The 72089-nt window shown below is 35.9% G+C and overlaps 1 protein-coding gene, 1 non-coding gene and 1 pseudogene across 2 annotated transcripts; all 3 read left to right on the forward strand.

Annotated features, from left to right (window-relative positions):
- The first annotated feature begins 7362 nt into the window (after window positions 1-7362).
- On the forward strand, window positions 7363-7434 carry TRNAE-UUC (transfer RNA glutamic acid (anticodon UUC)). The gene has a single exon. It is a non-coding gene; the product is annotated as a tRNA-Glu (tRNA).
- Window positions 7435-10453: 3019 nt separating this feature from the next.
- On the forward strand, window positions 10454-12736 carry LOC143553119 (dnaJ protein P58IPK homolog B-like). The gene is made up of 6 exons (XM_077043173.1): window positions 10454-11213; window positions 11407-11661; window positions 11746-11958; window positions 12044-12124; window positions 12210-12428; window positions 12506-12736. Exons 2-6 carry the CDS (start codon window positions 11422-11424, stop codon window positions 12611-12613), a joined length of 861 nt encoding a protein of 286 aa, XP_076899288.1. The 5' UTR covers window positions 10454-11213; window positions 11407-11421; the 3' UTR covers window positions 12614-12736.
- Window positions 12737-23877: 11141 nt separating this feature from the next.
- On the forward strand, window positions 23878-42025 carry LOC143553120 (putative methyltransferase PMT27; annotated as a pseudogene).
- Window positions 42026-72089: the final 30064 nt, after the last annotated feature.

The following is a 72089-nucleotide window of genomic DNA, read 5'->3' on the forward strand; positions in this document are numbered from 1 at the left end:
TAATAGAATTAAAGATGGACCAAAAAGGAAAGATGGGCCTTAGGCCCATGGGCGTAAGGGAGTATAAATACCCCTTAAACCCTAATCCTTTCCATTTTTATCCAAATTTACACCATAGCCTACACCTTGATAAACACACACAAACACCATCCTATAACCCGAGCCAAGATTCGAACTTCGTGAAGAACCAAAACCACATCAAGGCTTAACCGTGTTCGTAAACCGACTCGTTTAAGGTACGTCTATATTTAAAAATCGTTCATATAGGTTCGGTTTGGTTTGGGAAATCATAGATCTGTTATAGTATGTTATAAATGAGTCCAAAGCAACAAATCTTATGGAAATCGATTAACATTTGATGGGTTAATTGTTAGCCTAATAGAACCCATATATATATATGCCTAAATCTCACCCTATAAACATGACTATTTGAACGAGTGAATGGTTAGGGTTTGTAGGCGCTGCATAGACGATTCCAATGATACCTAAATCATAATGTTTCGTTAAGAAATGAACGTTTAATCGCAGATCTGATATAATTTGACTGTTATTGTTCTTATCAATTTTGACTTTGACCCTAGAGTCAAAGATCTGGATAAGAACTGTAGATAGTTCGTTATGGTGGATCAATTCGTTACGCGTGCATAACGAATGGGACTCATTCGTGTGAATTGATAGCGAATCAGCCCTTAATTCGTTAATCACCCATTCGTTAAATAAGATAACGAACCTGGTGATTCATTATAGACTCATTCGTTAAATAAGATAGCGAATCAGGTGATTCGTTATAGGCTCATTCGCTATGCTGAGATAACGAATCAAGTCATGAGATGACGAATCAGATGGTAATAAGGGACGAATCTGGATAACGAACTAAGGAAGGTTATGTAACGAATTAGATAGCGAATTAGGCTTAATTCGTTACAGCTTAAACCCAGCCAGGGGCTCTGCCCCTTGGACCCCGCTAGGGGCGGCCAGGGGCGTTGCCCCCAGACCCTCATTCGTTGTGGGCTATTGTTATATTAGAAACGTATGGGTAGTGATAGTTAATCGTTACGTGTAATTGTTATACAGTTAGCCGTACACACCTCTCGGAAGGTGTAACCATCAACAGTGAACGTAACCGAGTTCAAGTGAGTTTCTAGCCCCATTCCTTGTTATGTTTTCGGGGCTGTGTGCATACTCGATGTGATCGTTAATACACTCACCCTAAATTGGTAAGTGTATGCCATGTATGATTTATATGTTATCTATATATGTCTTGAATGAGAATGAAAGCTTGTCAGTACGTGAACGATCTTCGAATATTGCACGTACTGTCATGTTATAAATATAGATTTGAATATTGTATGTAATGTAAAGATGAAAGCTTGTCAGTACGTGAACGATCTTCAGATATTGCACGTACTGTCATTTTATAAATATAGATTTGAATATTGTATGTAATGTAAAGATGATTGCTTGTCGGTACGTGAACGATCTTCGGATATTGCACGTACTGTCATGTTATAAATATAGATTTGAATATTGTATGTAATGTAAGGATGATTGCTTGTCGGTACGTGAACGATCTTCGGATATTGCACGTACTGTCATGTTATAAATATAGATTTGAATATTGTATGTAATGTAAGGATGATTGCTTGTCGGTACGTGAACGATCTTCGGATATTGCACGTACTGTCATGTTATAAATATAGATTTGAATATTGTATGTAATGTAAGGATGATTGCTTGTCGGTACGTGAACGATCTTCGGATATTGCATGTATTGCCAAGTATAGTGATTGTCTCCTTATATGGATATTAAATAATAAATTATGTACATAGTTCCTTCTACGGATAAAATATATTGAGTGTTCCTTTAATGGAAAGCATAGTGTTCCTTTAATGGAAAGCATAATGTTCCTTTAATGGAAAGTACAGTGTTCCTTTAATGGAAAGCATAGTGTTCCTTTAATGGAAAGCATAGTGTTCCTTTAATGGAAAGCATGGTGTTCCTTCTATGGAAATATATAGGATGTTCCTTTTATGGAAATATATAGGATGTTCCTTCTATGGAAGTATATAGAGCGTCCTTCTATGGAGAATTTATACAGAGCGTCCTTCTATGGATTATATATATAGCACGGGCAATACCCATGGTTCTTTTAATAGATATTATGTGACGTTCCTCTTATGGATATTTATACAGGTTAAGATATGTATGTATGTAAGATATGTGTATGTATTGTATGTCGCCTGATTAACTAGAACTCACTCAGCGTAGCTGACTTTTAGTATGCACGCAGGTGAGCTGATTATAGAGTTAGTATGAGGATGGCACATAGCATGGATTGAACGGCTGGCATCTGAATATAGAAGTAAAGATGTTTTAATTATAATGTTTTGTGTTATGGTATCAAAGAAAATATTTAATGTTTTGTAACGAATGGTTGATGTTTTATATTCCGCGAAAAGTTTTAATAAACTCTGATTTGTAGAACTGTGTTTATGAGTAAATCCAACTTTAAAGTAGGGCTATCGGGTACGGGGCCTTACATTCATATTCGGCTTTGTTGTTGGTGGTCTAAAATTCAAGTCGTAGAGCATATGTAAATTCTAACCCTTCGAGGTTGATTAAAATGAGCCCAGCTCCTGACCCTTCAATGCTGGAAGCTCCATTGGTAAAAAGCCTCCAAGCTTCAGGGTCAGAGTTCAGTGGCAGTTGTATGTATTTCATGAATGACTTGCTTCGGGATTTCTACAATGAAATCTGCCAATACTTGGGCTTTGACAGCTTTTCTTGAGACATAGCTGATGTTATGTTCACCTAGCTCCACAGCCCATTTGGCCAATCGGTCTGAATTTTCTGGTTTTTCAAGCACACTCTTGATGGGTTGGTCAGTGATCACTTGTATAGGGTGTGGTTGAAAGTACCTTCGAAGCCTTCTGGCAGTTTGAATTAAGGCCAGGGCAAGTTTTTCCATAGGAGGATATTTGATCTCTGCCAGTTTTAACGTTTTACTAAAGAAATAAATGGATACCTGAACTTTGTTTCGTTCGATGGTTAGGACCGCGCTTAATGCTTCTTCAGCCACTGAGAGATAGACAAAGATCAATTCTCCTGTTTCGGGAGCTGCAATAGCTGGAAGTGAAGCCAAGTGTTGCTTCATTTGGTTGAAGGCTTCTTCCGCTTCTTCCGTCCACCTGAATTCTTTTTTATTGGTGCAAACCATTAGTTTTTTGAAGAAGGGTAGGGATTTCGCAGCGAGCTTGGAGGTAAAAAGCTTCAAGGCTGCAAGCCTTCCGTTCAGACTTTCCACTTCTTTTTTCCTTTGTGGAAATTTAGTTTTAAGAACAGCCCTGACTTTATTGGGATTGGCTTTTATGTTTTGTTTCCCCACAATGTGTCCCAAAAACTTGCCTTCTTCGAACCCGAATGAACATTTTCCAGGATTGAGTTTCATGTTGATCTTCCTCAGGTTTTGGAAGGTTTCTTGTATGCCATAGAGCATTTGATGATCGGTTTTGCTTTTGATTACCACATTGTCGACATAAGCTTCTAAGTTTCTGCTAATTTGGCTGGCAAATGCTTTGTCAATCAAACGTTGATAGGTTGCTCCGGTATTTCGTAGGCCAAAAGGCATCTTTTGATAACAAAAAATACCTTTGTCCGTGTGGAATGCAGTTTTTTTCTTCATCCTCTACTTTCATGAGAATTTGATGATAACCCTTGTAAGCGTCGAGAAAACACTTAAAGGGATGGCCGGTTAAAGAGTCAACCTTGAGGTCCATCTCGAGTAAAGGATAGCAATCTTTCGGGCATGCCTTGTGCAAGTCTTTGAAGTTGATGCACATCCTCCAAGACTTGTCAGGCTTCCGAACCATGACTGGATTAGCAACCCAAGACTGATATTTGACCTCACGTAGGATCCCAGCTAGGACAAGCTTTTCAACTTCTTGGCATGCTGCCAAGCTTCGTTCAGGAGCCAGGTTCCGTTTCTTTTAGACAACAGGCTTGACATCGGGTGGTATTTTTATCTCATGCTCTGCAATGCTTCTAGGGATGCCCGTCATGTCTTCCGGGCACCAAGAAAAGACATCGTTATAGTGTATCAACAGCTTCTCAAGGTGCGAGAGAGTTTCTTTGGAAAGGCTTGTGTTTACCCGTACATTTTGTTCAGGATACTTTGGGTTTATGATAAAGCCTTGTTCGCCATTTTCGTTTCTTGAACTTTCCCCTTCAACCGTGTAAACCTCTTGGGTGGGTTGAAGGGTTGCAATTCCCCTATTGGTGGGAAACTTTACGGCACCTTGACCAACCGAGACAGCCATGTTGAACGCACATTGTCCTGGCCTTCCTCTGATTACATCATAGTAGGAAGGTATGTTGATAACCACAAAAGTGAGTGGTTTGGTTTTCTTCATCTTGCCTTCACTAAAATAGACATCAAGGTTTAGTTGGCCCAAAGGCTTCAATGGTATATCGGCGATACCTTTTATAGATGACTCGAAAGGTTGAAGCCTTGAACGCTCTTCCTCACTAAGTCGGTTGAAGAACCTTTCATACATGATCTCTGTGGCCGCCCCTGTGTCAATGTAGGCTTTGCTTGTTTTGAGTGTTCCTACGTTCGCTTCTACCACCAAAGGGTTTGAGAGTAAGTCACCTTGAGGTGGTGGGAAACAGACGCATTGAAGCTCTCAAGCCTCCAAGCCTTGTCGTGTGTGGGGAAAACCTTTGTCTATATTCACCATATTCACTTCTTTGCTTTTTCTTTCGGCCATATTCTCCTTGACCCCTTTTACCAAATGGGCCAATTCTCCGGACTTAACAGATTCCTCAATTCTTCTCTTGAGTTGAAAGCAATCGTTGGTGTGGTGACATTTTTCTTCGTGGAAGTCACAAAACTGAGTGGATTTTTCATTTTCTTGCTTTTGGGCAAGGGTCGAGGAGGTCGGAAGCTGTGTTTCACTTCTTCGGTGGCAAGGATTTCCTGAGGGGTTTTGGTTAGAGCTGTGAAGTTCACAGTCTTTTCCCTGCTAGGAAGGTTCCGACCTTTAGGCCTTCGTTGATCTGAGCTACTTGGGTGTCTATCATAGGGTGAAATTTCATCTCTTTCGGTTGGGGCTATTGCCTCGCCAACCAGGAGCTCTTTTTCTTTGTTCATTGAAATCAGCGGCCTCTTCTCCTCGGATATGAGCCTCAGCTCATTCAAGAGCTTCTTCAAGGGTTTTAGGTAGGCACTTGTTAAAGTCCCTTGTGAGGTATTTAGAGGTGATGGCGTTCATGAAGCCTGCCACCCACATTTTTTCGTCGGCCCTCACATATGTCAACCCTTCCTTCTTATATCTTTCTATGAAGTCTCGAAGGCTTTCGTCATCTTTTCGTTTTATCTAAAAAAGTATCGTGGAATCCTTGACAAACCTCCTTTGTTGTGAAGAGTTGGCCAAGAATCCTTTGCTCAGATCATCGAAGCTTAGAACACTTTGGGAAGGAAGGTCGTTGAACCATATCCTGGCTGATCCGACAAGCGTTTGCATGAACATTAAACAACATTCAGCGTGGGACCTCTTTTCAATTCTGGCAGCACCAGTAAAGATCTGGAGGTTGTCTTCGAGATCCTCGGTCCCATCATATGTTTTTATATGGGATTGCATCTTGATTTTAGTTTGAGAGTCATATCGGCGATTTGTTGAGAGAAACAAGATAGGTTACCGGGATTATAGGGCTTTGCAAGGTCTACTTCTACCCTTGTAGCAAGATTATGACTTGTTGCTCCTTGGAGAGTACTCAACGCTTGGTTGATGAGCTGGGTCCAAGGGAAGTGTGCCATCATTTGAGCCATCGTCTGAGGCATGAGGTTAAAGCCTTAAAGGCTTTCAGTAGTTGTTGCTATTTGATTTGTTCCCATGGGAGCGCTCATTGCTGCACTCCGAGCCAAGGGTAAGACCAACATGGCTTGCTCCCATGCAGTGGTTGTAGAAGGAGGAACACTTGAAGCTGGTGACTGCCATATTTGTTCGAGAGTGGTCTCGTGCCCAAGGGGTTGTGAAGTGAACAAAGGGAAATCCGTTGGGCTTGGCCTCCCGTAGGCATAAGGAGTTGGGTAAAAAGTTTGGTAGGTTACACCTGGTCCAGTTTCCAAATGAGAAGCAGCTGGTTGTGAGCTAGTAAGAGGGGGAGGTGGAGGTCCGAGTGACAGTGAGGGTTCCAGATCGTCATAATCCAGCCTTATTCTTATCCCCTTTTCTCTTTCTTGGCTCACGTGTTGGTTAAGAATAGACTTTAATTGTAAGAAATGTCTTGCTACCCCTTCCGGTGTCAAGTCGACACGCTCCGGGATGTTTATATCAACTGTACTTGAACTGTTAGATAATCATAGTAGATGATAACATCACTGTTCCCATCCCTATTGCAAAACCGTACATGAGATTTTCATCTCATACGGCTCCTCAAAGGTCACAAATAAATCTAAGGACCCGTCCATTATTCTTTTTCTTGATATGTTTGTAGGATAGATAGATATAAAATTAAATCCATTGTAGGGTCCCCATTAGACACTGGAATTCTGTCTGCTATATATATTGCTTCTGAAATCATCTTATCTTTTAATAATTTAAATTCTTCTTTGTTGAGTAATAACTTAATCCTTGAATAAAATGTTTCTTGTAACAATATAAATAGATATAGATATTTCAACCTAACGTTTTCAATTACGAAATCCAATTATCCAATTAGACGTTGGATTAGTTCGCGAATCATGATAAGAATTATATCTCTATATAGAGAGGGAAAAAAAAATTCTAGTGCAATTTCATTCAGTCTTTCTATTTCTTTGCTTTTTTTTTCGTTCCTATTCTCCTTTCTCAAAAACAGGGGACCTTAAACAAAGTTAAAGGATTACTTCGTTCTTGATAGTTATTTACTTAATCGGTGAATAGAAGTATAATCTGGATCGGAATCTGGGAAGTACTCCTTGATCATTTCTACCAATTTAAAGCCCCTAATTCTTTTTATATACAGAAATACACTTACATAATCTCTATTATGAATCCTTTGTGTACCTTAGTGTTCCTAGCTATCCACTCATTTTTATCAATCTATAATTTAAGTGGTCCAATACTATTTTGGTAAAGCACCTTGAATCCACTGGATAGTAAAGGATCTTGGATCCAGCGCAGAACCCTTTGTGAATGAGAGATATAAAGACGAGAAAGACCAATGAAATCAAGTTTCAAGGTTGTAATTTAATGGAAAAGTTCGATTTGATTACCATTAACCTCCAGAATAGTTAACGAGTTTTTTGGTTTTATTCATCTCCTATTCATCTCCAAAAGGTGGCTCTCGACCTGAGTTATATTAAGGTAAGGTGGCCAAAGGCCCCTATGGTCCAGTGGTTACGACCTCTCTCTTTCACGGAGAAAACGAGGGTTCAAGTCCCTCTAGGGGTATACCAATACTCAAGACTATAAGGAGTGGGATTTTCTATCAAGTGATCCATCTTTGTAAAGTCCTTCTAATAGTCTACTCAGTGGGACTTTATATTTTATATCAAGTGATATGTATTTGTCAAATCTGCCTGGGAGACGAAAGGAAGTTGATTATGGAACGTGATGAATGGTTATACAATGGTGGTCCTTATGAACTAATCGTTCTACACTTCTTACTTGGTGTAGCTTGTTACATGGGTCGTGAGTGGGAGCTTAGTTTCCGTCTGGGTATGCGACCTTGGATTGTTGTTGCATATTCAGCTCCTGTTGCAGCTGCGACTGCTGTTTTCTTGATCTACCCAATTGGTCAAGGAAGCTTTTCTGATGGTATGCCTCTAGGAATTTCTGGTACTTTCAACTTCATGATTGTATTCCAGGCTGAGCACAATATTCTTATGCACCCATTTCACATGCTAGGCGTTGCTGGTGTATTCGGCGGCTCCCTATTTAGTGCTATGCATGGTTCTTTGGTAACCTCTAGTTTGATCTAGGGAAACCACAGAAAATGAATCTGCTAATGAAGGTTACATATTCGGTCAAGAAGAAGAAACTTATAATATCGTAGCCGCTCATGGTTATTTTGGCTGATTGATCTTCCAATATGCTAGTTTCAACAACTCTCGTTCTTTACATTTCTTCCTAGCTGCTTGGCCTGTAGTAGGTATCTGGTTCACTGCTACATGAGGAGAATGAACTCTAGATCGTGAAGGTGTTGGAGTTCGGAAAGGTGAAAAATCGGGGAGCAAAAGTCCCGTCGAAGTACCTCACGGAGTGGAAAATGGTGTGGTTGCAGTCGGAATTTGTGGGCTGGCTTTTGGTGTCGGTGTTCTTGACACTTGATTGACTTCTTCGGGAGATTCACTTTCTGACATGACGATTTTGATGAAAATGGAGCTACACTACTGGTCTTTAAGATAAAGTAAACGGCGTAGCCCCACGGTGGGCGCCAATTTGTTGCTACAACAATTATAAGACCAATGATAGTGAATAGACTGGTTAGGCTAACAGGCTTCAAGGGTTCCGATTTTCCTAACGCAGGTCGTTGGGTCCCTCTACGTTTGCAAAACGTAGAGTGAGGTTCACTAGTTTAGTTGTTATTCGTTATAGTTCACCAAGGATCCAAAACCGTGATGTTTGGAACTAGTTTTGGATATTTCTTGATGAAGCTGTGTAGTTTATGGAGTAAGAAAGAAGCAAGCAAAGTGCAAGTTTCTCAAAGAAGAAGAGAAGATCAGAGAGTATATATTAACTCTCAGATCTGGTGTGTTCTTGTTATGGCTGAGTTGTGTTCCTTTTATAGGGGAAGGAATCCAAGCCTTTTGTCTGATGGATAATCTAATGACACTACTAGAAAATTGAGCAATTGCTACCAAAATTTGCTACCGAAAAAAACGGTGGCAATTTTAGCTACCGATTTAGGAAATTTGCTACCGAAAAGCATAGTTACTTGACACAGTAGCTAAGCGGTTGGAATAATTGCTACCGGAGGCTAGACGGTCGGAGTTTTTGCAACCGTTCATTTAAGCGGTCGGAATATTTGCTATTGTAGGCTAGGCGGTCGGAATTTTTGCTTCCGGAGGCCAGACGGTCGGAGTTTTTGCAACCTTTGATTTAAGCGGTCGGAATATTTGCTATTGTAGGCTAGGTGGTTGGAATTATTGCTACCGAAGGCTAGACGGTCGGAGTTTTTGCAACCTTTCATTTAAGCGGTCGACATATTTGCTATTGTAGGCTAGGCGGTCGGAATTTTTGCTACCGGAAGCTAGACGGTCGGAGTGTTTGCAACCGTTCATTCTAAACGGTCGGAATATTTGAAACCATTATGGCCCGGGAGAAAACGGATAAAAAAAATTGGTGTTGTTATCCATTGTTTTATTCATTTTAAGACTGATAATAAAACGGATATTAAAATTTCTTAATCTAGAGCCACACTTTGAACAAATAGATTCAAAGCCGAATCCCTCGCCATCAATCCCTAATGATATTCACAATCAAACCTTATTTCACAAATTTAGTATCCATCGCTCTAGATTCGGAAACAGACTGCTTCAGTTCCGGCGACTTTCTCGTCATCTTCTTCGACTAACTGTAGCAAATCTCGTCACTTTAGCTGCACCATTTTCTTCTCCGATTGAGCTCTGCAAATATCCGGCGGCAAAGCGTTCTACAATGCGGTAACAGATTGCGTAAATTTCCGACGAATTTGAGCTATGAATCCATTACACAGTGGATGATAAACGAAATCGAGGTATGTTTATAGTTGTTAATTTTTAAATCTAATTAGCAATCGAGATTTGTTCATGTTGATTTCATTTGTTTTAAGAACTCTAAATTAGGGCTCTTATACTCTGTGTACGGATTTCTTATCGGGACAGCTTAAAACAAATATCCAACTAAATTATGGCTCATGTATGCTGTTTATAGCTGCTAATTTAACTACCAATCGAAATTTATTCATGTTGATTTGTTATGAAACCTCTAAATTAGGGCTCATATTATATTTATCATCCACTGTGTTATCAGGTGATTTGAACAATGAGCATGTTATACATGCACACCATGTGTTTGATAAAAAACTTGTGTGAGTTTTTGCCTCCCCTTTGATTCGCTTTTCATTTGCAACTTTTATGGATTTTATCTATTGATTAGAGTGATCATTAAGAATATTTAAACATGTAAATCACTTGTGTATTCATTAACATATGAATGCTTTTGTAACGTTTAGTAAATGCATGTAAATTATAAAATTAGAAATAGCATAATATTTGTTGTTTGGATCTGCAGATAGTTCTTGTCTTCTTGATTTGGATGAAAATCTGGTTTGCTTAATAATGTTGCCAATAGGTTTGAAGGTTCTCGGAAACGGAAATTTGGTGAGGTGATGACGTCAAAGTTGATCTCGAAAACAATCGTCCTCGCAGCAGATGCACTTCTTAGAGTTTCGAATGAATATGCTAATGGAAACTAATATGCTAATCCTAAATTTCTAACAAAATCAAAATGCAACTAACAAGGTGGAGGTGAGTTTCTGTTACCTTTTTGTGTGTAAAATCAAACATGAATTGAATAATTGATTTCGCTGCATATATTATCATTAGTTTCCACTTTCTCATATAATTGTGTTCAATTTTTCATTGTAGATGTGTTGTTTCAAAATATCTTCATGAATGTCTAAATTCAGGTGGAACATCATGTATAATTTATATAAAAGCCCATCCCTTAAAAACAGGTATCAAGTATTTCAATAATTTCTGTTAAATTAATATTTGCGATTTATATAATTCATATTATATATTTATGTTGGTCAACAATCTTTGGGCTTTTGTATACTCTCAATACCCAATAACGTATGTTGTTACAGAAGAAAAGATTTCTTCATCTAAAAATGAGCAGAAATCACACTAGAAGGTGATGAGTCTGTTGAACAAACCGATGGGTCGGTTTGTGTGTTTTTTTATACTGAAAGTAGCAAGTCAGTTTGGTTATGAGCAATTCTATAACCAACAAAACCGACATGAACCGAGTTTTTGTATCTTTAATTGTTATTTTGCTGAGACATAGGACATACTATGACATCATTGACTAATAAGAGATTGTAAGTTGATAACATATGACAGACAAAATAATGAGTTAAAACACGATTAATGTGCTTAATATACTTTTAGTGCAGGAGCTTGAAGAATTATTTACTTGTTCAATACCTGAAGACATAGGGCAGACGATGAACCGTTGAAGCGTATGTAAGTCCTTTTATCAATTGGAGCTTATAAAGGGCAATTTAACATGTTAACTATCTTTAATTATTCTTATTGTAGAGACTTGAGCTTCAACACTTTGACTGGTCGAATACCCAATTCAATCCAGACACTAGGATATCCAATATTTTGTATGTTTCTAACTATTTATATGTTGTATGTTATGTTTAAATTTCAGGCTAAGATACTAAAAATGAGGTTATTAATAGCTGCTAAGAATTATGCAGAGGCGATTTCAGAAGCGAGATTCATACTTAAAGAAGATGAGGATAATTTAGATGCATTACTGCTTCGTGGTCGTGCTTATTATTATTTGGCTGATCATGATGTTGCTACTAGGCATTACCAGAAAGGGCTCCGCCTCGATCCAGAACACGGTGAATTGAAGAAAGCATATTTTGCATTGAAGAATTTACTCAAAAAGACAAAACTTGTAAATCCAACTACTGATTGAATTTTGTATGTCTCCTAGTCTTTGACTTTTTGTCTAGAAGTCAAACTTTGACTTTTGTTGCAGGCGGAAGATAATGCAAAGAAGGGGAAACTGCGTGTTGATGTGGAAGATTACAAGTCTGCCATTGCTTTAGACCCCGATCACGTGGCACATAATATGTATCTTCATCTAGGGTTATGTAAGCTTTTGGTTAAGCTTGGTAGAGGAAAAGATGCTATAAATGCATGCATAGAAGTTCTCACCGTCGATGAAGAACATACCGAAGCTTTGGTTCAGGTTTGTTAATGTCACACACATAATCATAATATTAAAAAGTTATGTTTGAATGTTTTTATAACTTATTTGAATCCATTATTCTCAGAGGGGTGATACCAAATTATTGACCGAAGATTGGGAAGGAGCCGTTGCAGATATCAAATCAGCTGCAGAAAAATCTCCTCGGGTTTGTTTAAAGTTTAAACTCGGTTATATTATTGATGCCAGTTGTATATGTTTGTTTGTAATTATAGAAATGATATTTTTTAAAGGATATGAGCATTTGGGAGTCACTTATGAAGGCGGAGAAAGCTTTGAAAATAAGTCAACGGAAAGATTGGTATAAGATTTTAGGTGTGTCGAAGACTTCAACGATATCTGAGATAAAACAAGCTTATAAAAAGCTAGCTTTGCAATGGCACTTGGATAAAAATGTAGATAATAGAGAAGAAGCAGAAAATAAATTCAGAGAAATAGCTGCTGCATATGAGGTTCTTTCTTTACCCTTTTGAGTCAAACTGGTGACCTTTATTAGGTTGACCGTTGACCCGATTACTGTTGATTGCAGATCCTTGGAGACGATGACAAGCGTGCACGATATGATCATGGTGAAGACATTGAAGTATGTAATTGGCTAACATTCAAAAGTATGGTAGTTATGGTTTTTGATTTTTGATTAGCTAGAGTAACATTTTTTTGTTTGTTTATAGAACTCGAATAACTTTTGGTTTATATTGAATTTCTTTGATACAAATTTATAGTTTGATTTGTTTCTGTGTGTTTGTGTCTATATTTATATATATTTTGAACAATTATTTTTGGTTGTCTTTGTTGGAATTGATCTGCCCAAGACACATATTAGAGTTGATGTGGCTAGTACGTATTGATCCAAGTCGGGTCATATCCAATAACAAGCTAGACAAACACCGAGAATATTTGTTTATGTATGATATGATCATAAGTAAATGAATATTGACACTTGAGTTATTTGGAAAAGGGTTTCTAAATAAAAATGTACTTGTGTAATAAACAAATCATATGGATGATTTATGTTTTATGAGAGAACATTACATGTTGTTAATTAAGTTGGTTAAATAACAATATGTGAATAATGGTTACTAAGCATGTCACCCAACATGTAATAAGTTTTGTTATATCTTATAAATATATATATGGATATATATTTATGTTATAAAACAAAATTAATAATACTAATAATGTAAAGGAATCTCTTACACTTGATATTATTTTATTATTAAGGTTGAGGTAGTGGAGACATGCAATGGATATCATTGGTGGAGAGAAAGATGCTTTTGAATAAAACCAAGTCTTTCTCTTTCCTTCTTTCATAACACATAATTAATTATACACAAGTAACAAAGGTTTCTCTCTTCTCTTTTCCTCTTGGATTTTCGGCCAAGGAAGAAAGGCAAGGAAGAAAGGGTTATCAAGTGTTCAAATCCTAGCTAGAAGTGGTGTCTTGTTGGAGCTTGGGGTATACTAGCTTGAGGAACTTCCATATTCAAGTTCTTGCCTTTCAATCATCATCCTTTTCACACTTCTTTGGTTACTTGAAAGGTAGTTTAACATGCATGAACTTATAGTGACATGCATGTGTTTGATAGTGTGTAATTCGTATTTGGATCCGGGTTTGGGTTTTGCATGTATTGAATTGGTTCTATACACTAAAACTAACAAGATTTAAAACTTATATCCGCTGCGTTTTTGGTAAAATAAGGATTTTATCACTTTGATAATCTTGTTAAAACCCAACAATGGCATCAAGAGCCGCTTATACGAATGCATGCTTCATTAGACCCAAAATTTTTCGGTTTTATGGTGGGTTTCACCATTTGGCCGAAAATTTTAGGGGTTTTGGTTACCCCATGGTTTTTCAAGGTTATACTTTACATGCATGTGGTAATCTTGAAAAACCAAGTCATTTGGATGATTGTTTAGTTTGTTTGGACAAAACCCGAAACTTTCGGTTTGCTTAAGCTTGGCCGAAAGTTTTGAGGCAAAAAGGGGAACCATTTTGGTCTTATATTATTGCATATTTGGATGTGTAATAGATGTTCATAACCTAGCCATGGCCTTTTGTTTGGTTGAATGATTGTGTTGGTTGTTTGTTCATTCGATTTGGTTGTAATATTTATTTGGGTTTGTAATCTATTTATTCATTCATATGGCTTGTAATAATAAGTAGATTAGATGTATTTCTTTTACTAGAAAAATGTATTAGGATATATTTTGTAAAAGAAGATGCATGGATGGAAGCCCAAATAAAATGATGAAGACCACAACACCGGGAGTAAACACTTGGAGCATATGGATGCGGAATCAAGTGGGAGTTCACCGACACAAGTGCATGTTCTTTTGGGTCCCTTAGGAGAGACTTTTTGACACACTTGTCTTCGGTCAACAAGTGTGGTCAACATTAGGAGGCTATGGTTATGAACTTGTGGTTGTGTATAATTTATGCTTGCTTGGTTGATTTACTTATTATTTGCAATATGGTTTGCTTAACAACTTAAAATCAACCAGCATAAAATTGGTTCCTTAGAAATCGTTAGGTAATAAAAATTGGTTTTATTAATAGCTAATGATTTCATAATAAAATGGGTTTTATTAAAAGGAATTTTGAAAATGGGTTTTTCAACTAAGTACCATACATTTGAATGCATGCAAATGAAAGGTACAATAAATAGTTTTCCAATCTAGAATTTAGAAAACTAAAATCCCTTTTAAAAACAAGTTAAACACCATCCTTTTATACGACACTTAGTCACTTGTAGACTTGATAGTGGGTTAGGATCACCTAAGCACTTTTAAGAAAACTTGTGATCTTAAGGTGATTTTACAAGTACCTTTGGCATTAGGATCACCTAACCACTTGTATGAGTAAACTCACACGTGTGTATAAGTAGGACGACTTGATTTGAAACCATGACTATAGGATCACCTTAACATGGCGTTCAAAGGTGTTGATGGGATTTAACATACCAACTAAACATATAATGTTTAACCGATCCCATAAAACTAGAAGTTGCAAAGGGTTGCAATTGTCAAACGTTGACTACCTTGTTAATTCGAATAGTAGGATAAAGGTCACCTAACTACTATTTGAATGAAACGTTGGGTTCTAGATTTTAATCAATAATTGTCTTGGAGACATTAAAGGGTATTAAAGATTAAAATTTTATTAATATCGAAAATACTAATTTGAACTTTGTTAAAATTCTTTTAGATGGCCGCAAACAACGCACCGAACGCAATTATCCCACACGTGCATAATCTATCACTAAGATCCATTCTGGATAAGGATCGTCTAAACTTTAACAACTTCATGGATTGGTATCGAAACTTGAGAATTGTTCTCAAGCAAGAAAAGAAGTCTTATATTTTAGACGATCCTATTCCCGATGAACCCGATGTCAACAACTTGGATGCCTATGCGGATTGGCTGAAATACAACGAGGATTCGGTGCAAGTTTCTTGCCTCATGTTGGGAACAATGATTCCCGAGATCCAAAAGGATTTCGAGAATCATGGGGCGTATGACATGATTACCCAGCTTAAGGAAATGTTTCTTACTCAAGCTCGGGTTGAGCGATTCGAAACGGTTCGAGCGCTTCATGCGTGTCATATGGAAGAAACCCAATCTGTTTCATCTTATGTACTTAAGATGAAGAGCCACATTGATCGGCTTGAACGGCTTAAGTGTCCCGTCTCAAAAGAGTTAGCCATGGATTTGATCCTAAATGGCTTAACTAAAAGGTTTGAGACATTCGTCATGAAGCCTGAAGAGAGTCTCCGCAATGCTTCACGCAAAAGCATTGGTGAGCTTCACGCAATGCTTAAGACAGCCGAAGCCGGCATGGGTAAAAAGGTTTTACCCGTTCTTGCGATCAATGAGGGTGGCTCAAAGAAAAGGCATCACCCGGAACCAAAGGCAAGGGTTGCCGTTGGCAAGGGGCAAGTCAAGAAGGGGTTCAAGGGAAAGGCAAAGGCGGAACCAAAACCAAAGAAGCTAAAGGTTAGCGCTGAGGATCCGTGCTTTGGTTGTGGTGAGATAGGTCATTGGATGAGAAACTGTCCGACCTATCTCAAGGAATTGAAAGCTAAGAGGGATGCGGGGCAAACCTCAGGTACAACTTTCATGATTCACATTGATCTTAATATTATTTCTTCTAACACATGGGTATTGGATACCGGATGTGGAACTCATATATGCAATTCATTGCAGGGGTTCAAAAGAAGAAATGAAGTGAAGAAAGGAGATATAAGTCTTTTCATGGGCAATGGAGCAAAGGTTGACGTCCAAGCCCGAGGAGATTATGTTTTAAAACTTCCAAATGGTTTGGAAATTATTTTGAAAAACATTTTATATTCCCCTAGTTTGACTAGGAATATTATCTCTGTTTATGTATTAAGACAATCTGGTTATGACTTTAAGTTTGTTGATAATGGTATTTATGTTTTCATGGATAATATCTTTTATTTTAAAGCGATGCCGTTTAATGGCATTTATGAATTAATTCATGATGACTCATACATTGATAACTCGTTGTACCAAGCTAACACCAAAAGACTTAAAATGGATTTGAGTAATACTTTTCTTTGGCATTGTCGTCTTGGTCACATAAACAAGAATCGTATTCATACACTTCGAAAGAATGGTCTTTTGAAATCAAATGTTGATTCATTTGATGAATGTGAATCTTGTTTATTGGGAAAGATGACCAAAGAGCCCTTTAATGGAACAAATGAGAGGGCGAAAAACTTATTAGGTATCATACATTCGGATGTATGTGGACCTTTTAGGACAATGACAAGAAATGGTGAAAGATACTTCATTACCTTTACCGATGATTATAGTCACTATGGGTATGTGTTCTTGTTAAGACACAAAAATGAGGCCTTTGAAATGTTCAAAGTCTTCCAAAATGAAGTACAAAATCAACTCAACAAAACAATCAACGTACTACGTTCTGATAGAGGAGGTGAATACCTCAATGATGCGTTTCTAGAACATCTTAGGAGTTGTGGGATTGTCTCACAACTTACTCAACCTGGAACACCACAACATAATAGTGTGTCCGAGAGGAGGAATCGAACTTTATTGGACATGGTTCGATCCATGATGGGGTTTCGCTGTGATCTCCGCTGCGATCATTTTGGGGTTTCGCTTTGATCTCCGCTGCCCGTATTTTAAATATGGCACCAACCAAGAAAGTAGATAGGACACCTTTTGAAATATGGCATGGAAAGGCTCCAAAATTTTCATATTTAAAGGTATGGGGTTGTGAGGCTTATGTTAAGATCTACACCCCTGACAAACTTGAATGTCGATCCACTAAGTGTATATTTGTAGGATATCCCACGGATTCGATGGGATATTATTTCTACAATCCAAGCGAGCATAAAGTGTTTATAGCTCGAAAGGCTAAGTTCTTGGAAAGAAGGTTCCTTATGGAAGGAACTGATAGAACTGTAGAACTCGAAGAGGATCGAGAACTACAAGCCGATACACGTTTGGTTGACACTAGCTATCAACAAGAGGTTGTTGAGGATGATCAAATGATTGATCAAAACACACAAAACATTCGCAAATCTGGTAGAGTTAGCACCCCACCTGAGAGATATGGATTTTTCATGGATGGATGCTACGTGGTAGATTCGGATGAACCCACCACATACCGAGATGCAATGTCGCAATCTGATTGTGACAAATGGCTAGAAGCCATGAATGTTGAGATGCAATCCATGCATGACAATCAAGTATGGGACTTGGTTGCTCCACCTCTAAATTCCAAACTCGTTGGAAGTAAGTGGGTTTTCAAGAAGAAAACTGATATGCATGGAATACTTATAAAGCTAGACTTGTAGCAAAGGGTTTCACTCAAACTCAAGGGGTTAATTATGATGAAACTTTCTCGCCCGTGGCGATGCTAAAGTCTATTAGGATATTGTTTGCCATAGTCGCATATTATGACTATGAGATATGGCAAATGGATGTCAAAACTGCTTTTTTAAATGGGCATCTTAATGAAGATGTTTATATGGTTCAGCCTGAAGGTTTTGTCGATCCACAACATCCTAACAAAGTATGCAAGTTGAAGAAATCAATCTATGGATTGAAACAAGCATCTAGAAGTTGGAATCACCGTTTTGATGATGAAGTTAAGAAATTTGGATTCATCAAAAACGCTGATGAAGCTTGTGTGTATAAGAAAGCTAGTGGGAGCATCATAACCTTTCTGGTATTATATGTCGATGACATATTACTGTTTGGAAATGACATTCCAACCTTGGAAGGTGTAAAAACCTGGCTTGGAAGCTGTTTTTCCATTAAGGATCTTGGTGAAGCCGCCTATATTCTGGGAATAAGGATCTATAGGGATAGATCAAGGCGGTTGATAGGTTTGAATCAAAGTGCATACATAGACAAGATCTTGAAAAGGTTCAAGATGGAAAACTCTAAGAAAGGTTTGGTACCTATTCAAAGAGGAACGATGTTGAGTGCTTCTCAATGTCCAAGCTCAAAGGATGGGCAAGACAAAATGAGTGGTATCCCATATGCATCTGCTATAGGATCCATCATGTATGCCATGATTTGCACTAGACCGGATGTGTCATGCGCCTTGAGCATGACAAGTCGATACCAACAAAATCCGGGAACTAGCCATTGGATGGCTGTTAAGAGCATATTGAAATACCTTAGAAGGACTAAGGATATGTTTCTAATATATGGCTCTGGTGAGGAGGAACTCGTTGTAAAGGGTTACACTGATGCGAGTTTCCAAACTGATTGAGATGATTCTCGATCACAATCGGGATATGTTTTCGTTCTCAATGGTGGTGCTGTCTCATGGAAGAGTGCAAAACAAGATGTGGTAGCCTTATCCACCACTGAATCAGAATACATCGCCGCCTCATTGGCAGCTCAAGAAGCTGCATGGATTAGAAAGTTCATTACCGATCTAGGGGTAGTCCGTACTATTCAGGACCCTCTAGAAATCTTTTGTGACAACGAGGGTGCGATTGCTCAAATCAAGGAACCCCGCGCACATCAAAAGACTGGCACATTGAGCGGAGATTCAACTACATAAGGGATGAAGTTGAAAAGGGAAAGATATGTATTCGCAAAGTTCACACTGATCAAAACATTGCGGACCCACTCACGAAACTCCTTGAAAAGCCGAAGCATGAGGGTCATACTTGCGCCTTAGGACTTCGATATTCTAGTGATTGGATTTGATCAAAATTTGTATTTGGATATTGGAACAATTTTATTTTAACTCAATCATATGGTTTTGGTTATGGTCATGTTCTTGAGTTATGTTCCATTTTAGTATGTTTAAATCCGTGAATAATTTGAATTATTCTAAACGTCCGTAGTCGTTCATATTTGTGGGAACAAATGTGAAAGTAAAACTATTATGAACTTGGATTGGTAGATATTCATGAGGTATGAATATAGCAAAGGGTTGCTGCCAAGGTTCATAGATATTTATGGGATAAATATTGGACTGACCCGCTCTTAATTTTACTGCATGGAATCCTTGGGATTTGTGATCATAAGTGAATTTGAGAAAAGGCGAACTTCATAGTATCCTCCGACCTGAGATACATATTGGGTCTTGATATTCATCGACTATTACGCTTTGACTTAGTTCTTCGCTGCTCTGAAATATGTCAGTACATAAGGCTAATGGTGGGATATACTGAGTACGATGATGATGATGATGATAAGGCTAAGCTCAAGTATAGTACAAGATGATAGTGAGAGACGTATGTAGTCAATATGGGATTTGTCCCTCTTATTCGTTGAGAGTTAAATGTCTAAGGCCTGACAAGTTAAATCAACAGAGAATGATCACTCTGTGTCTCTGGATTTAACATGACATTTGTGGCAAAAGGATAAATGATAGTTTCACCTAAATCATTTTCAAGTATGGGACTTGAAAGGGATGATGTTATTGAATGGCACTTCGTCATGCGTATTAGGGGTAGTAAACCGTAGTTAGGCGGTATTTGCTACTTGCATCAATCTTCTATGTATCTTGTGCAAGTGGGAGATTGTTGGAATTGATCTGCCCAAGACACATATTAGAGTTGATGTGGCTAGTACGTATTGATCCAAGTCGGGTCATATCCAATAACAAACTAACAAGATTTAAAACTTATATCCACTGCGTTTTTGGTAAAATAAGGATTTTATCACTTTGATAATCTTGTTAAAACCCAACAGCCTCGAGTCTGCAGTTGCAAGACTTGCTACCGAGCAATGGTAGCAAGACTTGCGACAGCTGCAGTGCAACAGAGGTAGCAAGACTTGATCGCAACGGTGGTTGCAAAATTTGCGACCGCAACAGTGGTTTCAAGATTTGCGACCGCAGCTGTGGTTGAAAGATTTGCGACCGCAGCAGTGGTTTCAGGATTTGCGATCGCAGCAGTGGTTTCAAGATTTGCGACCGCAGCAGTGGTTTCAAGATTTGCGACGGCTACAGTGGTTTCAAGATTTGCGACTGCTGTAGCAAAACGGTCGCAATAGGGCAATTACGACGTTTGTTTTTCCGACAGCATTTTTGGTTGCAAAACGGTCGCAATAGGGAAGTTGCAACCATTTTGCGACCGGATAGGTCGTCGCAATTGCCCAGTTTTCTTGTAGTGTGAACCTCCAGTTTGGTAGAGGGTTGACCATTTATGGGCGGGAAGCTTTTGACCTTCGGTTAATGATTATAATTATTTACTTTTTCTGAGCGTGTCCCCTCTTTTACGGCAGAGGGATGATGTGAACAGTGATTTGACGTGGTACTGTTGCACGTGCTTACTGTTCACGTACTTGTTTTCCTAAATTGGGCTGGAAACGAACCTTTTAACCTTCTAACCATTTTAGCGTTAGTATGTGAAAGTCATTTAACAGACTTTGGGCTACCCCCGTCATCAATGTATAACGCAAAATACAATGTATATATAATTTAATGGTCATAATAAAGAAAGAAAAACTTTATATTGGTGGGTGTAAACCTGCATCTTCACATGAGTCGGTTGCTTTTTTTTATCCGTTCATAAAACCTTTATGTTAATGATTTACATGTCATCTTCTTCATGTTACCATAATGTTTTACCAGTTCCCTTCCCAGAATATAATATAGAATACAAGGAATGAATTTCGATGCTTTTACAGGTACAAAATCTTGGTTAACGAATTAAAACTCTATGTAATATACCTTGAACTGAGTGTTGGGTTTCGTAGGCCTTTCGGTGTAGGCCCGGTTTATTATTTGATGTCCAAAGGGCAAGCCCGGCCCGGTTTGAATTTCTTGTTGAATAAGACGCAAACCCTAGATTAGTCTCTATATATATGATTGTTATGTACTTGTAATTATTGGTCAATCAATAAAGATATACCTAGTTGCCACCCGTGGACGTAGGTCAGTTTAGACCGAACCACGTTAAATCCTCGTGTCGTTTATTACTTTCGTGTCGTGTTCAGTTTCGTGTGTGCGTTTAATGTCTTTTATTGTTATCCTCTTTGCCCGACAGTTGGTCGCAAACAGTGACTGCGGTTTATAGTTCGTCTACAAAGATTACTTTTGATGGGATTCGGGATTTGATTCTTGGAGAAGATTCAAGAAGTAGAAATTCAAGTGGATCATCAAGCGATATATTAGTCACAGAAGGCAGAGGTAGGGGAAAACAACGAGGCGGTGGGAGTAGGAAGAGGAGTCAGTCTAGGACTTGTAATGATATTGAATGCTGGGGTTGTAAAGAGAAGGGTCACTTCAGGAATCAGTGTCCGAATGGTAAGAAAGAGGTGAACGCTACAAAAGTCAACACTACAGAAGAATGCCCAGAGGATGAGTTTTACGTTCTTAGTGTTGAGGATAATGTTGATGCTTGGGTGATGGATTCTGGTGCATCGTTTCATGCCACTCACTGTAGTGAAACGATAAAGAATCTAAAGTTTGGGGATTTTGGAAAGGTTCGACTTGCGAACGATAATATTCTAGAGGTTACGGGTATGGGAGATGTTGATTTGATAACTTCAGCCGGTACTTCTTGGACTTTGAAAGATGTTAGGGTTATTCCAAGTTTGAAGAAAAGTTTGATTTCTGTTGGGCAGTTGGATGACCAGGGTTACGATGTTAAGTTCGGGAATGGGCAGTGGAAAGTAGTCAAAGGGAATCTCGTTGTTGCTCGTGGCAAAAAAATGGGTTCGTTATATATGGTCGATATGTCATCGAAAGGAGTGGATCCAGTTTTAGTGAAAGACAAAGTCTGGTTCACAGAATCTCGTGGGCAGAAGAAGGTTCGTTTTGCAAGTAACAAACCCAGAGCCAAAGTGAAGATTCAGGATGAACGAGCTAGGAAGGTTAAATCAGTCAGAGAACATCGTGACAGTGGGAGCGCAGGTCGTGTTTCAGTTACAGTTCCAGATCGATAGTGGATTAAGAAAACCAGTATTCCAGCTGTAAAAGTCTCTCCAGTGAATTACTTGCTGAATACGGAGAGTGTTTGTTCTCAGGATATCTCAGGATCTGGTAGTTTGTTTCAGTGGGAGCCGGTAGGGACAGAGAACGGGTTAGGGGCAGTTTTAGCCGTGACTGACGTGTTGGACCTCCGGGGAGCTTCAACGGGCCTTCAGGTTAATTGATGAGAAGGCGGTGGCAACTAGAAGTTAAATGTTTAGATTACAGAAGTACAATCAGGAGTGCAGATGAGAGTACTCAAGGCCTCCGAGTGGGAGTTTGTTGGGTTTCGTAGGCCTTTCGGTGTAGGCCCGGTTTATTATTTGAAGTCCAAAGGGCAAGCCCAGCCCGGTTTGGATTTCTTGTTGAATAAGACGCAAACCCTAGATTAGTCTCTATATATATGATTGTTATGTACTTGAAATTATTGGTCACTCAATAAAGATATACCTAGTTGCCACCCGTGGACGTAGGTCAGTTTAGACCGAACCACGTTAAATCCTCGTGTCGTTTATTGCTTCCGTGTCGTGTTCAGTTTCGTGTGTGCGTTTAGTCCTAACACTGAGATGCACGCAAACTGCCGGTTGGTTCCAGAATTCTAAACAAACCGATATCATTTCCGCAGTGGGAAGGTGATCAGGTGGTGGCGATCGCCTTAGTTTCCAGCTGGTAGGGTGGCGGCGTCCGTGGATGTATGCGGCATAGAGGAATATATCGATATTGATAGAGAGGTCGACTTGTAAACAATTTGACCTCGCTTAATTTGCTAGAAAGGAAAGTTGAGAGCATACAACAAGGTTTCCATTTTGAGTTTCAAGATATATATGGAAAAATTGGCCCCTCTACTTTACTTCTTAATTCATTCATCCATTTACAATTAGAACCTTATAGTTTAGTTGTAATTGTAGTTTATTTAAACCTTGTATTTAAAAAAAATTCAACAACTTATTTAGACTTATTGTTATTATAAACATATAGGTAAGTAACATTTATTGCATATCACCCTTGGTTAGTCAACACTGATATTCGATCGGTGTTGTTAGTAATCAACTCATTAATATTTGACATATTAATTCAATTCGATATTTAATATTTTAGGGTTATTGAAAATTGGATTATTACTCTTTATTTTTGTATAGTAAAGCACATTGAACTATAAACTCGTTAGTTAAAACTAACCAAATTATGAATCACCATTCACAACACAACTGTATCATATTAAAGTACAAATGTGCATGATAATTCAGTGTCTTGCTTGATAGGCTAAGGTTTAGACAAATAAGCTAAAATAGAGGAAGGGTATATGTATAGATGACAAGAAGTCTCCGTGCATCTTGGATCTTGAGACATTTTTAGAATGTTTCCTTTGTATTGCCAGAATACCAACCTCAATTTCCTTTTCTTGTTCACATGTTTGCAATCCTCGTTCAACAACTATGCCTATCGGAAGACCGCGTGGTAGCAGGAGACCTTCCGGTGGCTCATCATGTTCATCAACAGCAACAATGCTGGTGTTCATATTTGTGTCGGTTTTGGGTGTTTGGATGTTGGCCTCTAGCTCCATTATTAATTCACCACAACAAAGCTCCAATATTGTTCAGAAGGAAATTTCATACCTTGACGTCAATCATCATCACACAAATATACCACAAAAGATCCCTTCTCATACCGCTACGGTTTTTGAAGACAATCCAGGTGATCTACCAAATGACGCCTTGAAAACCGATAATGATTTAGACCCAAGAAGCACGATACCATTTAAGCCACATGGAGAGAAAATGATAACAGCGAAGAAAGATACCGAAAAAGGTGAAGATCAGCAAAAAGGAAAAAATGATCATCATAAAAGTATCATCTTTAATAGCACAAGTGATGAACATAAGATGCTAAATGAATCAAAGAACAAATGGTCAACTCAGGGTGATCAATCTAATGTTGACATGTTTGCGTACAAATGGGAATTATGCAATGCAACGGCTGGGATGGACAATATTCCGTGTTTGGATAACGTGAACGCGCTTAATAAAATACACGGTAGGCACCATTTTGAGCACCGAGAAAGACATTGCCCGAAAGAAGGTCCAACATGTCTTGTTCCTCTTCCAGATGGTTACAAGACGCCTATTACATGGCCTGGAAGCAGAAGTAAGGTACAAGTGTTATAATTCACTAGTATGTTTTACAAGGAATGAAAGTATGAATATGTATTACGTGCATAAATAGTCACAATTGCTTAATAAATTTAAAGGCGCAAAACACAGATATGGTTCATAATGTACCACACAAGGACTTGGCAAAAGTGAAAGGGCATCAGAATTGGGTGAGAGCAACCGGGGAGTTCCTCACTTTCCCTGGAGGTGGAACTCAGTTTATTCATGGTGCTCTTCATTATATTGATTTTGTGCAACAGGTAATAAACTAACTACTTTACTTACGATCAACAAAACTGCCATCTTGACCGGTTAGTATACTGAACATGGTTTCTTCTTACAAAAATATCATTTGAATTTTTATTTTAAAGAAGAAATTGTTTAAACTAATCAAAAGCTTCCATACGACACATGTTGCAGTGACGCAACTGTTAGTTCAGCCCCCAAATACTCTCAACACACACAACACTATGTATGTATGAATGTGAAGTTGCAAGAAAGAATAAATGGTTACTGTATTAGTGTGTTCTATTAAACAAAGGGGTACATAACAAAGGAAATAATACATAAATTTATAATAAACAAATTAAGAAATAAACACATGCTAACTAAGCCAACTCTTTAGCTGAATCTTAGAACTACTCCAACGTTCCAAGCTCACGTTTGTGTGCAACAAACTCGGTCAATGATGTAGATGTCGTGCTATAATAAAAAAAAGTATTTTAAAAGCTTAAATACCTATAACTAGTATGGGTAACTAAGGTCGCCTCCTCAGGGAATCAAATGAAAGTGCAAATAAAACTCATAAATTATTAATTAGTAAATTCAGCGGACAGTCGATGATTTTAATGAAACACAATTACTTTAAATATTTGTAAACAATTATGAGAAAATGTGATTAACTTCAGGTTTAGGTAATGCAATAACAAACTAATCACATATTCAATTAAATTGATTGCGTAGTAATAACTAGACCTATTAATTTGGTTGTGATGAAAAACGAAACTCTATAGGAATTGTTGTCACAACTGAACGTGATCTACCCAATTACCGGTTTTATATTATGAAAATCAAGTATTAAGCAGTGACTAACGATTATTGGTTCAATGACACAAGAACCTAGTCCTAAACGTTGATGAACACAATCAGATAGTTGATGCATGATTTGATAACCAAAAACACAAATTATTTAAACAATCAATTGGTAAAGTAAAACAAGAGAAAATAACAAAGTTAATCAAGTTCTTAATCATTAAAGCATATAGGATCTGATCAAAGTAAGTTTACCCAAACCCCTAGCCTAAAGTGATCAGAAAGGTTTTTGCCTGACATTAGCATCACGAATGATTTGCTTATCTGATGAAAGGATGAAAGCATTCAATTGTAGATTAACCGGGAGCTTCGGGATGACGCAAAATTGTCCTAGGTTTCTTATCTGGCTGCTAGAATGAACGATGTCTCGAATAGGGTCTAGAAAACAAATTTTATGAAGTTAGGTTTATTTTTTCATTGTAAGTTGGTTCGCATAGCGTGGACTTATTCTGGCTTGGTCATTCGCGAGTTGGGCTTAGTTTTGGGCTGCTTCGCGTAGCACGAAGCAACAAGTCCTCAACCCCTTCGCGTAGCGTGAAGGGCTCCGGTAACAGGGATATTCTTACCTCTTTCTCGATTTTTGCATTGGGAAACGTGCCGACTAGTTCTGCTCTTCTAAGTCATCATTCCAAGCTCATATATACGTAAACACGCTTGAAGTACCAATGTTCACAGTATATTTAAACTAAAAATGAAACAATTAATATAACAATATACACGTCAGTCAAATATTTTGTAAGATCATATATGATCTTTTAAGTTATGCTTGGGTATATATGATATTTCTAATGTTTGTAAGGGTATATATGAACTTAATCCACGCAAAACTAAAAAATTGCATATATACCCTAGCAAATATTGAAAATATCATATATACCCACACAAAACTAAAAATATCATATATATCTGTACAAAAACATATCATATATACCCAATTCATTAAAAAAAAAATTAAAATCGCTATATTACTCTGGTTCGATTAGATGCGATAAAATATTTACAATGTAGACCATTCAATGCTACAAACCTTCGAAGGATTTGCTAATTTGAAGGCTTGACGAAAGATGATTTAGGTGTCATCAAAGATGATAAACGTCGATCAAATTTAAAATAATAACATAGTGTATAAACATATTATGTAATGAAAATGGGTAGAATGGATTTTTCGTTAAAAATGGATGTATATGATAGTTAATATTAAAAAAAACAACGGGAAAAAAATCATTTCTTAAATTGTTATTAACTAATAGGGTATATATATGATACTTTAACAATGTTATAAGGACATATATGATATATTAACTATCTTGTAAGGACATATATGATATCTCGGTATACCTTAACTCCCAAGGGCGTTAAAGCTGAGTTGACAAGGTGAACGAGCGGCATATAACTCCCTTCATAATTTTTGGGGTGTTAAATGCAAAGTGAGTGTAGATCATATACACCCAAGAAAAATTTTAAATATCATATATGTCCTTACAAGATAGTTAAAATATCATATATGTCCTTATAACATTGTTAAAGTATCATATATATACCTTAACTCCCAAGGGCGTTAAAGCTGAGTTGACAAAGTGAACAAGCGGCATATAACTCCCTTAATACTTTTTGGGGTGTTAAATGCAAAGTGAGTGTAGGTCCCGTGACGGGATCAAACAACAAAACAAACTAAATACTAGTTGTTCTTGGATCAACCTCACAACTAGTTGGCGGAAACAACTAGTTGGACCGAGATCTTGGATCTTGTGTGTGTAGGGAGGCCGAAAATAGAGAGAATGAAAGGGAGTTTGATAGAGTTTGTAGTTACTTAGATGAAATGAAAATGAAAAGGTTACTTGGTGTATTCCATACACACACGTTATATATGTGAGTATGTTATACACCATTCAATTAATAAATGCCCAATCGGCTTCAAGTACAAGAGTCCTCGGGCCCAAATCTTACAATCGTAAACGAACATAAACGTAAACTAATGTAATACGAATACGAAAGACTTAAATAACAAAACCGGAACTAACAATCTCCCTCTAGTCTTTTCGTATTTGTCTTATTTCCTTCTCACCATTCGCACTCGGACTCATAGTTGAATACCTCGTCAGGATCTTCTTGGAATGGTTGATTTTCAACAAGTAGTCTGACAAACTTGTTGAAGTTTCCAACGATGGCGTCCGTGTTGTCACGATGGACATCTTCAACTGTGCAAAGGGGCGACTTCACAAGTTTCCTTAGGTCGCTTAGTCCAAGTCTAGCCAGCTCATTCTCATCAAAGTATTTGAGCTCATGACTGCTAGTGCAATGCATGATGACCTCACCGTGTACATTGTCGAATTCCCAAGCAATGAAATCATGAAGAAAGTCGTCCTTAAGGGCATTCCATGGTAAATCGGGGAGCCATGGTTGTCAGGCATCCGGTAAAGTCTTTCTTTTGATGGCTCGTTGCTGAAAGGATTCATCTTCTTTACCATGAATGACTTACCCAGATTGACTGCACACGTTGGGTAGTCATTTCTCCATTCCTTCTTCAAATGGACTGTCTTAAACCATGATTCAAGGCTATCCTTTCCATCATCACGAGCTATTGACTTTCGAAAGCAGTTCAAGTCGAGGATTGTTAGCGAGTGCAAGTCTGGGTAGGAGAGATATGTGAGATCTCCATTTGCACATCGAATAACCCATATTTGGCTATCTTTGTGAAATTTTGCGTACAAAATGGGATCGGAATCATGGTAAGGCTTCGACCTTGAATGTATGCTTCCCATTCTGCTCACATAATAGTACTTGATTCCTCTTCTTGATCTACTTCGAGAAGGAGTGGTAACGGAGCGACAACATGCTTATCAACGGTTGGCTCAACATTCTCCCCAGTTGGTGGTGTGTCAGGGCTGGGAGAATAGTTGATGCCATCATCACTTTCATCATTATTTTCATCCACGGCTTTCTCGAACAGAAGGAATGGTTCCTGAAAAAGAACAAACATTTAGTAAAGAGGCCAGCTCAGCATCCACCGCAGCCTCTGATTCCCTCTTTTTCTTAGTCTCCTTTGACGGCTCAGCATCAGCCGTCTTATCACCGTTACCAATTCCACTACCACTACCATCACAACGAGTACCATCATAGCTATCATACTCATCCTCATCTCTTCATCTCTCTTGACTCATCATCGTCTCCATCCAAGCACTTTTCAAGATATATTTATCGGGTCAATACTTAACAAACAATGCAATGAGGACCTTGTTGTAAACAAAAACCCATTTTGATTAAATATTTGAAAAATAAAATAAAATTTTAAAATAGAATTTTTAAAATAAAATTTAATTAAAGTTTTAAATAAGTTTAAAGTAAAATACCTATAACTAGTATGGGTAACTAAGGTCGCCTTCTCACGGAATCAAAAGAAAGTACAAATCAAACTCATAAATTATTAATTAGTAAATTCAGCGGACAGTCGATGATTTTAATGAAACACGATTACTTTAAATATTTGTAAACAATTATGAGAAAATGTGATTCACTTCGGGTTCAGGTAATGCGATAACAAACTAATCACAGATTCAATTAAATTGATTGCGTAGTAATAACTAGACCTATTAATTTGGTTGTGATGAAAAATGAAACCCTATAGGAATTTTTGTCACAACTGAACGTGATCTTCCCAATTACCGGTTTATATTCAGCGACTAACGATTATTGGTTCAATGACACAAGAACCTAGTCCTAAACGTAGATGACCATAATCGGAAAGTTGATTCGTGATTTGATAACCAAAACCACAAATTGTTTAAACAATCAATTGGTAAAGTAAAACAAGAGAAAATAACAAAGTTAATCAAGTTCTTAATCATTAAAGCATAGAGGATCCGATCAAAGTAAGTTTACCCAAACCCCTAGCCTAAAGTGATCAGAAAGGTTTTTTCCTGACATTAGCATCACGAATGATTTGCTTATCTGATGAAAGGATGGAAGCATTCAATGATTAGACGAACCGGGAGCTTCGGGATGACGCAAAATCATCCTAGGTTTCTTATCTGGCTGCTAGAATGAACGATATTTCGAATAGGGTCTAGAAAACTAATTTTATGATAGGTTTATTTTTTTCATTGTAAACTGGTTCGCATAACGCGAATATATTATGGCTTGGTCATTCGCGAGTTGGGCTCAGTTTTGGGCTGCTTCGCGTAGCACGAAGCAACAAGTCCTCAACCCTTCGCGTAGCGTGAAGGGCTCCGGTAATAGGGATATTCTTACCTCTTTCTCTATTTTTGCATTGGGTAACGTGCCGACAAGTTCTGCTCTTCTAAGTCATCATTCCAAGCTCATATATATGTAAAACACTTGAAGTACCAATGTTCGTAGTATATTTAAACTATAAATGAAACAATTAATATAACAATATACAGAAGTTATACCCGACCATCAGTCAATTATTTTGTAAGAGCATATATGATCTTTTAAGGTATGCTTGGGTATATAAGATATTTCTAATGTTTGTAAGGGTATATATGAACGTAATCCACGCAAAACTAAAAATTTGCATATATACCCTAGCAAATATTGAAAATATCGTATATACCCACACAAACTAAAAATATCATATAAATCTCTACAAAGTAACTAGTATATCATATATACCCAATTTATTAAAAAAATATATAAAAATCGCTATATTACTCTGGTTCGATTTGATGCGATAAAATATTTACAATGTAGACCATTCGATGCTAAAAACCTTCGAAGGGTTTGCTAATTTAAAGGCGTGACGAGAGACGATTTGGTTGTCATCAAAGATGATAAACGTCGATCAAATTTTAAATAATAACATAGTGTATAAACACATTATGTAATGAAAATGGGTATGATGGATTTTTCGTTAAAAAATGGATGTATATGATAGTTAAAATTTATAAAAAAAAACAATGGGAAAATAATCATTTCTTAAATTGTTATTAATTAATAGGGTATATATATGATACTTTAACAATGTTATAAGGGCGTATATGATATTTTAACTATTTTGTAAGGGCATATATGATATTTTAATTTTTTCTTGGGTGTATATGATATCTCGGTATACCTTAACTCCCAAGGGCGTTAAAGCTGAGTTGACAAGGTGAACGAGCGGCATATAACTCCTTTCATAATTTTTGGGGCGTTAAATGCAAGGTAAGTGTAGGTCCCGTGACGGGATCAGACAACAAAACAAACTAAATACTAGTTGTTCTTGGATCAATCGCACAACTAGTTGGCGGAAACAACTAGTTGGACCGATATCACGGATCTAGTGTGTGTGTAGGGGAGGCCGAAAATAGAGAGAATGAAAGGGAGTTTGAGAGAGTTTGTAGTTACTTAGATGAAATGAAAATGCAAAGGTTACTTGGTGTATTCCATACACACACATTATATATGTGAGTATGTTATGCACCATTCTATTAATAAATGCCCGATGGGCTTCAAGTACAAGAGTCCTTGGGCCCAAAACTTACAATCGTAAAAGAACATAAACGTAAACTAATGTAATTCGAATATTAAAGACTTAAATAAACAAAACCGAGCCTTACAATTTCCCTCTAGTCTTTTGGTATTTGTCTTATTTCCTTCTTACCATTCGCACTCGGACTCATAGTTGAATACCTCGTCCGAAACTTTTTTGAATGGCTGCTTTTCAACAAGTAGTCTCACAAACTTGTTGAATTTTCCAACGATGGCGTCCGTGTTGTCACGACGGACATCTTCAACGGTGCAAAGCGGCGACTCCATAAGTTTCCTCAGGTCGCTGAGTCCAAGTCTAGCCAGCTCATTCTCATCTAAGTATCTGAGCTCATGACTGCTAGTGCAATGCATGATGACCTCACCGCGTACGTTTTCGAATTCCGGAGCAATGAAATCATGAAGAAAGTCGTCCTTAAGGGGAATTCCATGGTAAATCGGGAACCATGGTTTTCAGGCATCCGGTAAAGTCTTTCTTTTGATGGCTCGTTGCTGGAAGGATTCATGTTCTTTACCTTGAATGACTTACCCGAATTGACTACAAACGTCGGGTAGTCATTTCTCCATTCCTTCTTCAAATGGACTTTCTTAAACCATGATTCAAGTCTGTCCTTTCCATCATCACAAGGTATTGAATTTCGAAAGCAGTTCAAGTCGAGGATAGTTAGCGGGTGCAAGTCTGGGTAGGAGAGATATGTGAGATCTCCATTTGCACGTCGAATAGCCCATTTTTGGCTATCTTTGTGAAATTTTGCGTACAAAATTGGATCGGAATCATGGTAAGGCTTCGACCTCGAACGTATGCTTCCCATTCTGCTCACATCATAGTACTTGATTCCACTTCTTGATCTATTTCGAGAAGGAGTAGTAATAGGAGCGACAACATGCTTGTCAACGGTTGGCTTTGACATTCTCCCCAGTTGGTGGTGTGTCAGGGTTGGGAGAATAGTTGATGCCATCATCACTTTCATCATTATTTTCATCCACGGCTTTCTCGAACAGAAGGAATGGTTCCTGCAAAAGAAAAAACATTTAGTAAAGAGGCGAGCTCAACCTCCACCGCAGCCTCCGATTCCCTCGTTTTCTCAGCCTCCTTTGACTGCTCAGCATCAGCCGTCTTATCACCGCTACCAATTCCACTACCACTACCATCACAACGAGTATCATCGTAGCTATCATACTCATCCTCATCTCGTCATCTCTCTTCTGACTCATCATCGTCTCCATCCAAGCACTTTTCAAGATTTATTTTATCGGGTCAATACTTAACAAACAATGCAATGAGGACCTTGTTGTAAACAAAAACCCATTTTAACTAAATACTTAAAAATTAAAATAAAATTTTAAAATAGAATTTTTAAAATAAAATTAAATTAAATTAAATTAAAATTTTAAAATAAGTTTAAAGTAAAATAAAGTTTTAAAAAGTTTAAATTAATAGAAAATGAAACCTTTTGGACAAAAATAAAATTTATATAAAATATAAAAGAAGTTTTAAAATAACTACAAAGATGAAAAAAAAAAGTAAAATAACTTAAGAAATAAGAATAAAATAAGATAAACTCAAATAAGTTAGAAGTAAAGATAGAATTTTAAAATAAAGTTAAAAATAAAAGTTGAAAGTAAATGAATAGAATCAAAGAAAATAAAATCAAATGTTAAATGAAAAAAGATAAAATTAAATTAAAAGAAATACAAGTTAAACTAATTTTAGCATGTAAATTAAAATGAAATAAAAACTTAAAAATAAGGTAAAATTTTGAAAAAGTAAGATGAAGAAAGAATTAATATTATATTAGTTATATTAATTAATTTATAAAAATCTATGATACTTGTTTTTGATGAGAAATATCATGACATGGATCATATTGTCTATAGCGTCCTAGATCACACTTCTAATTGGGTATTATTATGCTAAAGACCCAAAGTCGATTGTAGATACGTTGGTCCACTTTATACTTAACAAGCGTGATACGTTACGGTATAGTTGGGCACAATATTTGTGTGGTACCCTGTTAATCCAACATGTTGCATACTCCATCATACCTCGGGCATACTTTGTGTTCATCAGTATCACCCCGAATTGACTCCGACCCCCTAATAATAGATCAAAACCTTTTGAGCTTTTATAGACTTTTTGCAAACTTTTCTTTCAAACAATATGTAAAGGTTGAACCATGGACTTACTAGCCTTGTTGAATTATGCCTTCATATAAAACGTTTAGGACTTACTTGTTTGCCCCACGTTACGTGGTTCTAACATACCCCTTTTTGTTTGATAAATTATCAACATTTTTGTTGTTGATTTTTGAATATTTTTAAGCAATTTGCAGTTTTTCTGCTTTAACAATTTTGATTTTCAATATATGATTCTAAAGCAAGAAATAAGTTATAAGTTTTTATGGAGATCAATCACTAACGGGCTCGTGTATAACTGAATAACAAAATTTTTACCTTCATTAATATGACTTATTTGGAGTCGGCAACCGCTTCATAAGAGTGTAATCACTAACAAAGGCAGATATTTAAGTTTATATCACTATGATAATTACTCATTTTTTAAGCTTATCTACACATCAAGCGATGATCTTCTTAGCTTTTGATCTACTCTTTTCATGTGCTAGGATTACCTAAGACAATTTCTTATCATGTTCCAAAGATCGGATCAATTTCTCAATTTTTTTTTAATTTTTATATTATCCGACTCCCTCTAAGCAGGAGCTCCCTCTAAAAAAGAGGTTATATTTTTAAGGTCTTTTGAAGTTTTATTAATATAAAATATTTTTGGAAAGTCAAGTGACTTACTTTTTTTTGTTTTTTTAACAAAGGTAAAATCTTTTTGGTGAGTTAAAGTTAACTCATTTTCTCTCTCTAAAATTGTGACATATTTGAAAGATATTTACAATTTTATATACAAAAAGACAAAGGAAACCAAGATAAGTTAAAAGAAAAGGGTCTAATTTGGAAATAAAATGAAATGAAAATTAAAATTTTAACCACAATAAAATAAAACCAAAGTTTAAAAATGTTAAAACTTTAAATTAAAAATAAAAGATTAAAATCTAAAATAAAAGAAAATTTTAAGCTAAATTAAAAAGAACTAAAGTAAAATAAACTTTAAGTAAAGTAAAAATAAAAATAAAATAAAATGAAATAAAATTAAAATAATTTAAGAATTAAAATAAAGTAAAAATAAAATGAAAATAAAAATAAAATTAAAACTTAATTTTGTACAAAAGATATCATGCCAAGTGACTCAACGAGAAACAAAAATTGGGCATGATCAAAAGCTTTAGTAAATAGGTCTACACAGTTGTCATCAGAATCAACCCGTTCTATTGTGACAAGCTTTCGGTTCAGATTTGAGAGATGCTAAGCAGGTTGTGGTTTAGTTGTTCCACCAAGTTGACGTCTTCAAACGTCAGGGCTCCATTTGACACTTTACCTTGTTTAGAATATTCCCACCCATATCACCAGCAAAAGAAACGTATCCGTCATCGAACGGTTCAATGTCAAATAGCAAGGATTCATCACCTGTCATGTGTCGGTTACAGCCACTATCCAAGTACCAAATAGTATTTACAGAATGTCTTGGCTGACCCTTCACACATTAGCAGTTTAATTAGATACAGGTTCCCGAGACTTAGCTGTCTCGGGAGGATCAACCACAAGGTTGTCAAATGTCCTTTTCTCATCTTTATTTATGAAGTTATGGGACGTGTCAAAATTGGAGGAGCACTCTCTAGGACTCCATGCACTTGCAGGTTTCCTGTTTTGAAAAGATTTTCGAGACTGTCTTCTCCTTGGTTTCAAAACGAAATCCTCGGATTTTTCTCTGCTTTCTTTTTAATGAATCCTTAGACTTTTCAGTCTTCGAATTCCTTTTTGCTCTCTCCTTTTCGGTTATCCAAAAAGGAGGTTTATCATTCTTTTTATTTCTGGATCTCACATACATTTCACTGGCAGAACCGTCAGGCTGGTCATTTCTTGTTCTTGAGCTTGGTTTAGCTCTTAAACAGAATTTATTAAACCTACTGTTCATTTCTCTTTTCATCTTATGCCAGCTCTTGCAATGTCTTGCAAGGTGAGACGGGTTACCACACACAAAACAAAGTTTTTTTCTATCTTCCCTATAGAAACCGTCAGAATGATAATACATGGGTTATGGCGAATAAGGATTTGGTTGTACGGGAACAAACAAGTTGTCAGATCTATGACCCCGATCATCAAAAACATTTGTATAGAGAGAGTTAACATAATCTTGTGGATAATAACCATAGTAGCTGTTATCAAATTGATTGTAAAATTGAGGTTGATAATATTGATTTGTAGATTGATAAAAATTGTTTCTATGAGGTGGGACATATTTACCAGATGTACTTGCATTTTCCTTTTCAAAACAATTTTCATTAACTTTGGTTTTCTCAACTTTACAACTATTTGAGGAACAACTAGGTAAGTTAGTATTCACAGATACAGTTTCATTCAAAGTTCTATCAATAATAGTTTCATCAAAAATAGTTTCACAATCACTATCGGAAATAGAAACTTCATTTTCATTTTCAATAGAGGTGCCAACATGAACATCCTCATCACATACATCATTGTTCAGAATGTTTTTGGAAATAAAATTATTACATACGGATTTGATAATAAATGAATCAAAAAGCAAATTTTTATCTCCATAATCCATGTTTGTTTCCATACACCCATTTTCTTCTACACAACCTGCTACATAAGATGAATCACTATTAGGATTAACTAAAGAACTAGCTGAAATAACAATCTTGGGAGCTGCAGGAACAAATGTCTTTGATATGGGCACATGACCAATACCATATACCATTTCTTCCTCAGGAGGAGAGTTAAAATCAAAATGAGGAAGACTAGTATAGTTATTGTTAAAAGGCGGTGGTACAGCAGAACTTTCGTAGCCTATTCCAGTCTTTAGTCTTAACTCCATTTGTGACCCAATTAATTTGTTCAGCTTCTTAGTGGCTAACTCAAAGTTTTCTATGGCAATTTTCTTTTGGGTTAACTGAATTTCTAATTTAACAATTTTTGCGTTTAGCTCAACAACTTGATTTTCATGACGTTTTGCTAAATTTCTAGCAATTGAAACTTGTTCCCTAAGATCGGCCATATCATTACCATGAGTGTTAATTCTGATAGTGTAAATATTTGAAGCCTTTTTAAGATCATCATTTTGAAATCTAATGCTATCAATTTGTTCAAGAATTTTAGCATTATGGTTTCTATAGTGAATAATTTTATCAATACATTATTGAGAGCAAAGTTTGTGTACCTTGGGAATGAGTGAGGAAGGTGTAGGTATTTCATCAGGGGTGCTTGAAGAAGTGCCAGCCTGATCAGTGAATGCCATCCCAACAAAGTTCAGGGGATTCTTTAATTCTTCAAATTGATCACCTTCCCAGTCAGGTACAGCTGACTCGACATTCCTAGCAATCATCGCCTTAGAGATCGATTCGAAGTTCCCATTTGTTGAATTTCCTTGATTGATCATTGGGATCCTTTGCTTTGAGGAGTAGTTTGGGATGATTCTTTTACCAGACTTCTTTGCACCCTCGTTGTCAGACATATCGGTGATCTTGATATCTCCCACAGCCATTGGAGGATTCGTGCATTCACGAGCAAAGTGACCTGGCTCCCCACAGTTGTAGCACCGAAGCTTGTCTTTCTCAAAACCTAGATTCTTCCCATCTTTGAAACTATCATTCCCATACTTCTTCATAAAGTGTGTGGCCCGATGAACAGCCATGGCCATCTGGTATTTGATATCCATTTTCTTGAGATCATACTTGTTGATCTCGAGAAGATATCCTTGTTCAAATGATGGAGGAAGCAACTTTCCTTGTAACAACTCCTCATGACTTGACAAGAAGGCATGAATCAAAGCCACATTTGAGTCATCAGTAGGTAGGGGCTTTGAAGCAGTGTAAGATGGAGTGCTTGAAGTAGGCTTGATTCCATGAGCTTTAAGTGCTTGAGCCACAACTTTATCGACAGCAGATTGAAATGAGCTTGAGTTTGCACTTGATGAAGCTTGAGACACACCAGACGTCTTGAAGGTTGAACTTGGATTTTGAGTAGTGGAGTTTGAATGACTTAAGAATGCTGAACTCATATTTGTTCCAGTTTCCATACCTGCCTTTGAGAGAGAACTTATGTGATTGTTCATCCTTAGCTTCTCATCTATCACGAATGACTTGATTACTTAGGCTAAGTCCGACAAACTCACGAGATGAAGGTTGGAAGTTCTCCTGATGGTGATAATGCTGCTGCTCCATGAGTAAGGAAGAGAGTTTAGAATCTTGTCATTAATCTCAATTTTATCGAATTCAATTCTTGCACTGTTGATTTTTGTAATAAACTTTTCAAATCTTGATATGAGACTATCAATTGATTCTCCTTGAATGTAGTTAAACATGTTAAACTCTACCTTCAACATCCCTTTACGGCTGTTTCTCATTTCCAGGTTCCCTTCAAACTTGTTCACTCTGGCATCCCATAGACCCTTAGCAGTGGTGTAGTCTCTTAGTGTCAATACAATTTCTCGTGAAAGGGATACAGTTAGGATACCAATGGCCTTTTGATCTTCAGCAAGCATTCTTCGATCATCATCATTGTAGTTAGTTACTGTTTTGGGAACCTCACCATCAGTACCAGTTGTCATAGGACGGTGTGGACCTTGTTCAATAGGTCTAATAAGATTGTAATCAATGATCTTGAGATAGTTGTAAAATCTCCACTTAAACTTATCAAAATCACAGTCCCATTTCATTAACTTCGGAGGCTTTGAGGTGGTTCCGGCCTCGTTCTCAAACATCACATATTGAACAACTTCAACACTAGCAACGGTGGAAATTGGGTTTGCCATTTCTTAAAATCAGCTCAAAAACTAAGTGTAAAGTAGTCTAATGAAAATTGTATTCTAATCAATTTGGATTAGATTACAATTTACTTAGAAAATTTTGACCTCTCAAAAATCTGCTAAAAAACTAAGTGTAAAGTAAACTAATGAAAATGGTATTCTAATAAATTTTGATTAGATTACAATTTACTTAGAATTTTTTTTTAACACAAGGTGAGTGTAATTAAGTTTGGAAATTTATGCGAGTTTGAATGTATGCGAATGATGATGATGATTAGTGTGAAAGGAATGTATGCGAGTTAAGTTTAGAGGCTAAGGAAAGTGTATGCGAGTATGAATTGTGTGCGAGTCTAGGGAAGATGATTGTATGCGAGTTTGGGCTAAGGCAGGTGTATGCGAGTTGGAGATTGTATGCGAGTTATGATGATTTGCCTAAGGAAATGTATGCGAGTTGGAGAGTGTATGCGAGTTATGATGATTTGGCTAAGGAAATGTATGCGAGTTGGAATGTAAGCGAGTTAGGAATGTAATATTCGAGATTTGAGTTTAAAAATGGAATGTCACCAACTATATTTCTTATCACCTTTTACAATACATACCCAAATGCATGAATATCACACTTTTCAAGCATCCATTCACATGGAACAACTCAAACACCATATTTTGAGAATTCAAACACCAAAACTAACAGCTTTAACACATCTTGAACAACTCCTTAAACATGAACAACTAAAATATCTTAAGAACTTCAAGAACACAAGAACCCGAAAAACAATTATTTTTTCGAAAAATCCGTCTTTTCACACACAAGACCAAAATCCAGGGTTGTGACCCAAGATCTACAACTAGTCGAGCCCGAAATCTCTGATACCAATTGTAGGTCCCGTGACCGGATCAAACAATAAAACAAACTAAATACTAGTTTTTCTTGGATCAACCTCACAACTAGTTGGTGGAAACAACTAGTTGGACCGAGATCTCGGATCTTGTGTGTGTATAGAGGAGGCCGAAAATAGAGAAAAGGAAAGGGAGTTTGAGAGAGTTTGTAGTTACTTAGATGAAATGAAAATTCAAAGGTTACTTGGTGTATTCCATACACACACATTATATATGTGAGTATGTTATACACCATTCTATTAATAAATGCCCAATGGGCTTCAAGTACAAGAGGCCTCGGGCCCAAAACTTACAATCGTAAACGAAAATAAACGTAAACTAATGTAATACAAATACGAAAGACTTAAATAAACAAAACGGGCCTAACAGTGAGTTAAAATGTTAATGGACCTCAAAATCCTCTTCACACACAACCACAGTAATTTAAAAATCAATTTAACATTAAATAAAGGAAGGTAAACGGGAGGTGGAGTGAAATAGGGTCAATTAGGTGATACCCCATGACCTAATGTTTGCAATGATAAATGTGAAATTAATCTTATTAATTACTAAATGCCCACATAATATTATGCTCCATGCAAATTTACTATTGACCCATTACATAACTTGTAAACGAACCCGTGCCCTAATAGTGTGCCGACGTGTGACCACCCGTAAATGAACCGATTAATCCAACAACAATGGATTCAATCTTGGTTGTTGGTGTGGCCCCTGGCCCAACAACATAGATCCATTAAGCCAGTTTTGGAATGATGGTGAAGAATAGAAATTTATAGACCCAAGACTGAAATTTTCTACGCTAAGAAACCTGTGTGAAGCCCTTGTTGATTCGAAATAGAAAACCAAGACAATTTTGTCAACCTTAAAAAAACATGGTTGTAACATTGCCTAACCCATTGATCAATATTGGTGATTTTTCTTTCATTTTAATTGACAGAGTTCTTTAGAACTCAAATCTTTTTTACTTCTTATGAGGTGTAGATGGTACCTCAAATCGCATGGGGAAAGCATACTCGGGTAATACTCGATGTAGGTTGTGGAGTAGCAAGTTTTGGAGGCTATTTGTTCGATAAAGATGTACTTACAATGTCATTTGCACCAAAAGATGAACATGAAGCTCAAATTCAGTTTGCTCTAGAGAGAGGAATTCCTGCAATTTCCGCAGTTATGGGCACACAACGCCTTCCATTTCCAAGCAACGTATTTGATCTTATTCATTGTGCTCGTTGTAGAGTACCATGGAACATAGAAGGTCAAATATAATCTTTCAAATCTACATGTTACATGTTGATAAGCAACTATAATAAACTTTATTGCTACTCTCATTTTGAAGGTGGGAAGCTTCTATTGGAGCTCAATCGAGTGCTCCGTCCAGGAGGTTATTTTGTTTGGTCAGCTACACCAGTTTATAGGAAAGGAAGAGAGGATGTCAAAATATGGAAAGGTATCCTGAATGAACTTTTTAAATCGTATTTGATCACTTATGTTAGTTTCAGTATATAACTAACATATGATCTATAACTTAGAGATGTTTGTGTTAACCATGGCAATGTGTTGGGAGCTTATCACTATCAAGAGAGATAGGATGAATCTAATTGGTGTTGCGGTATACCGAAAACCATATTCAAATAAATGTTACAGCGAAAGGAAAAAACAAGAACCACCAATGTGTAAACCAGATGATGACCCTAATGTCGCTTGGTAAGAGAAATAATGTAACTGAGAAATCTTATGGACCAACAAAATCAATATAATATCTATTGCTTATAGAAAATGCAGGGGTGTGAACGTCTGAATCAACACGAAAACACGACATAAACCTTACATGCTATTCGATCACGGGTAGAGACGTTTAACCCATTTATTTAAAATGTGTTTTATAGGATAACTAAAATTATTTGGGTATCTTTTATGTCAAAAACTAAAATTTCAGAATTAAATTGGCATAGTTTAAACATAATTGTTTCAAACAATACAATAATATGAAAATTTATATTTTTTAAGTATCAATATGTACAAAATTTTAAATAAATATATTTAGTTAAATGGTTCGTTTTAATGTTAACACTCGAATACACATGTCGTGTTTGGCTTCATGTTCGTGTAAAAATTTCTGTTTCGTTTCGGCTGGAACCCGGCCGGTTTAGTTTTCGTGCAAAAATGTTTCCATAATCTTTATAACAATGTGAAATGGTTAGGGAATGTTTTGGCAGGTATGTACCTTTACAGACGTGTATGCATAAGGTTCCAAGTAAGGAGACCGAGAGAGGTTCACAATGGCCAGCAGAATGGCCTGCCTGAGTTCAAAAGCCACCATTCTGGTTAAACAAAACCCCTTTAGGGATTTATGGGAAACCTACACCAAGCGATATTGAAGCAGATTATGAATATTGGAAAAGGATAGTACGGGAAACCTACATTAGTGGCATAGCAGTTAACTGGTCCAATGTAAGAAATGTGATGGACATGAGAGCAGTCTATGGGGGGGTAAGTGTTAAATCACATTTTTAATTCTTCACCAATTTAGTGATTCAAGTTTTTACTAGAAACTAAAAAAAATCAGCATTAATAGGTTTGTTGCAGCCTTGAAGGATTTGAATCTATGGGTTATGAATGTTGTGAACATAGATTCCCCTGATACACTTCCATTGATATACGAAAGGGGTCTTTTTAGGATCTATCATGACTGGTGTGAATCTTTTAGCACATATCCTCGAACGTATAATCTTCTTCATGCAGATCACTTGTTTTCCAAGTTTAAAAATAGGTGATTCTAGTAAAGAAACTTTTCATTCACAAATACACAAAGTTGACATTAAATATACAGTGACAAAAAATTTTGTATATGTTTGATATGAAACACATAGATGCAAGACCATAGTTGTGATCACAGAGGTAGATAGAATTGTGAGGCCGGGAGGGAAGCTGATTATAAGAGATAAATCATGCATGGTAGAGGAAATCAAGAGCTTGTTGAAGTCTCTGCACTGGGAGATTCTATTAACTTCTTCGAAAAATGAAGAACAAATACTCAGTGCCCAAAATTCAACCTGGCGACCAAACACATACACTATTCCTTCCTGATGTTGATCAATTATAGGCTAGATATAGGATTTAGAATCTGAAAATTGAGTTTCCACAGGTTTGATTACTCGAAATGTGATAGAATTTGGTATGAAAGAAAAAGATTGTACATATTGGTACCTTGCATGCCTTAACCATGTAAGTTTTGTAAACCTAAAGGGTATAGATAACTCTCTGAATCGTGTAAAGATCATTTTTAGATATAAATGTTTTGATGGTACTCTTGAAAGATTAGTTTTATAATTCAGAAAGTAACAATAACAAATATATGATTTTCTATTACGAAAATATGTCCCAGATATAACCAAATATATACTTTCTTTTAAAACCCGTTCTAAGGTGTCGGGAATGAGAATAGTCTTGTACATGTGTGTACTCGAGTTCCTAACTTATAAGAATGTTTATTTTCATTTCATTTTGGCCCAAGTGAAATGTGAAATCCAAAAAAAACTAAAATGGCCTTGATTGCTTCTCTCTCCAACAAGTTCAGCACTAAGAATTTTCTTCCAATGATGCTTGTTCAAACCTACAATGAAAATGTAAAGAATACCAAAACAAAAGTGCTTTGTCTTGTGGGTGATTTATGCAGAAGTTTTGGAATTTAAACACGTTAGTTAACAAAGACAGCTTTTTAAGTAGTTTCTAGATGTTATCCTAGTATTGTTATTCCTTTGCAACCTTTTTACTTCTCTATTGATATTCAAAATTCCATATTCTTACTACATTGATGTACGTTTATGGTTTTTTTCTCAAAGAAATGAAGACATGAGTTGCTTGTTTTTTTCTATACAATCAGGTCGTCCTCAAGAATCCTTAAAAAGTTCGGGGCTGGGGCAAGTTATAAAAAATGGTCCGGTTACTCAATAATTCATAACTCATAATTCATGTAATAACTACAAACAAAATAATATTATAGAAAAATGATCTAACTAAAATACTTAACAAATTATGAACCTCTCCTAGCATTATTGGAAACAAAGGTTTCGTTCAACTTTTTGTAATCCATAGTCTCTAGAATATCATTTTCAATAACAATAATAATTTAAATGTTCTAATGTTGTGATAAAATTATGATTTAAATGGGCTAAAAGGTCAGCATGGTTACAAAAGACAAATCGCATATAACTAAATAAGTAATCAACAAACAAAAGACGTTTAAGATATGAATTTAATAGCTTCATTTGTATGAATATAGATTTTCTTTAAGTGGTATGAGAGCTAAATTTGTTATTATGTGGCCGCTTTAAACTTTTTACAACTTTATTTTTAGAAAGTTTGGATTTCTAATAATTTATATATCTACATTTTTGGGGGGTCGGTGATGCATTGAGGTAGTACATCATGTAGTGAAAATTGTACTATGTAACCACTGGACCAAAATGTCCACTAACATCACAAGAGACAAAATAAATTGTATTATTTCTCTGTCTAATGCTCTCCTTTCCATCCCACGGTGTTACTTTCAGCCAAACCGTCACAGGCCGCTGGCAACCATTGATACCCTGTCAACGGCTGTTGCCGTATGTGGCGGTGGCGGCGATGTTGGTGGTCTGGTAGGGTGTAAGGCCCCGGTCCCGGTGCCCTACGTTAGCGTTGGATTTACTCACAAACACAGTTCTAAATATCATAGTGAATTAATACTTTTGCGGAATATTATAAAAGTCAACCATTCATTACAAACATCCATAACTTGTCTTTAAAAACATAACATAAATTATAGCATTCAAAACAGCATGACAAGTTTTCAGATGCCAACTTCTTCAATCCTGCCATGTGTCCCGCTCAAACCAGCTGTCTCATTCTGTTAACCTGCGTGCATACTAAAAGTCAGCTATGCTAAGTGAGTTCTAGTTAATCAGGTAACATACATTACTTTCACATACTTACATACATTCATACATTCATTACTTCATACTTACACACATACATACTTTCATTCATACATATACGTTTTAAAGAGCATTCTGCCATATCATCATCATCATCATCGTACTCAGTATATCCCACCAATAGCAAAGCTATGGTAGGGTCTGAGGAGGGTAAGATGTAGACAGCCTTACCTCTACCCCATGGGGATAGAGAGGCTGCTTCCGGTGAGACCCCCGGCTCGATAGTAGTTTTGCATCAAGCCTTGGACATATTACATAAGGCACATAGCACTCAATCATCGGGACGCCGGCTGATTGGTGCATGTACCCTTGTCTTTCGGCTATCAACGCCACCACATGATGCCTGATTAACCTTCCATCACTTTTAACGTTATTTTCACAAAATTAGTAAAATAACGTCAAAATTAGTGCAATTTTACTTTTGCCCACCCGAGGGTTCACACATATATACATTATATGCGCGCACCGCAAGCAGGGCATTCTGCCATATAACCTTCGCAAATATTATGAGGGTTTGTTTCTTACATTCTCGGATATTATTAGGGTCAGTTCCCTACATTCGTAGATATTATTAGGGTATGTTCCCTACATTCATAGATATTATTAGGGTATGTTACCTACATTCGCAGATACTATTAGGGTCTGTTCCCTACTTAAACCATACATTTCATTCGTACTATAACCATACATACCTTTCTTTACATAATCATACTTTCGTACATACTCATTTCATTACGTACTTTCATACTTACATATTTCACACAAGGCCTACTAATATTACTTTCCCCGTCGATACGTGTAATATCTGAAGATCGTTTACGCACCGACGAGCTTTCATTCATTCATACATGCTATCACATATATCATAATAGCATACACTTCAACATTCATATTGAGTATGCACACAACCCCGAAAACATAACAAGGAAGTGGGGCTAGAAACTCACCTGAGTCCTGTTACATTCACCGTTAATGGTTATTCAATTCTTTAGCTGTGCACGACTAACTTTATAACAACTACACGTATCATTTAACTATCACTACCCATATCGTGTTTCTAGTTTAATTATAACCCTCAATGAACGGGGGTCCGGGGGCAGCACCCTGGCAGCAGGGTTCTAGGGGCGGCAGCACTCAGCAGCGTCCAAGGGTCAGAGCCCCTGGCTGGGGTCGATTAACTGTCTTAACACATTTTTCATTAGAATTAAAATTTATTATTTTATTTGCTAACTCATAAAGTTCGAGGGGTTCTTTGTAATTAATCCGTTATTTTCTAAGTTCAGGGACCTTTTGGTCATTCTTTCAAACTTAATTCATTATCCAGTTCATCAACAAATGAGGTTCATTTGTTACTTCTTAACTTATAACGAACTGACCCTCATAACGAACTGGTCCTTATAACGAACTGGTCTTTATAACGAACTGGCCTTTATAACGAACTGGTCTTTATAACGAATGACCCTCTATAACGAATGAACCTTCTAACGAATGAGGGTTCATTCGTTATCTTTCTATAGCGAAGGACGTAACGAATTGCTGCTAATTCGTTATTTTCCTTAACGAATGGGCATAACGAACTGATGCTAATTCGTTATTCTTCCGTTAACGACTTAGGGTTAGGTCAGAGACATTCTCTGAAATTCCTCGTACGCCGTTTTCCGAAGCCGTCATCGCCGGAAAACCGGTATCTCGCCGGAAAAGCGAGATCTCACTCGTTTTCCACCGTTTTTCTTCTCGTTCGATCCATATCTGAGCTAGGGTGACCCCTAAGCTCAACTTTTGATCGGTTTATACCCGATTCCATCCAGATATCATGACTTTAATGGTTTAGGGTGTCGGCTCGTCGTTTTGCGAGTAGATCTAGCGGGTTTGGATCCATACAATATCATACTATCATTACCTCGGGTCGGGAATCGATTCTTCTTCTTGGTTTCGTTTAGAGAAAGAGAGAGATGAGAGAGAGAGAGATAAGTGTGTGTTTTTGATGGTGTATGGAATGAGTGGAAATGAATGGATTATGGGTTAATTAAGGTTTATATATCAGGGTCATGGGCTTAAGCCCATGGCCTTTCTCCCTTCTTTATTAACCCAAGTCCATTACCCATATTACTTAACCCAACACAAGCCCGACTCATAGTAACTCATATTTTATTTTATTAACCGAAAAGAGAAAACATGATGTTACATAGGGTGATGTTGAAGCCGGTAGGAACCATAGGCGACGGCGATTGTCACAGTGGGGAAGTATGACGGTAAGACGTTGGTGTGGTTGAGTGTGGTGACTGTTAAAGTTAAGGTTTTCTAGTGTGTTTGCCCCCTCAATCATCATTGTCGGCAGTGGTGGTGTTCCAACCACCTGTCTACGCCGTAACACCTCTCTCTTTATTTGATGGTGAAATCTTTTTTTTGTTTTCGTGTTCCATCGGTACGTATGTTTATTGTGTTTCATTTTTTTGGTTTCTGCTCTAGGCACTACTCATTTTTTGGGTGTGGATGATTAATTTGTTCTTTGAAATTGTATTATGCAGTTGTCGATTGCGGAGTCATATTTCGTTTTGAAGGTATTGTCCTTTTTATTTATGCCTATAAGATGTATGATGAAATTTCTGCATTGTTCTTTCCTTTGAGTTGTGGATTTATATAAATATTGAAGTTTATACTTATTAAAATTTGTAAATTCTCTAATTGATGCTTGAAGTGATTAGCTACGGTGGACTATATATTTCATACAATAGACACATCATCTTTCTATGTAATTATTGACGTTTTTTTTTCACTTTGTGTGTTTTGCATTTGTTGAGGTTTTGGTCTCTAATAATTTAAGTGTCTGATATTATGGGTTTTTTTATTGTGCATTACATTTGGTGCCCACCATATTTCACACCACCGTCATCTGAGCAACACTTGATAAGTTTCTTATACATGAAAAAATTTCTACTTGCTTTTCGTTTCTCTTTTACTATGCTCTAATTACCGATTCATCTACTGTTGTTGGTAGGTGGCGGTGGTACAATGATCCGGTGGGCAGAAATGGCATGGTGGTGACGGACTGCCGGTCGGAGAACCAACTGTTGGTCAGCCGTTTTCTATCGTTGTCGGGTTCCGATTAAGAACCATTGGTGGTGGTGACAGGTGTGCATTAAATAATTAGGTTACATGTTATATTTTCAATTGCATGTTACTCAACTTAGTTTTTGGTCTATCCGTTTCTAAATTAATGGATTAGGTTGGGTTTTTTTGGTGTCCAAGCTGTTCAATTGCATGTTAATTTAATTTTGCTAATTGACTAATTGTCTTTGTTTCCTTTGATGTGTTGTGATTACTTTCTCCATTTTTCATAACAGTCCTGTCACACCCTCAATTTTCACGTGCGGGGTTTTACCGCGAGGGGCGCGACAAACCATGATCTCAGTCATTAGTTAACGTCTATTGTTTAAAAGTGCGGAAGCGTAACATAGCGGGAAAGATAAATCCCTAAGAAAAAGCAAATAGTCTAAGGTGCAAAACACGCTCATGCCATAACATTATTAATTAAAATGTTTCAAGTTATGATGCATTGTTTATGAGTGACCATGAATGCAACTCCTATCCGTGCACTTGATTTTAGCGACTTGAGAAAGACATGCTAAAACGGGTCAACACAACGGTTGGTGAGTTCACAGGTATGAATTTAAAATAAGTTTGTCAAACAAACCAATAAGTAAGTAAAAATTGTAATGGATTAAGTATGGATAATGTATGCATCAGTAATACCACTAGTTAATTAGGCTAGTAATCATGTTACATTAGTGTAAGTTCCATTGTGACCGAGGCTGACTTGTTAGTTTGTTTGCCACCCACGGAGTCTAATATAAGACTAGTGCATATTGCATTTCTAGTAAACGAAGACACCCGGCGACTCCCTCTCCGGAGAGCCCCGATGGGGTTCTTCAAACATAGTAGTACTACCTTTCATTACCTAGCCAATGTACAATTGCAAACAGTCCAATGTGTATGGGGGACTTCAGTTTAAGTTCACTATGTACACATGAGGTATTAACAAAGTCTACAATATCAAAAAAGTTTTGTATGCATGCTTTGTTCCCCAAAAGGAGTAAGTAAAAAGAGGGACAGTGAAACTCACCTTGAATGCGGTTCAAATGAAAGTCAACTACTGAAGTCAAAGTTGTTATAGTGCCTAAATCATGCCAGCACTATAAGTATTTGCTAAGCAATCCCTAGAACCCTTAGTATCCAAACAATCCCATTGTTTATTATAAGTTTGACCAAAGTTTGACTTTTCGTTGACTTTAACAAAATAGGTCCAAGTCGTTGACCATTGACTGAAAAGTCCAAGTCTTGATGACCGAAGACTAAAGTTCGAGTTTTGTTGACCGTTGACAAAAATATTTACCTTTGACCCAAAATATTGACCGACGGCCCGTTAGTGACTATTGACCAATTATCTAGACTTAGAATAATTAGATGATTTCCTAGTAACGACTTAACAACCAACCATGTAATTTGCACTTTGCCACTTTTCATGCAATCCTATGACCAGGTCCAACATCTACCAATTTCGATTTTTCACAAGTAAGAATAAACATTTAGTCAAATAGTTCCAAGTTGACCAATAAAGTCAAAATCCAATTTACCATAACAATCCAAGTACCAACTACAATTATATTTACTAAACAGCATGCTGATCAATATGGACATGTTTTAAGTCATTAAAACCTATTTTTCTAACCAACCAAAACATGCAAATAAATTAACAAATAGTTCCCACATATACTTTAAAGTATCAGGTACAACATAAATTTTCCTTGTATTTTTTCAATATTCACAAACATTCAGAAAATTCATACTCTACAGTAACCTATTTTCAGCTACTTTATTAGCACAACATAACGCAAATATTTTCCAAAAATTCCATATATGTCAAATTGATGCAAGATCAACTGGATTGGATTATTAATTCAATATATGACATTTCGGAAATGGAATCCCACCATTATCCATTTTCAGTTATAAGTTACATAATTTACAAATCAGCTCAGAAAATTTATTTTTCAATCAGGATTTCAACCTGCTTTTGTAAATTAATAAAACATAGTCAAACAAAGTCCAAAAATTATTAATTTGGACTTTTTGAAAACTAGACTCAAAGTACTTAACCGTAGTATCGTATATAAATTAAAAGTACCATCATATCAACAAGTTATACAACTAACAATCTAGATCACAAAATCTGTCAGCAAGCAGATCCAAACCAAAACTTACAACAATCATGATTCTTATGTCCCTATGATCCTAAATCACCAGTGAACCATTTTATATGGTCAAAACTTATGCCTTTTCGTTATTATATTAATTTAATCAAATAAAATATATATATATATGAAGGATTCAAACATTTATACCACAGCCCAATAATCAAATCAATAAGATCAAACTTGATCATCCTTGGTTTATTTTCTAAATCCGATTATTTGGATACTAATTTCGTGTATATAAGATTAGAACATAAAGAAAAATAAGGTAAACATATATTAAATGTGAGTACCTAGTTGCTTAATCCAATAATCCAACACACTTGCTTCCAAAAATCACCAAAATGCTTATGATCTTGAGATAGACTTTAGAAAAATAAAAAGTGTGTGTGTGTACATAATGGACAGCCAAAGAGGGGGGGGGGGGGGGGAGGTATAACCTCCATGTTATTTAACACACTCAGTAAGTCATTATTAATTAAATCCAACCTTGGATAATTTTATTTTATGTGTGACATGTTACAACTTTTAATACATTTTCTAAGCAATTCTTTAGTCTAAAAATTCATCTAGCTAATTATCATGTAACAAATCATATTTTGTATCATTTCAATTACCCAACTTTCTTACAATACCATATAAGCATATAACAACTAGTCATGTAACATATTAAGCATGTAACACAATTATACCCATCATATATTATACATGAACATATCATGTTTATTATAACAGGTGTGACAAGTTTATTATTCTAGTTACCAACAACTAGTTACTATTACTTAGGTCACCGACATGACTGACTCAATGTATTCATACATGACACTACATGCATGAGAGTTCATTACAGTTGTTAACAGAACTAACTGTGTTTAGTTAACAGAGTTAACCTGAAAATTGGCAGGTGTCACAAGTCCCGCTTGCTTTTGAATTGCTTGCTACAATTTGGTTTGTTCAATTGTTTGTTGCTTATATTTATTTTCATTCTTTTATTCAGATTTGGTTGAAATCTAGGTTTGGTGAGAAGTCTGTATCAGGAGATGGAGAGGGGAAAAGTGTGATTGAGGGAATGAACTTGATGTGAGACAGATCTAAAAAAAAGAAAAAGAAGAAGAAAGTGACCTACAAAAATCGGTGAATGAATTCGTTCTTAATCGATATCAATTTTCTAAGTTGAATCTTATTAATTCAACTTGAAGCAGGTGATAACATTAGTTTCATATTAGTTATTGATGATATAATTTATAGCTCCTATTTATTTATTTAATGTGAAAAGCTTACTTATATACAGTAATGTTGTTATTAACGTTTTTGCTTTTTAATACACTGCAGTGTGCGGGTCAATTTACATTTGAAGAAGCTATTGGTTATTGGTGCATCTGATGTGCTAATCGAGGTGACCTTAATTGGGTTTTGTTCTCAGGTCACAATGTTTGGGTTTATCCGAATATTGACCCGATATATGTTGGGACAATCGGTTTTCGGGTTAAAACTAAAAAATTAAAGAGATTGTTGGGTATTACAGGTATAGATAAGGTAAACTGTATGTAACTCATATTCAAATTACAACATATAGAATGATTTGATAAACTATTTGGTCAAGCAGCAACAAAAGCAGAAACAACAACAAGAAAACAAGGCAGTATAAAGGGTCGTGAGGCAATAGGTCGTGAGGCAATAGTCAAGGACTGGAAAATGTAACTACTAGGCAACACCGCCGCATTGCGGTGGGTAGAACAACTAGTTTTATTTAGTGAATATAGCCTGAGGTTCCAAATTTCAATTTTAACGAATTTTCTTGTATTTGTAGTGATCACCCATTGAACTATTTAGTAAGTCTGTGTTTGGGGCTAAAAGAGAGAACTAGATTTTTGGGATACAAATTAAAACTTTTCATGTACATGTGGCCATTTTGTTTAAAAAAAAGGTTATTTAAAATGGTTAGAGGGAGACTTGAACGCATACAATGAAGAAATACACATGCTCTGCCATTCCCCCATTTACATCCAATACACACACACACATATATAGAGAGAGAGAGATCAAGAAGTAACTTAAAAAAATAAGAAACTGAATAACTCTTCATTTTACATGTAAAAAAACAAGATAAAACTCGATTAAAAATGCAAAAAATTAGGTTTAGGATGAACTCTTTTAGACTTTTACTTATAAATACATTTAGAAGACATTCCAATAAGAAAAATTAATTTTGTAAAATACTTAAAATATTTTTTTTAAACGGGTTGTACGTGTGTTTATATGTAAAAGGCTCTTAAAAGGTTATGAAAATTGTGTTTTTTACATAAAAAATGAGTTTTCTTTTTCTTTTTTTTTTTGTTACATGCAAAATGAAAAGTTCCCCACTTTTTTAAGTTCTCTCTTGAACTTGTCCAATATTACTTACACACACACACACACACACATATATATATAGAGAGAGAGAGAAGATGGAATACGCTAATGCTTATCGTACAAAACCGTACGCGACATCTAGGAGCGTCGATCTACACTTTCGATTCAGTTACCAGCGGTTGAGGAGATCCCGTGTATTTTAAGCGAGAAGGGTAAGATTGTCTTTTTTATTCGTAATCTAAATTTAGAATTTTACGTATAAATGGTTACGATCCATATTTTTAGCTTAATCAAAATCAATTTTTTATTTACGAAACAATTTGTAACTGAAAACCATCAATTGAGCTCCCTTGAGTACACGATCCAGTTTTTCAATCGATTTCGTGATTAGGGTTTTGAAATGGAAGACGATCATGAATGTAAGTTTTTGCTTTGTTTTAACTAATCAACAGTAGATGTATACTATGTTTATAATCGTGGCAGTAACATGTATGTTAGTTTCTATGAGAATCACTTGATAATTGATTAGTTTAGTTAGCGAGCGTGTTCATAGTAGTAGTGTTTTATCATGTATGATTTTTCTGGTGTTTATGCTATGAGCGTATCATGAGCGTGTTAGTATGATTGATTATAATATTATAGAATATGAACGTGTTATGAGCGTGTTAGTATGCCTGATTATAATGTTACAGAATATGAGCGTGTTAATTTTAGGTTTGTTAAAATGGTTGATTCAATAAAATGAGCGTGTTAGTATGACTAGAATATGAACGTGTTATGAGCGTGTTAGTAGTGACTGATTATAATGTTACAGAATATGAGTGTGTTGATTTTAGAATTTTTAAAATGGTTGATTCAATAACATGAGCGTGTTGTGAGCGTGTTTGGATTACTTTATTATGTTTTTTTTGGTGTTAACACGTTTTGATTTTATGTTTGTGTAGATGATTCAAGTGTTTTGGTTGAAGGTCAAGGGGTTGATATCATTCCTGAAGTTGCTTCTTCTTACAGACCTGTTAAAGTAATGATGTTTTCGTCAATTGATCAAGCATTTGATTTTTATAGTGAATATGCTAAAAAAGCTGGATTTGGGGTTCGCAAAGGTGGATCTTACATGCATGATGGTGGAATAAAGACCAAGTATTTTACATGTTGCAAAGAAGGTCACAGACTGCCCATCGAGAAGAGGTACAGACTGCACTTAGGAGGATGGGAAGAGCTAAGGAGGTTGGCCCAGATAACATACCCATCGAGGTGTGGAAGTGTCAGGGAGAGGAAGGAGTCATGTGGTTAACTAATCTCTTCAATATTATCCTCAAATCTGGTAAGATGCCAGACCAGTGGAGGAGCAGCGTCGTAGTTCCTATATATAAGAACAAAGGAGATGCCCAATGTTGTGGTAACTACCGGGGAATCAAATTACTAAGCCATACTATGAAGCTATGGGAAAGAGTGATTGAGGTCAGACTTAGACGGGAAGCCCAGGTTACAGTTAACCAATTTGGCTTCATGCTGGGGCGTTCCACCACAGAGGCTATACACCTTATAAGAAGATTGATGGAAAAGTATAGGGAGAAGAAGCGTCACCTGCATATGGTGTTTATTGACCTTGAAAAGGCATACGATAGTGTGCCAAGACAGGTGCTTTGGAAGTGCTTGGAGGGTAGAGGAGTACTGACGAAATATATAGAGATAATTATGGATATGTATACTAGGAGCGCAACAAGTGTGCGTGCGCCCATGGGGGGATACTGAGTCCTTCCCCGTAGAGGTAGGACTTCACCAGGGGTCAGCGTTGAGTCCGTTTCATTTTGCAGTAGTCTTGGATGAGTTGTCAAAGTCGATTCAGGGAACGCTACCATGGTGCATGATGTTCGCAGACGATATTGTGTTACATGCGGAGACAAAACAAGATCTAAACATGAGGTTAGAGGAGTGGCGATCAACCTTAGATACAAAAGGTTTAAGGATTAGTCGCTCTAAGACGGAGTACCTCCACTGTGATTGGGGGGGGGGTTTAAATGACAATGATGACACACAGATCACCATTGAAGGGCAGGTGGTACCGCAGGTAACGAAGTTCAAGTATCTAGGATCATTTGTTCAGAGCGATGGGGAATTAGACAGTGATGAGACCCATCGAGTCCAGGTAGGATGGTGTAGATGGAAAGCAGCCACAGGTATATTGTGCGACAAGAGTTTCCCAACTAAACTAAAGGGAAAATTTTATAGGGTCGCAGTTAGACCTGCAATGCTATATGGAACAGATTGATGGGCCATCAAGAAGGCACAAGTGCGGAAGATGGAGGTAGCAGAAATGAGAATGCTACGATGGATGTGTGGGCACACAAGGTTAGACCGAATAAGAAATGTTGTGTTTCGGGAGAGATTAGGGGTAGCGAACATATCAGACAAGATAAGAGAGTGGAGATTGAGATGGTTTGGACATGTGAAGAAAAGACATTCGACGAATCCTGTTAGATCCGTAGAAAACATGACTATAGAGGGGAGGAGGGGTAGAGGACGACCGAAATTGACTTGGGATGAGAGGATTATGCGTAATTTGATAGACCTAAACCTCTCAGAGGACATGGTTGGAGATAGGAATTCTTGGAGAAGTATGATTAAAGTTAAAGATTTTTAGGTAGAAATGAGCACCTTAAGGCTTCTATTCACCTTATTTTAGTATGTGTATTATTATTATTTTATTATTACTGTTATTGTTTTTATTATTATTATTATTATTATTATTATTATTATTATTATTATTATTATTATTATTATTATTATGTCATTTACTTTATAATGCATCATACATGTGTAATACAGAGCTGAGGGTCTCTCTGGAATCCACCTCTTTATCCCGTTGGATAGAGGTACGGTGTGCCTACATCACACCCTCCCCAGACCCTACTTATAGCTTTGCTGTTGGTGGGACTTAACTGGGTATGATTGATTGATTGATTGATTGAAAGAAGGTCACGAGCCAACAAAAATTTGTGATTCAAAAGGTGATTGTAATGAATCAAGCAAGCCATATTATAAAAGGAGGAAGAGGCCGAAAATTAGATGTGGTTGTAGAGCACATGTTCAGTTAAAATATGTTGACGGTGTTATGTTTGAAGTAAAGGATTTTTTTGATGTCCATAATCATAGAATGGTAGCAGATTCTGATATGCAGTTTGTTCGTTCTACGAAGAAGTTAACACATGTCCAAGAGGAACCTATATATGAGTTGTCTAATATAAACATAGGACTTGTTAAAGCTTTTAACCTTATGAGAACACAGTACGGTGGTTTTGAAAAAGTAGGAGCAACTAAATATGATTGTAAGAATTTTAAACAAGGTTTGAATTGCTATATTGGAGAGTATGATGCTGAGATGATTGTTCAAAGATTGTATGCGAAGAGAACATTTTCATCTGATTATTCTTTTGAATATGATGTCAATGATGATCGTGAGTTAATTAATGTTTTTTTTGGCTGATGAGATTTCCTAGAGTAATTATCTTGCATTTGGGGATATTATATATTTTGATGCTACTTTTAAGACTAACAAGTAAGTTATTGATCCATACAGTTTCAATAAAATATTCAAGCATATTAGTTTGTATGTATGAATATGTTTTTTTATGTACAGGTACAAGATGGTTTTTGTACCGTTCACGGTAATTGATAACCATTGTCATAGTGTGACTGTCGGTTCTGGATTATTAGCTTCTGAAACTATTGAATCGTATACATGGTTATTGCAAATGTTACTTAAGTCGTTTGGTAGTGCACCGAAGGTTGTTGTTACTGACCAAGACCCTGCTATGAAGAAATCTATTGCATCTGTGTTTCCAAATACAAGGCATAGGTTATGTATGTGGCATATAATGAAGAAAGTTGCTGACAAGGTAACCTTTAACTGTGTTTGATTTATCTATTTTAAGCAACTTAAATGATGAGTGTGCTACAAGCGTTTCACGGCAATAGTTTTTTTTATGTTTAATATGTGAGCGTTTTACGAGCGTAACTTATTTTATTCTATATTTTGGTAATGAGCGTTTCATAAGCGTTTAACATGTTTTTATCAGGTGGGAGCTGATCTTTGTAACAACAAAGATTTTAAGAGTAGGCTATGTAATATTGTGTGGACAGATTCAATTAGTCCTTCTGAATTTAAGGATAAATGGCAGACGATAATGGTTGAGTTTGAGCTTGAAAAGATTAAATGGCTTACTGGTATGTATGAAATCAGATTTGATTGGATACCTGTTTTTATAGAGACAAACCTTTATCCGGATTGATGCGTAAAACATCACGATCAGAGAGAGAAAACCATTTTTTTGGACAGGCTACAAATTCTCAGTTAACATTAGTTGAGTTTTTCAACCATTTTGATTTTTGTATGAAGATACAGAGATACAATGGTAGACGTTGTGATCATGATAGTAGGTACACGTATCTGCAGTTAGAAACCAGAAGTTATCTTGAAAGGGAAGCGGTTAGGATATATACAAGATCTATTTTTAATGATTTTCAAGATGAAATGAATGAAATTGTTGGTGGTGTTTCACAATTAAAGTCTTGTGAAGAAGGAGGAGGTTTTTTAAGGTGTAAAATAATGGATTTTACTGCATATGTTCCAGGTTTTTTGGAGGTAAGTATGAGCGTTTAGTAAGCGTTTTAGTTCAAAGTTGTTTAATCTTATATTAATTAACAAGCATTTAATAAGCGTTTACATTTTTTTAGGTTGTTTTTAAGAAGGAAGGTGAGTTTGGCGAAGAGTCTATTGCAAGATGCTCCTGCAAAAGATTTGAACAGTATGGTTTGTTGTGTCGGCATATTTTCTACATCATGAATATGTACCAAGTCAAGAAATTCCCGAAAAGATATATAATTGATCGATGGAGGAAAGAGGCTGCCGTGAACATCAGAACAGTTCCAATGTCTAAGTTTGGTAATGATCCGAACACGAAGATCGAAGAGATTTCTAAAGAAATAAAATACGCCATTGAATACCTTATCAACAGTTATGTTGCAGATATTGATGAACTGATTAAAATTAGAGATGAGATGAATTTGATGATTGAAAAAGCGGACTTAACTCGGTATGAAAGAGTACGTCCAAAGAAAAGGGATAGATTTGCTATTGTTTTAGGTGTTGAACAACCATTAGAAGTCACCGTTCTTGTACCTACTAGAATAAGAAACAAGGGTCGTGGCTCACAAAAAAGAATTAAATCAAAGAAACAGATAGCCATTAGTCGCTCTGGGAAGGGTTATAGGGAGTGTCAAATTTGTCACCTACCTAGGCACAATAGCAGAACTTGTAAAGCATTGCAGCAGCAACCGCAACAATGAATCAGTAGTGAAGCGTTTAAAGCGTTGAGGTAATTTGATTGTTTTAGATACAAAGAGTTAGGTATTCGTTTTAGATTGTGGGTTTTATTGTTACCTTTTTTACACAAGTGTATGACAAGAGTTTAGATGAACTTTTTAGATTGTGGGTTTTATTGTTACCTTTTTTTACATAAGCGTATGACAAGCGTTTATTATGGTTTTATCTGTTTTAGATGTGCGTATCACAAGCGTATGACAAGCGTTTAGATGAAGTTTTTATTTATTTATATTTTTAAAACATGCGGGTTACATCCCATTATCATCAGGCCATCAGACCCCATCATCATCAGACCATACAAACTTACAAGATAAAACAAATAAAAATAAAAAGCTAACATCATCAGACATTGATGTGCCTTCATCATCATACAAATGTTACAAAATAAAAATAAAAAAATAAAAATAAAACTAAAAAAATTCAATGTTATATTAATTTTGATGTAGGCAATCATCATCATACAAATGTTATATTAATTTAGATGTAGGCTATCATCATCACACATGCGTGTGATAAGCGTAGTATATATACTTTTTTAATCTTTTGGTAGTTGAGATAGTGTAATTTAATTTAATTGATTTGATGTATGCTATTATTACAAAAATCTTTTTCCAATTTTTGGTAGGTGAGTAGTAATAAATGTAATTAAACTAGATTAAAAATTAGTTTTTTAACATGATACAGTGGCTAGCATATTACAAGCGTATGTGAGCGTATAATAGCTGCGTGTTCACACTGTTCTATGATCGTCCGTGAGTATACAGTTTTTGAGCGTTGGTCAAGCGTTTTGTATTTATTATTTTTGGTCCATGAACCTGCAGTTCTTTTTTGTCTTTTTGTCCTTTTTTTACTATTTGGTCCATGTTCTTTTCCTATATATATGCTATATTTTGTTACACTTATATCCACACATTACAAAATCAGTTATAATGGATGTTTCATTATCATCATCATCGTCGTCATCATCATCATCTAAATCAGCATCTTTCAAGGAAGCTTTGAAGATGAAGATTGTGGAGCAGGTCGCCGCAGACAAAGCTTGCCGTGATAAGCTAACACATGAGTTTGTGATGCTTAACAATATATGGATTACAGGGATGTTATTACGAATGTTCTTGTGAAAATGCCTGCTAGTACTATCCGAGATCTTGCGGTTTTGTTTATGATTGATATAGGGAAGAATGAGTTTGGACTGTTCAAAGTATTATCAAAGACTATTCTTGAACTAAACTGCTCAATGGAATTGAAGTTGGATTTTCTCAAGTCACTATTAGAGTAGTGGATAGTGGCCTGATGTGTTGAGAGTTTGATGAGAGTCTGTAATGTTTTTTTAATATTTTTATCATGTAGTATTTTCTGTGTGCTTTGCTAATAATAAATTTCCAATGTTTTGTTAGTTGATTTACATTAACATAAGGCCATTACAAAGTTTCGAAAGAATTCAAATTAGTTGTTGCCTTTTTGGGAGTTCTTCAATCAACTCATCCCCGGTTATAGTAGTGTCGTTATTTTCACTAAATTCCTGCGCCTTCTGGATAAGAGAACCTTTGTTATTGTTTATATTTGATAGAAGGATTTTGCCCAAATATTTTGCCCTCAAACTTTTTAGTTGATTCAATTGTTTAGGGCATTCCTTGTAAAATCCGCACATCCACGGTTTCTTCCTATCATATTTCTCCATGTGTCTCATTGCAAAAATCCCACAATCTACCCCATTGTTGGTTGTTCTCCATATCATCCTTAATGTTGTGATTGGAGCCTTTTGGATTTGATCAGCAATGGGGTGATTGATTTTCTTTAGATACATGTAAAAGACGGTTCTCTAAAAAAATAAAAAGCAGTTAAGTATTTATAACTTGACATTGTTGAGAGTTTGATGAGCGTTTACCAGGATTTGAGGATTCTTGTTGTATCTTTCTTAAAAAAGCCTTTTGATTTGTTTTTGTTTGTCCTCTGGCTTTTTAAACTTCTTATTAGCCGCTACTTCCTGATGTGCACTGTTGTCAAGCAACTCTATCACTCCTGTTTGAAGGTTGAAAGCTATCACATAGAAGTGATCCTTTTTGCAGAATTGGCACGAGGAATATAGCAACTTCCTTCATTGCTTTGATCTCAATCCTCTTCATTTGTGTTTCAATGTTGTCCATAAACACTTCGAGCCTTTGTTCGTATGTGTGACCAAATGCCTCATTATAATGATCACTTGTCTGCATAAGAATTCAAATTATAGATGTTCAAGCGTTTAATAAGCGTTTAAAGATAATAGGTAGATTAAAGTGTTGACCAAATGCCTCATCATAATGGTCACTTGTTTGTATAAGGATTCAAATAATAGATGTTCAAGCGTTTCATAAGCGCTTAAAGATATTAGGTAGATTAAACCATACCAGCAGTGTGCTTGTACCAAAGAGCCTGAATGGTGATTTTACATATCTTTTCTTCTCTTCATAATTCATCCGTTCACAGAATGCATCTATTGCATTTGTTGTTAACTACAAACCAAGACAAAAACTCTCAAAAATCACTTTAAATGAATCTGTGTAAGTAGACTTGAAAACATCTTCCCATATGTCTTCAAGACAAAAAAAATATATATTCTGAAATTATTTTTTCGTCCTCTGTGACATTTGTGCTCATCTAAACCTCTCTTAAAAGATATGGTGATTCGACGCAGGAGCTAACTTTCTCTTTCTTCCTTCTTTCACCAACTCTTTGTCTTTATTTTCTTGTAATAATGATACCGGAGATGTAATTTTGGCTATCATCTTTGAAGTTGATGTCGGTGCTATGATATTTTCACTTGGTGACAAACCAGTGTTAGCTTTTGATTCATGGTTTTTCTCGTCTAATTTACTAACTGGAAAACAATAAGGACAAGTGATTGTAGCAGTTTACTAAATGTTTTTTATAAAACAATGCATTTTTTATGTGTCTTTACCTACGATATCTTCTAGAGTCCCATAGGTGTTTATGAGATTAACATCATCTCTGGTTTCACCTCCTTTTTGTTCACTAGACTCCTGAGCATTTGTATGAACATGCACCATATCTGCTCCAAGTGAGATAGCTGTGAAGCAATAAGTGTGAGCGTTTAATAAGAGTTTTTAGTTATGAATATGTTTTACCAAAAATTTGATACCTTCAGCTTCTTTTGGAATTTCAGTACACACTGGACTTTTTGCAACAGCGTGTTCCATCTTATCCTCTTTCGATCCAACTTGTGTATCTTTCATATAAAATATAAACATTTTTTTACCTGAGCGTTTGATGAGCGTTCAAGTTGTATGAAGATAAATTTAACCATATTTTTTAACATGAGCGTGTTATGAGCGTTTAATACATTACTTAGCCCATGAAAGTACGGTAGTAAGAACTGAATCAAGTTTATTATTCTCTTCTAGTTCTGTTAGTACAATGTCTTCATCATTGTTTACATCAGATTCATTACCAATGACAGCTGCATCTGTAAGAAGTTTATATTTATATAAATAATAATCTGAGCATTTTTTGAGCTTTTAAAGTTGTATAAAAGAAGTTTTATAAATTTTATACCTTTTTTAGCCTCCTTAGCCCCTTTATTTACCACCTCATTACCAACTCCCGCATCACCATCACCAACCCTTACATCAGCAACCCTTGCATCACCATCACCATCACCATCACCAACCCTTGCAACCCCGGCATCAATAGCCACTACATCACCAACATTATCCCCAGATTTTTTATTTTCTTCAGATAGATTATAAACTTCAGGAATATATGGGATTCAAAATTTAGATCAGAGTTTGTTGATCGTAGAAGTGTATAGAATAGTACCACAACATTCTTCACCATCTACGGTATCTAAACCAACTATTGCATCTGAATGAACTGAATCAATAGCTGCAGCTGTATAAGAAGTGGGAACTTTCAAAGATATATAAATATATATTTTTAAAGAAGTGCATATGGTTGAAATTTGAAAGAGAATTAGATTGTTTCCTCACCTAAATTAAGGAGTGTATTGGTTTTCATGGTCTCACCTTCTTGTGTTTTGGGAACCACATTTTGTTGAATATTTCTTCCCATTCACAACATCTTTCAAAAATATTGAAATTAGATATATGCTTGTTCTTTCCTTCACGGACCAATTCATTGATCTCTGAGCAAATTTTTTCAAATTTCACCATCTTTTTATCCATTACCTTATTCCAAAACTGTAAAATGATATTCATATAGTTATTGATTGATTTAAGATATTTGCAATAAATCAAATGTATCACCTTCTCTTCTTGTGGTGGTAGGTAAGCAGATATCCCAGACTGTTGAGGTGGGGATAGATAAAAGTCAACCAGCTCTTGCGTATGTGTTCCCAATGGCATTTGCAAAGTCCCCAATGGCATTTCATCATCATCATCATCAAATTCGCCTTCGGCATTGTGATCGGCATTATCTGTTTTTGTTTCACTTCCACTATCTGTCCCTGATAGATGTTATGTTATAAATGTATCATTAGAAGAAATACACATTAGAGGGTTTTTTAGATGAAAATATCAAGTTTTTGTTACCTTGTTTTTGGTTGTCCCCATCACCATCAGGCTGATGCATCGATTTGTCTCTAGCATCTTCCTCACCAACTGCATCAGCAGGTTTATCAGCAGAAGAAGCAAAGGCAACTATATTATCAGCAGCAGCCTCAGGAATAGCTGCAACATCAGCAGGTTTATCATCATCTTTACCAGTATTAGTTCCAAAATCAACAATATCAGCAGCTTTTCCAACATTAGCTTCAACACCAATCGTATCAACATTCTCATATGCTGGAGCGTATTCCTCGTTTTCAGAATCATCATCTAAAGGAGGTCCATTATTATACAAATATCTCTCCATCTTTGATAAAGTTGTCGATGTTATGTAGTTGACTACTGGTGTTATCACCGGAGCCCCAAACGGACCATATCTCTTCTTGAACTCATGGGTGTAAGGCATTACAAGAAAGGTGATTAGACCGTTGTATTGCTGATTGACATGCTTCCATTCTTCCTTTGTCATCTTCAGGTTGTCAATTACATAACTGAACTGGTCCATATTTGGGATATCGGAGACTTTGTCGATTGCGGTGATGAATCGTTGGTTGATTGTTGTGGATTTTGTGATAAATCCTATACATGTGTTGAACAACACTAGGAAATTAATTTTAAACAAGTCACCAACTCCTTGATCGCCAGCCAACTTCTCTCTCACATGCTTTATACTTATTCTTGGAGTCGGGAATTGTTTCTTAAACAGATCCGTTGTTTCAACATCCACCAACCTTGGTCTACTCCCGTCTAAAATGGGTATCTTACCCATTGGTATACCCAACACCTCATGAACCTTTGCTGCTGTTATCTTAATAGTACGGCTGCCGATGTTCAATTCATTAAACCGGTGATCATAGTTCATCAGCAACCAATGCCCTAAGATCGATGGAGTTTGGCTTACTTGTAATCTTAATATTTACCCAAATCCCATTTTTTCTAAACATTCTTTTTGGGCAGAGTTCATAGCAGCAACTGCATCCACAATGTTAAATGTTGCACATTTGACTCGTAACTTTCTGTCTATAAACTCAACAAAAGGTTTTCCTTACACCCTTTCAGCTGGCTTCTTTTCTTTAACGACCTTCTTTCTTGGTTTTTGAAAGTCTGAGTCAGAACTACTTTCTTCTACCTCCTTCCTCTTTTTTGATTTTAAACTGTTGATTGGAACTTCAAAGTCCGAATCAAAGTTTACTTCAACATGTCTTGTTTTAAGCTTTTTCAGTCCGACATCAGCTTGTTTTGTTTTAACTTTTCGCTTAACTGAATGACACATAAAACTAAGATGTTATAAAACTTCAAAACGCTCATCAAACGAATAAGATTAGATACAATACAGTTGTTCATTCATCAGAAAGTCAAACGCTCGTCAAACGCTGACCAAATGCATAAGCCTATATAAAGAACCATTTGTTCAGCCATCATAAACAAGGTTGCTAAACGCTAGTCAAATGTTCATCAAACGCATAAGCCTATATACAGAACCAGTTGTTCAGCTAATACATAGAAGGTTACTAATCGCTAGCCAAACGCTCATCAAACGCACAAGGTTTTAGACGGAACCAGTTGTTCAGCCATCACAAACAAGCTTACTAAACGATAGTCAAACACTCATCAAATGCAAAAGGTTAATTAGACAGATCCAGTTGTATACTCATTAGAAACACGCTTATTAAACGCTCATAGTTACATTCACATTAATTAGACAGAGCCGTATGTTGCTAGTATCCCAAACGCTTATCAAACGCTTGCAATCACAAATTCATTGACACAAGAAATCACACAAGAAAACCTAAAATTAAAACCTAAAACTATTATAGTTACAAATTTTTGTCAAACGCTCATGAAAACAACGGTTAAAATCTCTATAGAACTAACAGACGATTACAACAATGATAAACAAACACCTGATTTTTTCAGTAATATGAACTTTATCTTGTTTTTGCTTTGTTCTTCGTTCCTTCATCAAAGCAGATGACTTAGGGTTCTTCTGTTTATCCATCTTCGGCACGATTGAATGTAGTATAGTTCAGTTGATTATAGATTGATTATTGCGAATAAGCTTTCGTTGCCTGTATCAGTTTGATTTAGAGGTTAATTATTGCTTGTAAGCTTTCATCGCCGAGATTTAGGGATTGATTTTAGGGAGATTAATGGAGACAATTAACGATCTTACCCTTTTTGAAAAATAGAGGAGCGTGTTTTAAATTTTTGATCGGACGCTTGGATTAGTCGCGTACGGTTTGTACGATAAGGGATTATTGTACAATAACCGCTCTCTCTCTTTCTCTCTCTCTATATATATATATATATAGGGGATGGATCTTGCGAGAAGTGATATTACAGCGAGAAGTAAAGGTGTAACTCAATTAATCCCTAATTTCACACACTTTCTTATGATGTTACCTACATGTATGTAGGTTGGTTGTATTTATATCTTAGCTACACACATTCAAACCTACCTACACATATATACATGAGTACCTTCACACATTCAAACCTACCTACACACATACAAATGTATCGAGCCATATTCAAACCTACATACTTACACAAATACAAACATACATACACATATACAAAAATACGTACCTACACACGTACGTACGCACCTACACAATATGAAAGGAAGTGAAATTAGGGATTAATGGAGTTACACCTTCACTTCTCGAACTTCCCGCTGTAACAAAACTTCTGAAATGATCCAATACCTATATATATATATATATACATATATATATATACATATATATATATATACTATTAAAGCAATAGAGTATATGAACACATGACCTCTTCTTATTGGTCCAACCCTATTGTTTTCATATATAACAACCCCTTCTTTGATTTTCTTTTCAATTAAATAATTCAAAAACAAATTCAAAATCTTAGAACTTCTTGATAATAAAATAATTCAAATTTAAATTAAATTGCATTAACTATTCTAATATCAATTTCTATACCCGTTTCATTTTTACATTCATTTTGGTTCTATTATCCGTCCGTTACAAACACAATCCCTAACTTCAGAGCCACCATTCCATGTCAATCGGTTTTGCAATTGTCTTCAACAACTCTAAATCTCAATTACTTCGTTAAATCAACCCAACCCATTCACTATAAACCCCAATTCGATTATGTTATTTAAGATTACGGCTGTCCATCCAAATCCAAAAACCCTAGCGCTCGCTCGATCCCAATTTTTAACCGATTCTTTCCGATGTTTGCTTCTCAGGATATTCTATTCGATAAACTTCTTGCAGCTCTCTCGTCTTTCCCATATTTGACTCGATTAATCCATTGTCGGAATTTTAAGTATCAATGACTTTTTGTTGCGTTATTTATTTTGGAACGCTTGATTTTAAAGTTACATTTGCACATCGATTATCTGCCTACTTGTTGCTACTATGAAAACCGATTGTGGTTTTATGGATAGATTATGTAATTCGATTGTAAATCGATATTAGGGATACAATTTAACTTAATATCCACCCGCTATTTGATGAAATGCTGTTTATACACATGTGAAAATTGTATAAAACATTGATTGTCTACATAGGTTTTGCATCATGTACGTTCCATTGTTTATTCCATCTTAGGTAACATGTGTTTTGTTTGCGGTGTTGTGGAGAGTTCATTAGGAGGATGAAGTTTTTTATTTTTATCATTTGATATTTTTGGTTTTGCTAATTGGACAAATCGTATCTACTTTTTTTAATGTTTATTCCATCTTAGGTAACATGATTTAGATAAAACTGCAAGTTGATATCACAATATAATCTAAAGGTTAATCTGTTACTTAAGTCATTTAAAGGATCATTTAGTTTGTACAACTATTTTTGTGTCTTTTGTCAAATGTACATTTTAGTTCCTTTTTTTTCTTTCAATGTTGCTTTTGCTTGATTTCTTGGTCACCACTCACTAATATATAATTTACTTGGTGGAGCAGCTATGTCTCATGGTGTGTGCCCAAATATTGTGCACTTCATCTGGTTTTCTTTTTAATGAATTATAAATGACTTTCTTCTGTTGAAACTTCACTGATTGATCGCCACTGACACGAGTAGGAGCATGGCCATGTTTCTGAATACCTTTAATTGTCTAGAAAGCAAAAAACATAATTTGCAAGATGTAATTTCCATTATTCGTATTGAGGTTTGATAATCACATCTACCTGTACTGTTAAAACAATACAGATTGTGAAAACGTGGCATTTTCTTATTGGTTAATCTCTATTATTTCCAAATATATCAAACACTTCTTTGATTTTCTTTATTATTAAATAATTCATAAATAAATTAAAATATTATAAAGGAATTGAATTTGATAACACAATTAGATGGAACTATTAGGAATTCATTTAATTGACGCATAACATTTTTGGAAAATTAGGGTTTATGAAAGTATCGAAATTAAGCAATTACGATGTATAAACGGATAATTGATACAAACGAAGATGATATCGATATCATCCATCAACAAAATAAAAACCTATTACTATAATAAAACTAGAATCGGGGTTTGGAATAGAATCGAGGAACTAATCAAAATCAAGATAATAGGCTAACCTTGTTGATTAACAATCTTGATTATGAATCTGATTTTGATTGATGGAGATTATGGAGAAGATAGCGGCAGAAAGGAAGTATTGTTTGAGTAGGAGAATTATGTTATATGATGAATAAAGAAAAAAGAAACGGGTTAATAGCCCTAATTTTGTTTAAGGTATATACCTTCTTAATCCCTAACATAACAGATATATTTTATTACGGTCTCATTGGTTCTCCTTTCATCAAAATTTGTTATAGTATAGGTAGATTTTTTAAGAAACAAACAATTTAGATCAACATTAAGCTTATTCAAATATCTTCATACAAAATAGTCAAAATTGTGGATTTGTTCGACTAGCTATACTCTAAACATTAATGTTGACAAACATTCTGAGTTCATTATATAACTATTTGCTTTCTTTACTAATTGTAAATAATGTTTTGAAATTTTCCGATTTTTCGCCTGTCTAAATGGTTTATACTTTAGCATCTATATGATTCTTTTATGGGTGTTTGTATATAACTTATCGATAATGTTTTACATAAACAGATACTCATAATGTACATACCCGTTGTTTGCATATTTTACGACCCTTCCAAAAGACAAACGGTTGTTCATCACATAGCATATACATTTATTTTGTTAATATATATATATATATATATATATATACTTATAATAGTTGCTTTCGTTAATGGTTGATATCTGGATAAAGAAATCGATGTTAAGAAAAAAGACTGTTTATGATTATGATATTTTTGTTGATGTTTCGAGGCATGCAATTAAACGACGAAATTTTTGAATTTTTTTAAATGTTAATCATTGTTAATTCCTGTTTTAGAATTTGCTTAGAGGATAATATAAAAGGGATAATCAGTCTTTAAAAAAATATGCGGTTACTTTTCACATCTTGCTATATTTGAAGTTTGCAACGTTGACTAATTTCAAGTTTGTACAGATATTTTGGAGCCACTGGCAGTTGTTTTGGATAAACAAAAAGGGTTATAGTTTGGTTCTTACTTTCATCTTCCTACACTGGATATGGCATCTCTAGCTCAAGAGAGGTAAATACCTTTTTTTAGTAAGGTTTGTTGACATTTATGAATTTACATATAGGGTTGATGTTACTACGATGAACTTCAAAACATAATTATAATTTAATTCTGAACCATGAATAAAAGGTCTACAAGTTCATTAAATAAACTGACTTATTTTAAGGATTTTTTTTGTTTGTATTGGAATGTAAATTTAACAATAATGTATATTATATGTGTGTTTTACAAGTCTTATTATGTACATGTCTATACTATATGCATATATTACTTAGAACTATAATCTTGCTTGCAGACTTTGTCAGGCTTACAGAGAGAAGATTTTGGATGCCTTGATTACTGGAAGTGATGTTATCACGGCTTACAGAGAGAAGATTTTGGAGAGCCTGCATGCATTTACATTGGCTGACACTGGCTATGGTAATATGAGAGGTGATGCTCAGAAGTTATGGTTTTGATCCTAATTAAGGAGTTATTAGGTTTTAATGTTTTGGATTCTTAGGTTGTTAACCAAGAACGGTCCCTGGTGGTGTTTGTCGGTCCCCTCGATTTCACCTGGATCTTAATTAATCATGTCATAACTCACACAGATTGATGTGTTGACAAGAGAGTTAATGACGGGTTGCTATATTTAGAAAGATATCCGTTTGTTAAAGGCGGAATCAATAACAAACATACGGTTGCAATAAATAATCAAGGGTAGAAAGCACACTTAAGATTCACTCAAAAGATTTCCATTTATATAATATTAATCATACAAAAGGATAATCGATTTAGGGTTTTCTAGGAATCCTAAGACAGCCGTCACACAATATTCTCTCAATTAATTATGTCGGTCTTATCCGTATTGTGCTCTCTTAGGCGGCGTGCCCTAAATATTCTATTTATAGGCCTGCCAACCTAGGACAGCTGTCATTCCTTCTAGAAACCCTAAATACAGTCATACATATTCAAATTACATATTCAAAATAAACTAAGTGTAAAACAAGTCTTCCGGGTAGGCTTTGCATCAATCTTGTCTTTCCGAGTATGCTCGGCCATCCTTCATAACTTGGTAACATAGAAGTGTGCTCGGGATCAGTTTCCGGGTAGACTTTACTTAAAGAGTATTTTACTAAGTAAAATACTCACCGAGTAGACTTCAGTCTTCTAGAATTTGCCAGACTTTGCCCGACAACTCCTTACGAGCAACCTTGTTCTTCAATGATCCATTTCAGCTCTTTGCTATAAAATAACTTATTAGCAAAGTGTACTCGGGAGTACTGTTCCTTGCTCGAGCTGAACCTTACTCGATATTAATTAGAGATATTCCTTTAGATTATCAAGCATACTTGGATCATACTTATTAATGAATACCTTGCACGGTCTTCCAATCACTTGGCTTCTTGGACTTGGTTAACCAAACCTTACTCGGAAGAGTAATATACTTGGTTCTGAAGAACAGACTTGCTTGATAAAGTGAACCTTGCCCGGATTTACATAAACTAGTGAACCCTACTCGGAAACACACTAATTTGCAAACCTGCTCGGATAACCACTTAAGAAGACTATTTGAAGTAAACTTTGCCCGGTAGGCAAAATATTGTACTCGGCCAAATAAAAGCTTGCTCGGAGGTCTAAGGTGTGCTCGGATCCATTACTTAGAAAATTCAGAGGAGGTTGAGAAGATTCCAATCTTCCATGTATTTCATTTAGGTCAAATCTTTGACTCCACAATCTCCCCTTAGGTCAATTTCTTGACCCAACAATCTCCCCCTAGATTGGAACACCTCAGCTGACCCAAAACATTTCTATGGTTACTTACACTTAGCAAAAATACACATCAAATCAAAAATCAACATTACATATTCAAATAACATAAGCAAATTACATAATCAGAAAGTTGTCCGAAGACATTTCAAAACAAAGCCTAATCTTGAAATTCTTCATTTCAGCCAGAGATGCTTGTTTAATTTTCTTGCTCAACCAAGAATCTTAACAGTTCTGATTGCTTAGCACTTGTAGGCCTTTGCCTTTCTTTGTAATTAGAGAGATACAGTGCTGCAATCACCTTCAATTGCCATAGATTGAATTTTCTGAAGTCATTTTTAGAGAAGATCTTCACAATCTCTCCATTTTCCATCATAACATTCAGATGTTCAGTCCTGGAGTCACAAAATATTCCGCTTGGCATAATATTATGGTTGACTGAAGGGTTTTTGGCTTTTACTGCAGTTTTGACAAAATGTTTATCCATCTTCAAGTGCATTTGCTTTGATTTTTCTTGATTAGTCACAAACATCTTCCTTTTCTTTGTATTGTTCTGTTTTTAGACCAAAGATGTTGTCTTTCTGCAGTATTCCTTTACTTTGGATTTTCCTTTAATTGTCATCTTTGATAGACTAGCCATCTTTTTGGATATTCCTTTGTTCATACCAACTAGAGATTGAGCTGCTCCCTTCTTCATGTTCAGCTGTTGTCCTTTCATTTTCTTGAAGTTGCTCAAAATCTCTTTTCTTGTCATTATTTTTACTGAATCAAAGGGAATTCCATTCTCAACTAAAAATCTTGGTTTACCATCATATTCACTCAAGAACTTTTGAACTTCCATTTCTTGTTCCAAATCATCTTTCAATTTCAAATCTTTCATTTCATTGTCTTGAACAATCTTTTCTTCACTCAATGTTTTTGAAATTTTATCAATAACAGTGTCTAGTTTCTCTTTCACCTCTGTCTCTGGTTCTTCTTGTTTAATCAACTTGAGTAGAGATACTAGCACACCATTTGGAATTTCTTCATCATTTAAATAGTTTCCAATCAATTCTTGTAGGACTTCTCTCTGATTATTCTTCACTTTATCTCTTAGCTTTCTCTCATCTTCAAACATCTTCATCAAGTTTTCTTGTTCTTCAAAGTCTTTATCAGACATCATTTGAGAAAGAAATTCCCTGTCATAATTTTTTGTCATTCTTTGCACATAGACTCTTTTGGCTTCTGATTCAGTTTCATTCATTTCTGAGTCCATTGTATTCTCCTTCTGAGAATTTAAAGTCTGAATTTCATCATCCTCTTGAGCAATCTCTTTCCCTTTTAATTTCTTTCTTTCCTCAAGATCTTTCTTTTCATCTTCTGGAACATTGTCAGCTTCATCATCTGAGCTGTTCTTTTCATAAATTGAGAGAAGCTTCAATGAATTCTCCCCCTGATTCAGTGATTTCTCCCTCTGTTTTGGTGATTTCTCCCCCTGTTTTGGGGCAACTGAGATCTTCTCAACCTCAGACATTAGGGTTTGAACTCGTTGCAATGCTTTCTTCAGTTCTTCAGAAAGATGATGTTTGTAGGAATTGGAATTACTTGGAGTTGGATCCATTGCTGATTTTCTGTTATATCAATGAACACACAATTATCAGTTAGATCTCAAAGTAAGTATATAAAAAAATTAAGGTATAAATAATATTTCAATTCAAACCGTTGTCTTGAATGATGTAGAAATCTGCACAAAACACAAATGTATGTTACTCTTGAAGTGTGAAGTTTCAAATTTGAATAGCATATGCAGGTCTTCTTTTAATGAGAGTTAAGACGAATGTAAAGTACATATCTGCAATTTTTTCTGCCAAAATTGCAGATAAAGTTCTTTTGTTTCTGCCTTTTTCTTTTACATGCCAGGTAAAGTGAGAAATTTGAAAAGTGTTTTGTCTTTTAGCTTATAAATTCCTTATCTATTTAAAAGTGTGTAAAGATAAGGTAAAGTGTGTTTCTTTGAGAGTAAGAATTTGCAGTGGGAGGAGAGAGAGGGAAATAATTTTGAAAAATTTGCCTAACTCCCTCTTTTATACCTTTTGAAAGTGGGTTTTAAATGCTCTTTGTCCTTTTGTGAATTATTAGCTGTCAACCAGTAACATTATCCACTTGATATATTAAACTTTTAATTTCATTTAAGTTCATAAGACCTTACTCGAAAGATTAATATATCCAAAGTCTATTCGGTATACTTCCACTTACAAACCTTACCCGGTCAAACTTTGCTTGGAAAATTTTCATTTTGGATATACAAAGTTTGCCCGAATTCTTCTATTTATAAACCTTGCTCGATCAAGTAAATTAATTTAAAGTTAAGACATGATGAAGAAAGCTTACCCGAAATACTAGATTTCTTGAGAAATTAATCACAAGGCAAATAATCAAGTATAATCATCAAATAAACATCCATACTAAGAATCAATTAAGATCCCTACATAAATTTCTCAATTTCAAATTAAAACTTATCTAGCATGAACCCTCATCAGAATCATAATCAATTTTATCATACTAACTAACATATTCAATCAAGCAACACATTCATTCAAGTAAGCTTGAAAATATAATGTGCCCGAGTAACCTTTCTGATGTAAAGTGTGCCCGAACAACAATCTTATGCAAAGTATACCCGAATAACCTTCATATAGTACAAAGTGTGCCCGGAAAGGAATTCTAGCAGACAGTGTACTCGGAAAGTTAAGTTTTGAAATTACCAAGTATATTGAGAGAACAAAAGTGTACCCGGAATAAAAAGTGTGCCCGGAAAACAAAGTTTGCCAGAAAACACTTGTAATTTCAAAGAAATCATAAACACACATATCACAGAGCATGCTTGGAATGAAATTAAAACACATAGACATTTAAGTGTGCTATAGTCTAAAATTTCATAGAGCTTGCCCGAAAATCCTATGTTAGCACTAAGCTTGCTAGGATAAACACATTCAATCATCAGGTATGCCCTTACTCGAGGGATTTCAACATGTCAAACCATACCCGAAAATGACAAACTTAAATAGTAATATCTAAGCATGCCCGGAAAGATTAACAGACCTTTCCTAACGACATATTCACACAAATCACAAAGCTTACTTGATGTACTTGACTAATTCATAAAGTTCGCTTGGAATCACAATCATCATATAACATGCATAGCTTGCCCGAAACAAGAATTTCTTGTTAAAAGCTAGCTATAACAACACATAATCATCTCAAGACTTCAAGCTTGCTCGGGAAATGAGTACAACAGTGTAC

The sequence above is a fragment of the Bidens hawaiensis genome, unplaced genomic scaffold (genome assembly GCF_021521415.1).
Source record: "Bidens hawaiensis isolate Kalapana, Puna unplaced genomic scaffold, B.hawaiensis_p1.1 tig00017148_1, whole genome shotgun sequence".
Classification (NCBI taxonomy): Eukaryota; Viridiplantae; Streptophyta; class Magnoliopsida; order Asterales; family Asteraceae; genus Bidens; species Bidens hawaiensis.

Excerpts from the sequence above, each read along its gene's own strand:
- LOC143553119 (XM_077043173.1), top strand. The coding sequence starts at position 11,422 with ATGAGGTTATTAATAGCTGCTAAGAATTATGCAGAGGCGATTTCAGAA. Across the intron at positions 11,662-11,745 it reads TACTCAAAAAGACAAAACTT|GCGGAAGATAATGCAAAGAA; the intron begins GTAAATCCAACT and ends CTTTTGTTGCAG. Across the intron at positions 11,959-12,043 it reads ATACCGAAGCTTTGGTTCAG|AGGGGTGATACCAAATTATT; the intron begins GTTTGTTAATGT and ends CATTATTCTCAG.